Here is a 59,413-nt window from a genome sequence, read left to right on the forward strand (position 1 = left end):
ATGTATAAAGGTGTACTTTTCTTAATTTTGAAGCAATTTACGTAGAAGGTTAAGGTGAACAGATTCAATTTGTTTACAATTTTCAAAACCTCAGATTTCACAACCATATAATAAAATTGGTTTTATCATAGTGATATAATTGACATTTTATGGATAGATTAAATGTTTTACTTTTACGTAATACAAAGTACATGGCCTTAGTGGCAGATTCACAATTTGCTTTTATACAAGTTTTGAAAGGGTTGTATTTGTAAAGTGACTTCCAAGATATTTATAATCAGTGACATATTCGATTGGTGAGCCATTTAATAGTATATGTTTACTCTTGTCTCTTTTTGTACCACCAAAAACTATAAGTTTTGTTTTACGAGTATTGATAGGCAATCTCCATTTTCTGCCGTGAAGTGAAAAAATATCAAACATATTAAAAGCTAACAAAACTGTATCATCTGCATATAGTAATGCGAACAAAACAACGGAGAGATCTAACAGACCATTAAGTGACTGAGATTGAATAGAAACACTAGTGCAGTTTTGACAATAGAAAAACGGTTCCAGATAATTTAGAAACAATGAAAACAATATTGGAGACAGATTTTCTCCTTGACGGACCCCAATAAGACAAGGGAATTGTTCTGAATATACACCGTTTGAAACACACATGATTTAATGCCATCGTACATATTAACAACAATACGAATGAGTTTTCCATCAATACCTTGTGCTATTATACGCCAAACATTATCAAAAGCTTGTCGTGTCGGCCATTTTGACGTCTTGTACTTGATGTAATTTATGTATTACGATGCGCTGTCATTGTGACTGACTTACTGAGGTAGTTCATTACAGACCTTGCTCATCTAATGGGGATATTATATGAACACATGTGTTGCGTAAGATGTTTCTGAAGAGCAAGTTCTACATCCATACGCTCATGTCACCTCTCTTTTGGGGGATCTATTTTATTCCGCGATATAGCTGGTTGTTGTTTGGCTGTCAGTGTAAACATGAAGTCACACGTACTAAATAAAATAAAATTGTGTTTAGATCTTGGCCTACGTCCTTTGAGGAAAGAAATTGTGATAAAAAATTATAAGAATTGACTTTCACTTAGTGTGAGTTCATTGGAGTATGAACCTTCATAGAGTGAGGGCCAAACATTGTATGAACGTCGTCGCAAGCTCCGACGTTCATACAGTTTGGCCCTCACTCTATGCAGGTTCATACTCCAATGAACTCACACAAAGTGAAGGTCAATTCTTAAGTATACAACTAGTTGTACCGTGTGAATGCCCCTTAAGGCCTACCACAAGCTTCATAACCAAGATATACCTACATCTCTTACTTGCAAATTATTGAAAAATTTAATCGAGCCAGTAATCCTATATAATAGTGAAATCTGGGATATAGCATCAATCCTCCTGAAAAACTCGGATTTATTCATTCATTCTCGTGAAACTGCAGCTCAGATTCTGTAAATCCATGGCTGCAAGATTTGCAAAGCATGTTTACCGCCAACTGGGCGTCGACAGATATTTTGCAAATCTTTTCATGTGTTTAATTGAACATTAAGCGTTCAAGTGATTTGATGCGCGAGGCACGGTCCGTGCACCTATAGAAGTCCAATAACAGCAGTCGTAGTTTATGGGTAACATTGCACATAAACTGACATGCATGGTTGGCTTCCTGCTGCGTCGGTATGTCGCTGACTGTTCTCCAGGTTCCTTTTCAATGTGTCGTAGTGCATCCCGGATCTCCAATACAATAAACCTCTCCTGCCTTCAGATTGCCGTTTGTATACATGAAAACACCATCGGGGCGTGGGAAGAAATCTCGAATGTGATGCACATAACTTCAGCAAAGATACGTACACAGAGATATTCGGCCCTATTCAAATCCTCAAATGGTTTGCTAGTACCAACGCCGTCAATAGTACGGCACTGCTTGCAGTACATCGCTCCTATGACATTCACGTATGTCGGAGTGTCCTAGGGTGCTCTATATCCATTTTCGACCTCTTCCCTATTTGAAATTTCAAATGGATGGTTGTACGAACGCCGTCAAACGTAGGCACCGCTTGCGCTTACATCGCCGCTGCGAAATTGGCGAGCATCCTTGGTTATTAACCAATTTCAGATCTCGACCTCGCACCACGATTCGCCTTCATACGAATACTTAATATTAAAAGAAAAGTCGCCTTCGTGCCTAAAAACCATAACACGTGACTGTAAATGCCTTGGATAACGTAAGCGCTTAGGGACAATATGGCGCCCTAGTGGTTAAATGGCTCGGGTTGGATCTATGGGTTATCGATCAGATCTTTCGGACATTGCGCCGCCATTTTGCTTGAAACAATTGCAAGTGATATGAAAGGTGGAATCTGATTGGTCATTAGGAGGGACATCAGTATTGGCACACCCGTCCGCCAACCCCAAGTCTGTATGTATCCACACTCATACCTGCAAAGATGCATCCTCAGCCGATTAACTTACTCACACAATCATCTCACTACATCTGCGCCAACCCTCGTATCCCCACGCACGCTTCGTATTCATCCTTCCCCACCGTATCCCTACAACCATCTCACTATGTCCACGTCAGCCATCATTGATCCATGCACATGCTTACATACATGCTCCATCCTCCCACATTCCCCCAACATCCACCCATCTGTAAATATATCCTCCCTCATGTATCCGTATTCGTGGTTACATACACCCTCCTACCATTCCACTACATCCATCGCACTATAACTATAACCGCCTTCATGCATCCGAACTCACGTAGTATTGCATGCTTCCAATTACACGTTTAAAATATCGTAAATATTTTACAATATATACATATTAAATATCAGTAAACAGATTATGTATAACACAATAGATTTCCTCCATCTAAACATCATAAATAGAGGGGCAGCCAGGAATTTTACAATGGCATTAAGAAGTTCAACTGGTCAGCAGGTGCGAGGTGCGGAAAATTACAATAAACTTCAGTTACAGATCACCATAACGAATATCTGAATTGTGAATAAAGATCACAGCTTACTATAAAGTGTACTTCATCCCTGCAGATTTCCTTTGCTATTAAATTTAAGTCTAAATGATCATGTAGCGGTGGGGGTGGAGGGGGGTGGTGGTTAGATGATGGATTTAACATAAAGAAAAATCATCTCAGCGGGACGTTATTTGGAGATGGATTAGCATATGAACTATGATTCTCTTAAGGCAGTCAGTGCCACGTATGGTTATATTGACAAGATTACAGGTACATGGGGGCCTTTTCGTCTCCAGGAATATCCACAGAGAGGATGAGTGAGGCTTCACAATGTTCGCCCTGTTAAGTTTGTGTCATCAAACCGCACAGCATTGGAGTTAAAACACACTCATTCATTTACTTGTATGGGGAACTGAATGTTCATCTTATATGTATTGTTATGGATTATCACGTAGCTGTGATCCAGAGAACAGGTTGCCATTAAAAAAGAATACAGGATTAGTAGAAATACAGTGTATAACACCCTAGCCGATAAGCTTTCCTCAGTAACATCCGAGTAAGTCAGTAAGACTGAAAGCTGCACCATAATTACATGTATGTATGGCAGACTAGACGGGCAGTGCTACATATATATGTGAAAACAGCCTTATTAAATGAAGAGCATAACTGTTGCACTAGCGCTTGATAACAGCCTTGTTTTGGGGTGTTTCAGTAGTTTAAATTGCTGCTTTTGATATTGTTGATTAAATTTGATACTATGAACAATAAAAGGTTATATGAGAGGCTTGCCGTAAAAGGTGACTATGCTTGTCGTAAAAGGCGACTAACGGGATCGGGTGGTCAGGCTCGCTGACTTGGTTGATGCATGTCATCGTATCCCAATTGTGTGGATCGATGTTCATGATGTAAATCACTGGATTGTCTGGTCCAGACTCGATTATTTACAGACCGCCGTCATATAGCTGGAATATTGCTGAGTGCGGCGTAAAACAACAAACAAAACCAAAAATAAAACCATTATATGAGAGGATGACTCTATAACGGTAACGGGCGTTAATGTATGTCTGATATATACTGAACTTTAAGTTGTGGATGAATTGAATTGGAGGACATTCGCATGAATTCGAATGATAAACTATAAATACTTATATATAATATATTTAAGATGACATAAATTGAAGAATGAGTAGTACTTCCAGTAATTAATATGTGAAGGAAACATTTTATAATTAAATTCAACAATTCTCATTTTAAATCATTTTTCCTGACTTAAAAGAAAATGTAAGAACACAATCGTGCGCAATACAATGTATAATTCCGGTCCATTACCATATGACTATATAGCATGCAATAAGCTTTCGGATCCCGTTTGGATTTGTTTGGGTGGCAGCCTAGATATCCAAAGAATAGACACTTGTCTGGCTCAACGTTCCTGGACCATACCATTTGCCCTTTCGCTCAGTCCTTTCTATAATGCAAAGGCCCCATATGAAGCAAGTTAGATTTTCGCGTTTTTCTGCCAATTACCTATACAGTCATCTGCCAATTACCTATACAGTCAAGGCTCAGTCGCCTTGGGCGTGCCAGAAACATATGATGTGGGGTTTCGTCCCATTTCAAGCTGACAAGCCGGGGTATAACTGAAATTTACATACTGTTCAAAGCGGTGTTAAGCCAAACTCACTCACCTGTTCAGAGCCATCCCGGTCCCTCAGACTGGATATTGGGGGTACTTTTCCGGTATAAGCATGCCTATCATGTGGATGTCAAGGCCGCAATAAATTAATAGTTAGAGTTTGATTGAATTTTTTTTTTAAAACATGGGAGACGTGAGGAATTTTATTTTTAACATTTTATTGTTTTCTTATTGAACTATTTAAGGCATATGTGTATAATTGCTGTCGAAGGGTGTGATTCACATGCATCATGCGTGTACGGAGTAGGAACACACGTATTACAGATATTTCTATTTCTAGGAGTTTTGAGGAAATAGAATAATGTAATGATGATATATAGTCAGGTGGGAGTGGATGAAAATCTATTAATTAATTTTGTATGGCCTAAAGTAGCGAATATGGTGTCGTGTAAAAACCTCGGACAATCTCATTTTAGCCGAATGCTACAAATTGGTCTTTGAGAATTTTGTTTTAATGAATATGCCAGCCGTGTATAATATTGCCTCATGGTGAAAATCACTGGCCTGTGATTATTTCTGTAACTGGCGAATGGCTGCAATAATGCTGGTGTGGCTTTAAGCAATATTTACTCTCGCACTGACAGTGATATATTTTGTTTCTAGCTTCTTCTTTTTAATAATTTATTGAGCATTGAGGGTTTTAATTTAAAGTACATAGGAAACTGTACCAAAGGGAGAGGACTCGACTCTACATGGGACTTTGTGTTTGTAAATTACATAGCATTTTCAAGCTCAAGTCATAAGTTTGCTAAATGCTACTTGGAGAATGAAGAGCATGAAAGAAGCATGGCAACAGACAGGACTAATAACGTGCGCATGCGCCTTGACCTAATGATAATACGCATGCGCACGGACAGCGTCTAAAATGCGAGAACACGAGAAGGCGAGATCGCGAGAATATGAAATGTCGCATTCTCGCGTTCTCGCGATGTTATGTTTTTGTGGCCTAATTTGACAAGTCGAGATTGCGAGATTTTTCATCATGTCCAAATGTCGCATTCTCGCTTTGTCGACTTATTCTCGTGTTTTTGGCATATTTAGCTCGTTTCTAAAGGTCAAGATCGCGAGTATGCGAGATCGCGAGAATGTCCCTTACAGTATTCCATATGTCACAGGCAGCCACAGAAAATAGCTTGCGTTTCACAGGCCTCTTTCGTGTCAAGATAAAAAAAATAATTCCTAATCGGCAAAAATGGGTAATAGTACGTTGTAATTCACAAAAATGGTCAAAACTTTCTATTGAGCTTGTGTCTAGCTGATACGAATCGAGCTCAGTGTCAGACATATCTGTAACAGTGACAGGCGGTAGTCGTGGTACAAATGAGCTCCGACTTTTCCCAGCACCCGGATCGTCTGAATTGACGCTCTGGTAATGATTTGAGACACGAGATCGTGGAGTCGCACCCTCTATGGTAGGTGCACATTGATCCTGAGGAACATAGTCTCGTGTTACCTGGCTTAAACCTCAAGATTTAACATTTTTCATCCCCAGAAAGGAAAGCGGGTCAGAAGGAAGTTGTGATAATGTACACGGTCTTCTCCAGATTACCGAAAGTCAGAAACTTCCAGAAATAATGACATTGTCTTGGCGTTGTTGTATTTCAATTACTAAAGGGAAAATCTGGAGTACAAAGGATTCAACAAGATTTCTTGCGTATGAGGCGAGATTCTGCTGTTCTGGCAGCTGTCACAATGGAAACTCGGCGCTACGATTCAGTCCCTGCTTTAACATCGACCACAATGGCCGCTGCTTACGAGGACCTGTTGGCGCGGATTGTACTCTCGTCACATCATGCAGATGCCCTTGCATTTGGTCGTCAGATAGCATGTCCCACGATATAGGGTGAATCACCCTCTTGACACAGTCAGAAGTCAATGTAAATTCATGCATATTGTTCCTCTATTACGTGGACAGACTTCATACACCTAGGTGCCACACTGAATTTTAAAGAATGAATGGGTAAATCATCGGTATCGCTGGATGATGATAACGTTGGGTGTGGATGTGTGCGTGAGTGTGTGTGTGTGTGTGTGTGGGGGGGGGGGGGGGGGGGGAGGTGGATATGTAAATTACCGTTATTGTAATTGAGCATTACCAGTCCGACAATACCCGTGAAGTGGAGATCCGGGGTAGAATAGGTCTTCAGCAACTTACGCTTCTATGGGCGTCTATGCCTGTCGTAAGATGCGACTAACGGGATCGGGTGGTCAGGCTCGCTGACCTGGGTGATGCATGTCATCGTATCCCAAATGCGTAGATCGATGCTCATCATGTCAATCACTGGATTGTCGGGTCGAGAGCGTGGAACATGATTAAATGGCCGCCGTGTTACAACTTTAATGTTGCTGGCTGGGCCTGAAATACATCCTTTTTAATTGTCTCACAACCGTTTTTAAAATTGTATTACAGAACGAACAGAGCCATCCAACAGAGTTCAATTGCTGTGTCTTTAAAGAGGGAAGGGGCAGGTGGCACAGGGGCCCAGTCGTCTAAGGCGCCGCGATTCGCTGTGCAGAGTCACGTCCCTTGGGCACACCAGAAACCTATGATTGTGGGTTCGAATCCCGGTTGCCCCGACTATGTTTCTAGATTTGTCAGCACTATACCCTGCTCGTGGGTTTCCCTAAAATAGCAATCGTCTGAGACCTGCATCACTTCGGGTTTCCTTTCGCATTAAGCTGACACGCCGTGACATAACTGGAATACTGTTAAAAGCAGCATTAAACCCAACTCACTAACCCTTTGAAGGGAGACACGCTCGGGAAATTTGTCAGTCCCAACAAATAAGATTCAAGCCCCATAAACACAACGTGTCCTCTGGTTCACATCTAGCAATATATTAATTTAGCAGTTAATAAGCCTAATTACACAAAGACCATGTTTCAGTGTCATACATAGTATTCATCACAATGTCCAGGACTACACAGAACACTGGCGAGAAACAGCCCCCATTTACCGTATTCGACGTAATATGCGCCCCGCTCTAATAAGCGCCCACGGCGACATTTGCAAACATATTGGCCAGTGAACAATCCCAATAAGCACCCCTTCCGATTGATCAATGCACACAAGACGTATTTATGCGCGTATATACACTCGTGTGTTATATGCACCCTTAATTATGGGCAATTAAATTCTGGAAAAACACTATCTTTCTGTAGTACACAAACATTTCAGGCTGTCAGCATAAACCATGAAATTTATGTTTCAACTCTGTTTTTTTCACCAAAATAATATTCTTATAATAGCCCCCTATTTCTAATTTTGAGAGCGCCCATGGCGCTTATTACGTCGAATACGGTAATCTGAAAGCAGCGTCCCTCTTGGCAAAGGATTTTCAAAGAAAACTGACAAAAGACGTAATTACTGCGATCCTATTATTCTAGCGTCAGAATCTCAACTACATACACTTGAACATTACCACCGCCGATGATGGTGAATTATACCGCTCACATCAAAGGTATGTAATGTGAAATGTTCCCTTTCAGGCCGGTACCAGTTCCTCAGTTGTCACTGAGGCGTTGAAACGAATGACACCTTGTTCGGGCGTCTAGACTAATCCCTGAATATATGTCACCAACAGGCTCATTCTCAATATATACTCTGCCGCAAATATCTCGATGTTCTCAGTTCTCGATATGGATTCAGAAATTCATGCGGAATAAAAAATGTTGAACGTTCCCAACACTTACGTCACTGAAAAATTTACCCAACTAACGCGCGGAGTAAAAGACACGCCTAACTAACGCGCGGAGTAAAATACAAGCCCAACTAACGCGCGGAGTAACAGACACGCCCAACTATCGCGCAGAGTAACAGACACGCCCAACCAACGCGCGGAGTAAAAGACACGCCCAACCAACCCGCAGAGTAACAGACACGCCCAACTAACGCGCGGAGTAAAATACAAGCCCAACTAACGCGCGGAGTAACAGACACGCCCAGAGTAACAGACACGCCCAACTAACGCGCAGAGTAACAGACACGCCCAACCAACGCGCGGAGTAAAAGACACGCCCAACCAACGCGCAGAGTAACAGACACGCCCAACTAACGCGCGGAGTAAAATACAAGCCCAACTAACGCGCGGGGTAATAGACAAGCCCAACTAATGCGCGAAGTAACAGACAAGCCCATCTTAAAGTTTTCCGAGAACATCATAGCAAAACGGCTCACCAACATCAATCCATTGAACGCTTAACGCAATTAAATATTTAGTGAAGATTCAATAGTTGAGGAAACTGAACAATCTAGGAGATTTGTCCGTGGAGTCCATTAATGTACATTTTCATAAAGCTTTCAATTTCGGGTTTTGTTGAAAATCTCCCAAAGACGAGAGTTCCAATTACAATCACGTCGTCCCTGTCACTGGGCACTGTAGAAACAAGCATCAAATTCCTCATCAATATCACCCTCAGTCGCAGTTATTTCATCTGCAGAAGGCGGAGACTGACTGATTAAACACACCACAAACCTTACTTCCTCACTTTTAAACTCTTGCCACTTGCAGCGCACGATCTTGATATTTAATTCAGTATCCTGTCCAATGAGTCTTGACTGTGTGCTGACCTCATCAAAGGAGCAACGGTAAACGATAATTAGTTTCATTCTACCGTCATTATGACTAGTATCATCGTATGTCTAACCGCCTCCGAGGTGCAGTGGATAGAGCGCCTGACCAGACATATATAATACATGTAACAGTGAGTGAGTGAGTGAGTGAGTGAGTATGGTTTTACACCGCTTTTAGCAATATTCCAGCAATATCACGGCGGGGGACACCAGAAATGGGCTTCACACATTGTACCCATGTCGGGAATCGAACCGGGGTCTTCGGCGTGACGACCGAACGCTTTAACCACTTGGCTACCCGACCGCCCATAATACATGTAACAAGACTAGTACACAATGCATTAGTTTGTTGTTTAACGCCGCGCTCAGCAATATTCAAGCTATATGACGACGGTCTGTAAACAATCGAGTCCGGACAAGACAATTCAGTGAATGACATCATGAGCATCGATTAACGCAATTGGAATACGATGACATGTTTCAACCAAGTCAGCGAGCGTGACCACCCGATCCCGTTAGTCGCCTCTTACGATAAGCCCAGTCGCATTCTGATTGGTCCGTTTGACAGAGAAGCGTAGCTAATCAAATTGATTAATGAAAATCAAGGGCAGATAATTTTTTATCCTAGGCTTAGCGTAGATTTATTGAAATGCGAGGCCTGGAGATACAAAGGATAGACATCTATGACGGATTAAAAAACTATTTTTCTCAAGCCATGTCATCCACAGTTTGCAGAGTCGCAGGGGCGAAAAGAGATCACATGGTACATTGGTATTTAGTTTACTTTTATCCCACCAAAGATATAGAATATTTAAAAATCCAAATACCTTCTTCGTCAGTGTTGTGAAAATGTCATGAGAAACAGGAGCATGTTTTAAACTGTCCTAACGACTAAAGGCAGGATGAAAGCTTTTCTTCATTCGGTATAGTGATATTCAAACATTATGCCAGTACTATCACGCGGTCTAATAACATGCACAAACCACATGATGGCGACTCCCACACACAGGAAGCCTTCCTTTCATGTCCGGTTGCCATGGTTACACAAGTCTGGAAGCTCGCTGAATAAATCTCTGCATGTGACAGACAAATTAGTTTCAGATAATGTTTTTCTCAAAACACAGTTTCCCAAATGTCCTGTCAAAGCTTTGCGCCTACAAAACAACATAATTATAAACGCGCGAAGTTTCTATTCAGTTTTATGACTTAGACGACGCTGTGGTGTTTTTCAGTTTGTAATGTATCAGACATCCAAACAGCTGATAAACCTGGGTGTTATGACTCAACACACAGTTACAGGCCTTGGTAAGACTCAGTAAGCGGCTCAACTGTATCATCATGACGAGGAGTTATAGGTTGTATACAGTCAATTAGATCGCTCAGATACGACTGCCATTCATTCTGTTGTAATCTGAAGCCATGTCTCAGCTGTTATAATTGCAAACGCATTATGGGACTAGCATCTTTATGGGATATTTATTCTAGGAAGAACGATCTCAGTTTATAATATAGCGGTAAGATTGCTTTGACGGCACCCTTGAGAACCAAAGAAAACGGCCTTTTTTTTCCAGTTTTCCAGTTATATCACGGCGTGTCACCTTAAGCCCAAAGTGATGCAGGTCTCGGACGTTTACCACTTCGGTGAAACCTACGAGCATGGGTATGGTGCTGACAAATTTAAAAACATAATCGGGATGAACTGGGATTCGTACCATAGGTTTCTGGTGAGCCCAAGCGACGCAACTCTGAGCATCGAATCGCGGCGCTTTATAGACGACTGGGCCACCCGTACGCCCATCACAGTATAGAAAACCATTAGAATGATTGTCATTAAACCGAATGGCATTGCTTTTTGTTTCTTTGTTAATTGTTTAACGCCGCACTCAGCAATATTCCAGCGATATGACGGCCGTCTGTAAATAAATCCAGTGATTAGGATACGATAACTTGCATCAACCAAGTCAGGGAGCCAACCGATCCCGTTAGTCGCCTCTTACGATAAGCATAGTCGCTTTTTACGGCAAGCATGGGTTGCTGAAGACCTATTCTACCCCGGATCTTCAAAGGTTTTGTAAACCAACTAATAACAAATAAAAGGTCTGAGGGACGTTCAACTTACACAGTAGAAAATCTGGCACTTTCCAGCTGTTTTAGACCCCGGGTTTCCACGGGTCGCATGGCATTGCATTCAAATTGTCATAATGAAGGAGTTTTGCACAATTTATCAACCTGAATATATTTTTAAAGTGCCAAGGCGTAAAACATAAAAAAACATAATCAGATAATGTCGCGAAAAATAACGTAAAGCTATTCCCCGCAAAACAAGTCCAAATGATTCCTTGTCCGTGAGCATCGTGTTAAATGTGCGTCTCCGGTACCTCTATTAGCACATATAGTCAAACAAATTGAATTTGCTCCCCGTGAACCTTTTAGTAGGAATTGTCGCACTTGTATTTAGAGCTGTGTCTGTCACATTTAGAAATGCCACACGTAACGATGTTACATCCGAGAATGTCACGTGCCTTATGATCCCTAAAGTAGTCAGTGTAATTGCCACCTGTGTCAATGCATCATGGATGATTATTAAAAAAAACGTATATTCACAAAATAAATTTGAGAAATGGTATTGGTGGATTGGCACTGATGAATGTGTGCAAGCATGGTCGATTGCTGTGAGTGAGTAAGTGTGGTTTAACGCCGCTTTTAACAGTATTCCAGTTATATGACGGCGTATCACCTTAATGTGGGAGGAAAGCCCGGAGAGATGCAGGTTTTAGAGTTTAACACTTTGGTGAAACCCGCAGGTACGGTGCTGACAAACCTAGATACATAATCGGGGCGACCTGACGTGTGTGTCCAAATGACTCAACCCCGCACAGGGAATTGCGGCCCCATAGACGACTGGGCCACCCGTGCCCCCTCGATTGGTGTGTCGTTGTGTACAGAAACTGATAGTGAGAGGTTATGCAGGTATCAACTACCATATCATACACTGTAAACATATGTTTCGATCCTACTATATACGGACCTTGTCCCACAATTAACGTAACGTGTTGACTCGTTATATAAAGGAATATCGGCTCCACGGATAACGTACTTCGTTGACTCGTTCTGTAAAGGAATATCGGCTCCACAGATAACGTAATTATAAAGGAATATCGGCTCCATGGATAATGTAACTTGTTAACTCGTTCTGTAAAGGAATATCGGCTTCACGAATAACGTAACTCGTTGACTCGTTCTGTAAAGGAATATCGGCTTCACGAATAACGTAACTCGTTGACTCGTTCTGTAAAGGAATATCGGCTTCACGAATAACGTAATTACAAAGGAATAGCAGCTCCACGGATAACGTAACTCGTTGACTCGTTCTATACAGGAATATCGGCTCCACGGATAACGTAATTATAAAGAAATATCGGCTCCATGGATAACTTAACTCGTTGACTCGTTCTGTAAAGGAATAGCAGCTCCATGGATAACGTAACTTGTTGACTCGTTCTATAAAGGAAGAGCAGCTCCACGGATAACGTAACTTGTTGACTCGTTCTGTAAAGGAATATCGGCTCCACGGATAACGTAACTTGTTGACTCGTTCTATAAAGGAAGAGCAGCTCCACGGATAACGTAACTTGTTGACTCGTTCTGTAAAGGAATATCGGCTCCACGGATAACGTAACTTGTTGACTCGTTCTATAAAGGAATAGCAGCTCCACGGATAACGTAACTTGTTGACTCGTTCTGTAAAGGAATATCGGCTCCACGGATAACGTAACTTGTTGACTCGTTCTATAAAGGAATAGCAGCTCCACGGATAACGTAGCTTGTTGACTCGTTCTATAAAGGAATATCGGCTCCACGGATAACGTAACTCGTTGACTCGTTCTGTAAAGGAATATCGGCTTCACGAATAACGTAATTACAAAGGAATAGCAGCTCCACGGATAACGTAACTCGTTGACTCGTTCTATACAGGAATATCGGCTCCACGGATAACGTAATTATAAAGAAATATCGGCTCCATGGATAACTTAACTCGTTGACTCGTTCTGTAAAGGAATAGCAGCTCCATGGATAACGTAACTTGTTGACTCGTTCTATAAAGGAAGAGCAGCTCCACGGATAACGTAACTTGTTGACTCGTTCTGTAAAGGAATATCGGCTCCACGGATAACGTAACTTGTTGACTCGTTCTATAAAGGAATAGCAGCTCCACGGATAACGTAACTTGTTGACTCGTTCTGTAAAGGAATATCGGCTCCACGGATAACGTAACTTGTTGACTCGTTCTATAAAGGAATAGCAGCTCCACGGATAACGTAGCTTGTTGACTCGTTCTATAAAGGAATATCGGCTCCACGGATAACGTAACTTGTTGACTCGTTCTTTAAAGGAATATCGGCTCCACGGATAACGTAACTTGTTGACTCGTTCTTTAAAGGAAGAGCAGCTCCACGGATAACGTAGCTTGTTGACTAGTTCTATAAAGGAATAGCAGCTCCACGGATAACGTAGCTTGTTGACTCGTTCTATAAAGGAAGAGCAGCTCCACGGATAACGTAACTTGTTGACTCGTTCTATAAAGGAAGAGCACCTCCATGGATAACGTAACTTGTTGACTCGTTCTATAAAGGAAGAGCAGCTCCACGGATAACGTAACTTGTTGACTAGTTCTATAAAGGAATAGCAGCTCCACGGATAACGTAGCTTGTTGACTCGTTCTATAAAGGAATATCGGCTCCACGGATAACGTAACTTGTTGACTAGTTCTATAAAGGAATAGCAGCTCCACGGATAACGTAACTTGTTGACTCGTTCTATAAAGGAAGAGCAGCTCCACGGATAACGTAACTTGTTGACTCGTTCTGTAAAGGAATAGCAGCTCCACGGATAACGTAACTTGTTGACTCGTTCTGTAAAGGAATAGCAGCTCCACGGATAACGTAATTACAAAGGAATAGCAGCTCCACGGATAACGTAACTTTTGACTCGTTCTATAAAGGAAGAGCACCTCCACGGATAACGTAACTTGTTGACTCGTTCTTTAAAGGAAGAGCAGCTCCACGGATAACGTAGCTTGTTGACTCGTTCTATAAAGGAATAGCAGCTCCACGGATAACGTAGCTTGTTGACTCGTTCTGTAAAGGAATATCGGCTCCACGGATAACGTAACTTGTTGACTCGTTCTATAAAGGAATATCGGCTCCACGGTGGCACCCATTACAATGGCAATGATCAAGTGTTCATGATACATGTCAAAATATGGAATTGCATTGGATATCAGTCTGTTTAGATGATTCAAATTTGGAAAGAACCTCCACGTGTATACCATTACAGATTTTGACTCCACAGTTACTGTTATGCCTCGAATACAGACGCACGACAATCGGACGCCGTGATTTTCTTTTGATTGCGATCCAGTAATTAGTTTTGTCATGTACCCCGTTATTGATTTTTCGATCTTGCCTTTCAGAAGATATCTTATGGCAAGCTTAAATCATGATAGCAGATGTTTAATACTGAAATATGTATATCTCTTAATGGGTTTCCTAAAATGCTGCTCTGAAAAAATCAACATACACGCTTTCAAAGCGTTAATAAGATTTTCCAACGAATTGTTAATGTCAGTCATGCCTACAGGCTCCATCAATCTTTTCAAGGAACAAATGGACTTAATCAATATGTTGTATTTGACCTTATACATATGTTGCAACATCGCCATGTAGATTATGCAAGTTTGTGTGGACGTGTTTTGCATTTGGCAGAGTTAAACAAATTACCCCAATTTCCCACCTTATCTTCGGGACACGTTACGATGCAAATTAAATCATGATGTGTAAGGTAAGACGCGTGCTGGCTAACCTCATTGGTATGCCTAGGTGATACGGAGAGGATTGTTAATGTAAAGTGCAAGGACAACGAGAGTGAACGCCATTACATACATCATCATCAGATAAAGCCACACACATGTACGTGACAGGGGAACAGAGATGGTTCCTGGGGCGAGAGGATCCTCCTACAGTGGATGACAGGGCGGTAATTTCTCGGCCTCCACTGGTGTACCGTGTTGACGAACAATTGGAAGGATCAAAGGATATCCAACTGCTCAAAGAAGGCTGTAGTCGGCGTCCTAAGAATTAATTAACGTTGTTTTACGCCGCAGGCACATCAGTCAGACACACATGACTTAGTGGTTGATAGCTTGAGCATCAATCCACGCCTTCGGAATCAGATGGTATACACACAACATGGGGCTCGTTCCACAAGGCGATCTTAGTTACGGCTATGGTTGGTCTGTGTTTAAGTACATGACTCTTAGCGCTTCGTGGAGTAGCGTCGCAGTCAGGAAGGAAACGTTTTCACCGCAGCAATGGAGAAATTATGTTTTATGCCGCACTACGACTATTAAAGGCCTAGATAAAGTACATGATTTACGATCGTCTTAGCGCTTCGTGGAGAAGCGTCGCAATCGGGAAGGGTGCGTTTTCACTGCAGCAATGAGTAAATGTTGTTTTATGCCGCGCTACGACTATAGTAGGTCTAAATAAAATACAGGATTTATGATCGTCTCATCGCTTTGTTAGACCATATCCAAATCAGGAAGGATACCTGTTCACTGAAGCGATCAGCAAATGTTGTATTATGCCGCTACGACTATAGTAGGTCTGGATAAAATACAGGACTATCGATCGTCTTTGCGTTTAGTGGAAAAGCGTCGCAATCAGGAATGATGCGTTTTCACTGAAACAACGGGCAAATGACGTCAGCAATGTTGAAACTATATAACGGCGGACTTTAAATACCCCTGCTTGGGACAGGTCCCGTTCCCCAAGGCAAACACATCACTACGACTGTCACAAGTCTCTGTGAATCCACGATATCCCTCGGGCACATATTTGACGGCTCGACAACAATCCACACTGTCAGGTAACGATGACACACTTATCACCCAGCAGATCTCAATGAGGATAGACACCCGTTCACTTCAGGTTGTTGTCCGTAACGTCAGCTAGAGAGATCATCATAAACTATATCACGGCGGCCTAATAATCGAGTCCGGGTCAGGTACGAGAGGAATTGCCAGCGTGAGTTACGTTTCACGCCGTCGGGGTCAGTGTAACACCATCAGCATCCTCATGTAAAGCAAGCATTGTTCTGGGCGCATATTCTGCACCGTAGTACTGACACGTATGAGTCGAAGCAAGAACAACGAGAGTTATCGCACTGACATTTAAACTGTCTACAACAGTATGCCAAAGGCATCTGGAAACAGCACAATGGTTATAAAATGAAATGACTCGACATGTGATTCAGACTTAGCAGTCGAAAGAAGGATATAATATGTCGTTAACTCTGATAGTTAATAAAGACTAGCCTTGGCAATACATGTTTACACATAGACTTACAAGAGCAGTATGCAAGTGTTTGCTCAGAAGCCATCTTCCCAAGGCAAGGGAGTTAACTGACTATAAAAATTCATTTTCCGGACTGGACTGGAATTATGGAGTTATAGTTTGGCGTGACTAACGAGTCTATGCATAGTCCAATCAAAATCGAGTAACGAAATCGAAATCCGGTTCGTTACTGCCGTGCAGATTTCGTCCGATTGCAGGATTTGGAAAGCATGTGTACCGCCAACTCGGCGTCAATAGATATTGGCCAAATCTTTTAATGTTTTTAATCAAGGTGCTCACGTGATCTGTTGCACTTCGCTAAGTAAGACCCGTTTTATCACGATATAGATCTTGATTATCGAACAGATCGTCTTGACTGGGCGCTGCCATTTCGTTTGAAGCAAATACAAGTGATATGAGAGGTGGAATCTGATTGGTCAATAGAAGAGACATAGAAGGGACATAACTCGTAAAAGCCACTGGTGGCGCTACGATCGATTGGACATTCTAGCCTAGTTCGGAAAGGGTGGAAACTGGACTTTTATAGTTACTGTAACTTAACTCGGAAGGATGCTCAGAGGCTTACTGGAGACGCATAAAGGTTGACTATTGTGTGTTTTCCGTGCGGCATGAATCACCAATATAAGTGAATAGGAATTACTCAGAAGCTTACTGGAGAGGTAACAAATTGACTATGGTGACTTTTCCATGCGACCATTCAGATACAGAAGCTCTTCGGCATTACTGCAATCTCATTAAAATCAGATCTAAGTTCTCGCTATCGCTAACCCAAGATCTGACCAAAGAACTTTGACCGACCAGTGAAATGACTGACGAGAAATCGACATTTGCCAATCAGAAGGCAGCTATCTCGAGTTTTACGGCACTAGTTTCAAACTGGCGACTACGCTTCGAAACATATTTTGACGTATTCTCGATTAAAAAAATTAAAACTGACCAAAACAACATTCTCGAATGACTTATATATGGCCTAGATTGTATGGATATAATCATAAAACCCGTAACTGTCGTTCGGAAAATACATATGTTAAATATTTCGAGGTTGCATGATTAGAAAACACATTACGACTGTCACTTTCAGGATCTGGTAAGCGACGCTCTGATTGGTTGGTTGAAAGGTCGTGCTGACGTGACCCGTAATAGGATGTCCTCAGATCTTTGTTTAGCGGTAGCGAAAACTAAGATCTGATTTTAATGAGATTGAAATTACTGCCGTTTCCGTGGACATCTATCTGTATAAACTAACATCTTTTAACCAAGAGTTTCAATTCCAGCGCTAATCTCTATTGGTAATAGTGACTAACAGCGTCAACCTCTTTATACTAAAATAATCTCTCAACAGCTACCTATTAGGACATTCATGGTGTTTAGATTAAATGTCCACACTACCATTCCATGATCGTACTTTGAAGTTACCCAATTCTGGTTTTGCAGGTTTTTTTCACTTTACCTTTCATGAGGTCTATCAAACATTCGCTAACTCACTCACACGAAAATCATCTTAGTAGGCTTTATGAGTTATTATTCTTGTAAATATACTACCCAACGTTTGATATGGATATTGTGATATTTCATTTAAAAGGCGATACCAACAACATATTGAACTGTTTATTTAGTTTTATCAACTTGAAATGAAGCTGCATATTGATCGGGAGTATCGCATACTATTTGTATGACAACATATCCGAGCAATCAGTCCCATTAAGACCCCACCTGGATACTCCCTATCCCTATCAACAGTTGAGTAGTATATCAAAATAGAAGGAATCGTGGAATTGGAGGATTTCCCTAAGCAGTCAGCCGGCATAATGTCCGCGTGACTCATTAATGGAACATCAGCACGGATGCTTCATAACACCCTGACACAAATACTTTTTGTTATTGAGCTTCTGGAGATAACTGACGTATGTATACGTCTTGTTTTATAACAAATGAGTAGGCTTACACCAAGGCATGGACTATATAATCCTATATTCTTTTGCATCTTGTTTTCAACTGTAATGGAAGATGTTTTCAGGCCCTGCTTCAAAGCATTGTTTGTTTGTTTGTTTGTTTGTTGTTTAACGCCGCACTCAGCCATATGTCAGTTATATGACGGCGGTCTGTGAGTAATCCAGTGTGGACCAGACAACCCAGTACTTGGCATCATGATCATTAAGCAATAGGGATACGATGGCATGCATCAACTAAGTTAGCGAGCCTGACCTCCTGATGCCGTTAGTCGCCTCTTACGACAAGCGCTGGGTTTTGAAGACCATTTCTAACCCAGATCAACACGGGGTCTGTTTTCACTAAACTGGGGAACTAAACAATCTTTTGGGACATCCAAGATGTCCAGCGTTCCATTTTCTGGAACAAATATATATAAAAAATGAAACTGGCGCATCCTTAATACTTCTTTATCTTTCCCTGCAACATCGGTCAGTAAGATACAGAAGGTGAAGTAAGGTGAAATGGGGTTTAACGTCGCGTCCAAGATTATTGCACTTATATATCGACATGTATGCACGTGTGTGTGTGTAGCTGCTTGTACTAATCCGGACTAATGCTGATTTTGTAGTGCCAGCCAACTGAGATACCATGCCGCAGTTTAAATGAATACCCCACTCAGACACAGTATACTGACTCCGAGCCAACCAGTCCTTGTTTTAGCCCCCTAATGCCGAGCGTCAGGCACGGTAACAACAAGTACTATCTTTTAACACCTTTTGGTATGACACGGCGAGGGATCGAACCCCGGACCTTCTTCTCTACGGGCGGACGCTCTCCCACCAGACCACGGAGGCGGTCAGATACAGCAGGACTTACGCACGCTGTGGACATATAACTGCCGGGTACAGAAAGTATACACTGGAAAATTGGATTCGACCAAATAATTACAAACGTTATTACTGGACTGGACTGCAAACAGTTGCCGAAACACTGCAAACTCAAGGCTCACCATCGAATAACTATTTCTTGTTTGTTTCATTTTAGCATCAAACCAACATGGGTGTCCCGGCAGTTTATATAAACCAAATTCTTCACAGCAATGTGTTTAATTTCACAACTTAGCTTGTTTAGTACCAGCATGAGGACGAATGTACTAATTGACCTCTACATATTCGACATGTTGTATAGATTAAATAATTCCATCTCGTTAAAGGCCCGCATATATAACTATGTATTTTAGGTCACCTTGGCGTATGTGTTTTACTCTGAACATTTATCAGATCAATTACCAAGACGCTATTCAAGGCCTAACGATACATACCCATTGAGCCACACAAATGTTTTTCATTTGTAATGTTGCCAATCCCCTGTGCTTTCAGTGAAGCAATGATATAACCAGCTAACTGAACTACTTTTTATGCACGGCGAATCAGTGGAACACGTGTGAATTTATCTGGGACGTGTGCCAATATGTAATTACGTGAAGACAGCTATTTCTTGCGCTAAGACGGCCGGAGACTTTATTTAAAGGGGAACTCGACTCGGAAACAAATTTATTCAAAACGTTGAACCACAACTTTCGTTGTTCGAACCCGGGGCTTCGGGTTGACGAGAGAACGCTTTAGCATGTCTACAGACTCGTGAAGATCCTGGGTAGAATCGGTCTCCATCAACCCATGCCTGTTATAAAAGGCGACTATGCTTGTCGTGAGGCGACTAGCGGGATCGAGTGGTCAGGCTCGCTTACTTGGTCGATGCATGTCATCGACCCCAATTGCGTGGATCGATGCTCATGGTGTCAATAACTGGATTGTCATGTCCAGACTCGATTATTTACAGACCGCCGTCATATAGGTGGAATATTGCTGAGTGCGGCGTTAAACTTCATGAAACAACATGAAAACTGCTGAATGATGACAATGTATGAGTGCAGTGTTAAACAACAAACAAGCAAACAATAACATGGCTTCCCCGCCGTCGTACGTTTATTATCCTCCTAATTACATGGAGACAACGCCCCCCTTTCACACCGATCGCTAGTTATGTCGTATTGGTCCAAGACAATGGACATGCAACAGATCATAGATTTCTGTTTGTTTAACGCCTCACTCAGCAATATTCCAGCTATATGACGCCTGCCTCTAAATAGTAAATAGACAATCCGGTGATTGAGATCATGAGCATCGATATACGCTATTGAGACATGCAAAAACCACGTCAGCAAGTCACCTCTTACAAGTATGGGTTGCTGAAGATCAGTTCTACCCCGGATCTTCACGGGTACACAGACCATACAGCATATAGTCCCTCCTAAGGTTATAATGACCTTGACCTCGAAATGGTACAATCTTCGGACTATTTATAATAGATAACAAATTAATTAAAACAAAAATCAGCTAACTTCCTTTTCGTTACATTGCGGTACAAATATAAAGCGATGTCACTTTAACATTTACACTTAGGCGGAACACTAAATAACTCAACTGTTCAGTGCTAATAATGTTGACGTCATTACGTCATGGTTTCCTGTAGAAGACAGGAAAAGTGCGACTGTCGTGCAAATCTTTGTGCAATAAAGACATATAGGAGGTTGATGTCAATCACTGGATGGTTTGGTCCAGACTCGATTATTTACACGCCGCTGTCATACAGCTGGAGTATTGTTGAGTGCAGACTGAAACACCAAGCAAAGACCCAGCTACACACTAAACAAGAATCCACACAGTTCAGTAACATCACTCATACGAAATTATTGTTTAAATGTACACGAAACGTGAACATAAAATGACAGTTTATTGTCTTGCCTTTGATAGAAAATGTTTGAAATAGCGAGGCAGTCTCGAGGGGTAATCCAAATCAATAGTTTTATTTCTACATAATTCGAAACAAAGAAATGCCAACAGCTTCACTGATCGCTGACATTCTCGACATTGCGTCCTGGCACTTTCTCAACACGCTCCCAGCTGAGTTTTCGGAACAATTTCATTTTTTAAATGTTTTCAGTATATCACAAAACGTGTGATGCTAATGTCAGTTAAACAGAGTGAAAGAGTGAGTGGAGTTAACGTCGCTTTTAACATTATTCCAGTTATATCAAGGCGTGTCACTTCGGTGAAATCCACGAGCACTGGTATGGTGCTGACAAACCTAGCAACATAATCGGGGCGATCCGGGACTCGAACCCACAGTCATGGGTTGGGAAGCAACTCTGCACAGCGAATCGCGGCGCCTTAGACGACTGGGCCCCCAGTTGACACCGAATGTTTGCCAGCATCAAAGCCATGCATTCGATCACTTGATATGGAAGAACATCTGAACAACAGTAAGGTGGCTGTAGCATACACGTTTAGCGATAGTACAGGGACAGTCAACGAGAATAGTATAACGCTGCTGTGAATATTATTTCAGTCACATTACGATGTATATCACACTCACTTTGGCACTTTGGCGGGACATACTAGGTTGTCTTATAGCCGCGTGGATACTGTCAGTTTGATGTGGGTGTGGGGAAACGGGGTTTCACGTCGCGTTAAAGATTATTGTACTCAATAGCGACGTACATGCATGTGTGGGTGCGTGCGTGCGTGCGTGCGTGCGTGTGTGTGGCTGTTTTTACTAGTTCGGACAGGTCCGGTTCTATCATGCTCGCCCACTTCGATACCATGCCGCAGCTTAACATGGATGCCCCATCCAGAAGCAGATTACTAGCTCCGAGCCAACCAGTCCTTGTTTTATGACCTAAATGCCGAGTGCCAGGCAGGAAAACAACAAGTACCATCTTTTAACGTCTTTGGTACACGACCGGGGATCTAATCACCAACCTCCCGCTCTCCGGGCAGACCATTTGACCAAGCAGGCGGTCGCTTGATGTGGGAGGAAAGCCCGAAGTGATGCAGGTCTTGGACGTTTGCCACTTTGGTGGAATCACAAAATAGGTATGATACAGACAAACTTAGAAACATAATCAGGTCCAAATTGGGATTCGAACCAACGATCATAAGTATCTGGCATGACGGACGGAACCACGGCGCCTTGGTCGACTGAGCATCCGCCAGGATCAGTAAAGCAACTTCGCGCAGGTCTACAAGCTAGTGTCAAGATGAAACATTTATAAGGCCCAGAACGGTATTGACATTAACTAACGTAATAGGCAAAACGAACCTAATGTGTTTACGGCTGTGTCAAAGCCCTATCAATATTCCACATGAAGAATTGAAATAGATTCAAGTGTCAAAAATTGCATAAATATCTTATTGTGTATGTCTGCCATAAGGAAAAGTGCCATTAATATGAAAGCTGCAAAAACTCGACTGCCATCATACTTGACTCCTTGCAGTGATAGGCGACACGTTTAATCACCGAATATAATAATGTCCGTACCACCCTTGATGTGTGAAGCTTGTATCAGTGTTTTAACCTGATATAATATGGGATAATGTAAATATGGCCATGCAGGTTTTGAACAATTCCTTAGGTGAGTGAGTGAGGTTTTACGACATTTTTAGCAATATTACAGCAATACCCGACGATGAACACAAGGAATGAGCTTCTCACAATGAGTGAATAAGTATGGTTTTACTCCGCTTTAAAAGTACTCCGTTTTATTCCAGCAATATCACGACAGGGGTCCCCAGAAATGGTCTTCACACATTGTTTCCATGTGGTGAATCGAACCCGGGTCTTCTGAGTGACGACCGAACGCTTTAACCACTAGGCTACCAAACTGCCCCTTCACACATTGTTCCCATGTGGGGAACCTAACCCGGGTCTTCGGCGTGACGGGCGAACGCTTTAACCACTAGGCTACCAAACTGCCCCTTCACACATTGTTCCCATGTGGGGAATCGAACCCGGGTCTTCGGCGTGACGGGCGAACGCTTTAACCACTAGGCTACCAAACTGCCCCTTCACACATTGAACCCATGTGGGAAATCGAACATCGATATCTGGTAAGGCAGTGTTTCGTCTTCACTATTTTGCCTTTAAACCCAGTGGAATCTGTTTCGGCAAATACTCGAGACTGAGTGTTCCGGGACAAACCGAATAGCGACTCGTGACCCCATCGTGGCCATTTTTGCGACCGGGTTGTGCCCAAACGCAAATGGGCATAGTTAACAGGTATTGTCAGCTTGTTGCGTAATGATTCACGTATATTTCCCCATGCCATATATCGTCCAGATGCCATTTAAAACACTTTAGTTCTGACGGTATTAATACAGTATGATTGAACACATTTAACTGTATCTAGGCTTTATTTTAAGATGCAACACATAAAATCGAAAATTATTCCTGAGGGATTCTTTGACCGAGTTACTTGAAGTCAAACGCGCATTCAGATTGGTTTGTCGTATTTTCGCACATAGCATTTATCGATAGGGGGACGAGTCTTCTTGCAGGTTACGGAAAGGGGCGAGTGGTGACGAATGTGATATTCTCTGGTGTTGACTTTTTATATTAGACTCCCAAGCAGTGGTTTGTCCCGGACGCGCTGTGTGAAATAGCTGGAATATCTCTGACTCTACCATAAAATGTTTTGGACATTGTCCATTCACTCCTGTGCAAGTAGGTCCCGAGGATCTAGATTTCCCAAGGCACAGCATTAGTCGTTTAACCAATTCCAATCTAAACGTCAGTACACAACAGGCATATTGTCTTTACCGTCTCGCTCTCTTAACGCTACATATGTACACTGTAACGTCTCTAGAGCCCTGACGAAAATAATTACTGTAGTACTGATGGGGACTTGATGCTTTGTAAAATGACTCATTATCAGCAAAGCTGTCTCTCGTCACGTTGAAGAATGCCTTGGTATAGTGTGTGAATCCAATGGGTGTCCCCGCAATGACATTACTGGAATAATGCAAATGGCGGCGTTAACCCAGTCGCTTCAGCACAAAAAGAAACTCGACGCCATTATATCTTGGACACAACACGAAGCACCAGGAACAAAAAGGAAGACATTACTTTCAAGAGTATGTAGTTATAACCATTGGTTACTATTTTGGGAGAGCTTTTTTTTAATTATTATTTTATATATTGGGGTGCATCGGTTGATTGAGATGAAAAGATGACAGAAAGAAAATAAATATCACACTAACAGTTCTATTATTTCGATTATAAATATTATGAAATTGAAAATTAAAAAGGGACTGGTCAGCGAAATATGATACAATCCTAAGCCCGCTCCACGAACCCCCACTAATTGACCAGTCAGAAGGGGTTCTGTTGGGGTTTTCTTTGTAATAGAGTGAGTGAGTATGGTTTTACGCCGCTTTTAGCAATATTCCAGCAATATCACGGCGGGGGACACTAGAAATGGGCTTCACACATTGTACCCATGTCGGGAATCGAACCCGGGTCTTCGGCGTGACGAGGGAGCGCTTTAACCACTAGGCTACCCGACCGCCCCTGTTTGTAATAGAAAGCTTATCCAACTTGCAATAAACATTCCTTCGTTGCACCTATTTGTTCCCATGGTTGTTGTATATGACCAGGTTCTGCTGTAAATAACCAGCTTCTGTTGTAAATAACCAGCTTGTGTTGTAAATAACTAGCTTTGCACTCAAGCTAAGAGGTCTTGATTTCCGCACATTATCCCTGCTACAATTCTCCGCTAATTACCTGATATACTGGACTGGGAGTGTCGTGTGTGTAGGCGATATCTTGCTCTGATTGGCGCACCCTTCTGCATTTGTCAGTTTCGTCACGTTACGAGATGCGATAAACATGTTTCTCAACAAAACAAGTTATGTTTAGTTTGCTTGTGTATTTTCTTTTTTCTTTTTTAGTCTGAAAACATATTGTCATCAAGGCGTGTCATTCCGGAAAGGGGCGAACGGTGACGAAGGCTGAAAACGGATAAACAAATGGGAGGTAACTTTGTCAGAGTACGACGTGCACTACCTTGTATATATGCAACCCTTGTTGTACTTCACGAGCTATTCGTGTGTTTTCGGAACAAGCTCTGCAGGTTACGGAAAGGGACGAGTGGTGACGAAAGCTTTGATTAGTTGTGTTTGCTTCTTTGTTTGTTTATCGCCGCACTCAGCAAAATTCCAGCTGTATATGATGGCGGTCTGTAAATAATCGGGTCTGGACCAGACAATCCAGTAACCGACACCATAAGCATCGATCCACGCAAGTAGGATACGATGACATGTATCAACCGAGTCAGCGAGCCTGACCATCCGATCCTGTTAGTCGTCTCTTACGACATGCATAGTCGCCTTTTACAGCAGGCATGGGTTGCTGAAGATCTAGTTTAACCCCAATATTTACGGGTTTGATTCGTTATGGAGATAATCTGTTGAACTGCAAAACAAAAATGTTTCTTATCTCAAAAATGATAAGGGAGGGACACTTATTTACCACTGAGAATACTAACAAACACACCTGGGCAATCGGTACTTTAATACAATGTCTTTTTTTAAACATGGATTGCATGGTATGTTTCATATGACGCAGGAAATTATAATTATTACAATGTGTTTCCAATGTGATCGAAAACATTTTAAAATCCATCTATGTTTCGGAACAGATTATAAAAGTTCAAACACAATAAACAGATGATCAAGTGCATCTTAAAAACGCAGCTGCAGATGGACGAAACTTGCCAATACGTCACTCGCTGATCCCAAGTCAGGACAAGTCATGCGTTGTTATCTCCCTTGAATGTCGGACGTGCTTGTGGAAAACATGCCTCGTAATTTCTCATTGTTTCATCCGTACACCCTCACGTGTCACCAAGATTAAATATTTTATATGAAGCGTGTCACATGCTATATCTTAGTGACAATAACTGAATATACTACTTAACTTTTGGTAGGTATAATCAGAAATGTCATTCTATTTATACAGACACTTGACATGAGCATCATTTTTTTGTGCAACATGGAACTATAAGAAGTATCCCTATCTAAAGTGGAGTAGTATATGTTTTAGATGCAAGATGCGGGGCTGCTACTGATGGTAAAAGAAAGCAAGATATGTTCAAGCTAGATGCGCCATAAATCATGAAAGCTGAGGTCAGCTATTAAACATGTTAAATAGAAGCCCATTAGATACATTGAGGTGAGGTGAAATGGAGTTGAATTAGTCCGGACTGATGCCGATTTATAGTGCTAGCACACTGATATACAATGCCGCAGTGTAACATGAATACCCAACTCAGACAGCATACTGACTCCGAGCCGACCAGTCCTTGTTTAGCCCCTAATGCCGCGCGCCAGACAGCGTAACAACAAGTTCCATCTTTTAACGACTTTTGGTATGACGCGCCCGGGGATCGAACACCGGACCTTCCGCTCTCCGGGCGGCTGCTCTACCACTAGACCACGGAGGCGGTCCCGATACAATGAACAATATTCAGCACTACCCTGGCAGTCTGGACGGTCGTGGTTGCAGTGAAACCTCCTGGCCTAAATTTGACTTATTAACGAATTATTGATAGGTGTAATGTCCCCTAGTATATATCAGAGTGAGTGAGTATGGTTTTACGCCGCTTTTCACGCTATTCCTGAAATATCACGGCGGGGGTCACAGAAATAAGCTTCACTCATTGGGGAATCGAACCAGGCTCTTCGGCGTGACGAACGGTTGCTTTAACCACTAGGCTACCTCACCGCCCAGCTTTTATTAACTTTCAGTTAGCTTACATGACGATGGCATATGCTCCGCGAGATCGTACATGTTGACTATAACAATTCAACACCCTTAGTTGAGAGAAGAATGCGGGTATATATCTAACACTACTTGTTATAGAACATTGTATAATTGAAGTACTCAACACGGGGCGATCTATACACGATCTATAGTGAAGTACTTTGTGTAAGTGACCCGCATACATGTTGCATAGATACGTCAACTGAACGTGCAATGTTCCTGTCTTCCGAAGCACCGTAAAATATTCAGGCAAACAACAGGCCTTGTTTTTGAACTCGCGTCCCATGAACAATGTTTACGCTAATGAAGGCTGCAATTGTTGTCAAGGTAACGTAAATGATTAAAGCACAAGACACGTATGTTTAATGTGGGAGTACTAACACACGTGGACGTATTATTCAGACAAGACAAGGAGTTAGTAGGCATTGTACGGAGTGAATAGAGTATGATGCATTAAATGCAGTTGCATTATGCTAGCGAATTAACTGAACACAGCAAAGAAATAGTTCGGCTATATTCCATTGCAGGGATGTTGTTAGTAAATCTCCCTTCACAAGCACGGTCATTCTTAGCATTTAATTACAAATTTGCCAAATCTTAACATACATATCACATGCGTTTATAAACTGAAACATTTTGAAAACGCATATTCAAATTTTTGTAATATTGAAAAACTGGACACAATATGAAATGAAGTTGTCCTGTGTATTAAGCCATGACACAATCAAACACAACGTCTCTGTGACACGCAGTTATTATTCTTTGTCATGCGTGTAAATATTTGCTGAAAAAAATCGTTTTCTTGCCCTCCGAGTTAAGTTGATCATGCGTTTATTGTGTGATATAGATACTAGTATATAGATATATGTTATAGGCGAAGGGTGTGGGTATTTTGCTATGTAATATACTTGTCAGCATTAGTAATTCAATAGTGTTAGCACAGCAATATCACCTTTTGAGCACGAACCTACCCCTGTTAATGAAACGTATTGTGATTATCGGTTTTAATGCTGGTTAGTACATTGAGCTGTTTGCAAAACTACTACAATTAGTTACTGCAACAGAAGATGTGAGTACAAATGAATCCATTTTCATACGTGATGAGTCTTTCCAGCGAAACAGAGGGGACACAGGACCAGCGTACCTGAGAGAAGGCATAGAAACATTCAATACAGGCAGTGATGAACTCTTCATGACCATAGTGGCTTACACATCCAGAGCTGCAGATAAGCAGCGTATTTGCGTAAAATACCCGCTCCCCGCCCCCCCCCCCCCCCCCCCCCCCCCCCCCCCTCAAAAAAATAAAATAATAATAATAATTTTTTTTAAAATAAAAAAATATTCAAAACCCAATTACTTTCAATTAACATGCGTACAGAAATGCATGCATTAAATGAAAAACTTAAATGAATAAAAACAGCTCGCGTAAATACCCAATGAAGCTTTTTCTGTATGCGTACAAAGGACCTAATTTCCGAAACACAATAACGAGCTGATTAACTTTCCAAGTCAAGCCTATATATTTAGTTAACGGTTATATACATCTAAAACATTATGTCATTTTTTAAATCTTAAAATGTTCACTAATTTTGGGAAAACCCAATAGAGTGATGAATAGATGAGTGAAAAAATATTGGTCACCCGATGAAAAATGTAATAACTCAATTAAAATAGAAACCCGAGAGTAAAAACTCAATTGCTTAAAAAGTTATCTGGAGCTCTGCACATTTCACCAAGGCAAGGGAGTTAACTGATTATGCCTCGGGAAGATGTGGCTGAAAATAAACAACCTTCTAGGCTTATCTTCATTCCAAATTAGGAGCGGTTGGGTAGCCTAATGGTTAAAGCGTTCGCTCGTCACGCGAAAGGCGCGGTTCGATTCCCCACCTGGGTACAATGTGTGAAGCCCATTTCTGGTGTCACCTGCCGTGATATTGCTTGAATATTGCTAAATGGGGCTTAAAACCATACCCACTCATTCAAAAGTTATTTTTCACGCGAAGGAGTTAACGAATAATCCTCGATTATCCAGGTATTATGTCGCCATTCTATTCCTCTGACCCATTCGTTTCGGAAGTGACGTCAATATATTCAGCTCTCCTATCTCTAGCCCGGTACATAATTTCAGGTTTGATTAAACGCCTGTTTATAGCGCCGTGTCATTCGAAGCTTTGGTGATGAATGGGTCCGGGTCATCTATAATGACATGACATGACGTGACGTGACGTGACGTGCCATGACGTGACGTGACATGATATATGATATACGATACGATACGATACGATACGATATGATACACTGGATAATCGAGGGTACTGCAAGTTATGGCCTTGACCTGATCCCCCTATATGAGTAACAAAAATTCAGTTCATATCACGGCGGGAGAAACCAGAATAAACTTCACACCTTTCACCCATGTCTGGAATCGACCCAGAGCCAGCACATTCACCACTGGACTAACCACCTTCATCTCTCAGCTTGTGGACAGGCTGCTCAAGCTTGTCGTAAGTTTGTTCGCAAGTATTTAATTACTATATCGAAGTCTTACTATATCTAAAAGTTCTCCATGGTTCGATTATTTGTTTCAATATAGCATGTATCATATATCGTTGCCTTGTTGCTCTCCTGAATATGGTACCTGCCTTCAGTTAGATGTGAACGTGTCTCTTAGGCATGTTTCACACAAAAATACGAAACGTTTCAAAGGGTGAATAGTTATAGAATAAAGAAAGGACTTACCGTTTGGGCGTTTGTTGCGGTTTACATCCACTGACATCCGCCGCCGTTCCCGTGGCGGCCCATGGAAGGCATCCATCATTTCAAAGTCATCGCCGGCGTTGAATGTTGGTCGATGTTCGCTAAAATCGTCCATAGGTGCAAACTGACTCCTTACAGCACTAGTTCTCCTCGACTGGTCCGCGGCATCCATGGCTAGGGCCTTGGAGGCACACTGTTCGCAAAGTTCAGAAAGTTTGAGATCAACTTCAGCAAGATCAACAGTTGTTGTGCTGGAATTGTGTATCTCTGCGCTTACTAAGCTGTTAGAGTCACTATCCTCTCCAACGTCGGTTTTAAAGGTTGGGTTTGAATACGTAAAGCCATATTGAGTTGTCGCCCTTTGATCTGACGTCTCGTTATTTGTAATTCTGACATGGATGTCGCCATTTTCTTCTTTGTGTATAGAATTACCCAGCTCATTTAACTGTGCAGATGGCATAGAATTACACAGCTCACTTAGGCGGAGATTGTTTGTGAAGCACAGTGGGGCTCCGATTCTTGGTCGTTTGGCGGACAGAGTCAGACTGATATACTCCATGGCCAACTTCCGTTTCCGGCGGAAGCGCATATGATATCGGTAAAATGAAACACCGAGAAACATTATCATTGCAACGCCCATTAAAACCCCGGGGATCCACAGCAGTTTATCTTCGAGATCCTGGTTGGTATCTTGGGAGTGGGATACAGTCTCACTTGTCGACGTGGTGCTAAATGCCTTGGTGCTGAAGTTGGTCATGACCCTGGTAGACTCGAGAAAAGAGACAACATTATTCCCACTCGCACATTATCCGTCCATTATAGTTTCCTTTGTGGTGGGGTTGTCCCGACAACCACTGTCAGTATCACACTTATTCCCACTTATCCGTCCATTATAGTTTCCTTTGTGGTGGGGTTGTCCCGACAACCACTGTCAGTATCATCAGTTGTATGGATGCACCAGATATCGCCCTGTGTACATACTCCGTTCGTGTAAATTCGACCTAACACGTGTAGTGTGGACAACGAAACGCCCTCGTTAAAGGGGACACAGTTTATGTCACGATGAACATTTACACAGACACACACCCCACAAACACATTTAAGTCCCAGTGAGAATGTGCATGTAAAGGTTGCGAGAAGGGTAGAGCCAATTCAATATGTTCCTTCCTTTCAGGGCGTTCTTTCTCAAGTTTTCTTCGGCTTCGACTCCTGTGGGAGGACGGAAAACATTACGTTAAACATGTATGTATCGTCAAGCATTTGTGGTAGGACAACTGCAAACTTAATACGACATTTCTATCTCCAAGTCCATGAAATCCCGCATGCCACCTACCCCGACCGGGACACCACCCGTGACATTACGACATGAAACGCCATGACAACTGGAATATTGTTCGCTGTTCGAGTATTGGAACCGTCAGCCCTCATCACAACCAGATATCGCGACTCGGAAAAATGGCATTTCCAATAAATTTATTCAAGACGTTGAACCACAACTTTCGTTGTTCGAACCCGGGGCTTCGAAGTGACGCGCGAGCGCTTAAACATGGCTACAGACTCGTGAAGATCCGGGGTAGAATCTGTCTTCAGCTACCCTTGCTACACCATGGCGTCTATGTTTGTCGTAAGAGGTGACTGACGGGATCAGGTGGTCAGGCTTACTGAATCGGTTGATGCATGTCATCGAATCCCGATTGCGTGGATCGATGCTCATGATGTCAATCACTGGATTGTCTGGTCAAGACTTCATTATTTACAGACCGCCCTTATATAGCTGGAATTTTGCTGAGTGAGGCGTTAAACAACAAATCAACAAACAAATAACAGTCAGCTACATATGTTTCTGCCTACAGTGCACGTGGTTGATGCTCAAAGCGTTTTTCAAAAACTACACAACATCTCACTATTACTCAACTGCGGCGTCGGTTAACCAAATAGTGATCATCATCGTCACGGTAAAAGCCTGTTCAGTTCTAACATCACAGGAACTGTTTGCAAGGTCCCCATGTCTCCCTATCTATCGATCATTTACCATTCAGGTGATAGAGATAATTTATTCACGAGTATTTATTCGTATACAAAAGAGAAATTCAGGTGAGAGAGATCATTTATTCACGAGTATTTATTCGTATACAAAAGAGAAATCTAGTAGAAGTAGAATGTCCCGAAGGAGCATAAGAAATTGATGTGATCATGAACTGATTGTTAGTCGCAAGGAAAGCACAGCCGTAGTCCTTGGATATATGGTAGTCATATCAGTTGGGGAAAGAAACATGTGCAACATACTAGCTCCACAGGGAACCTGATTGGCTGTAATCTTATGAAACGCATCGGGTGCACTCAGCTTATACTGTTGATTAGATTGTATACCTCAGGCAGTGGTGACATTGCATTATTTTGCTGTCAAACGAATACTGAACAATCCCTCCACATACAGTTCGTACAGCATGCCAGCTGATTTAGAGAACAGCAAACAATTTGCTATCGAGCAACATGTATATATAGGGTCACGACTGCAGCCAGACTCCGATGTGTAATATGATAGTCACCTGAACTAGAGAAACTAGCGAATAAGCTCCAATGAATTAAATCCAATGCTGGCTGACATGTACATTACACACAACGTGATAACATACACTACACATCCTCTACACACAACTTTATAACGTCCGCATACACTACACATCCTCTACACACAACTTTATAACATCAGCATACACGACGGATCCTCTTCGTGCATATTTCATAACATCCTCTGCACACAACTTTAAAACGTCCACATAAACGACAGATCATCTACACACAACTTTAAAACATCCACATACACGACAGATCCTCTACACACAACTTTATAACGTCCGCATACACTACAGATCCTCTACACACAACTGTATAACGTCCGCATACACGACAGATCATCTACACACAACTGTATAACGTCCGCATACACTACAGATCCTCTACACACAACTTTATAACGTCCGCATACACTACAGATCATCTACACACAACTTTATAACGTCCGCATACACGACAGATCATCTACACACAACTGTATAACGTCCGCATACACTACAGATCATCTACACACAACTGTATAACATCCACATACACGACAGATCATCTACACACAACTGTATAACGTCCGCATACACTACAGATCCTCTACACACAACTTTATAACGTCCGCATACACGACAGATCATCTACACACAACTGTATAACATCCACATACACGACAGATCATCTACACACAACTGTATAACATCCACATACACGACAGATCATCTACACACAACTGTATAACGTCCGCGTACACGACAGATCATCTGCACACAACTGTATAACATCCACATACACGACAGATCATCTACACACAACTGTATAACATCCACATACACGACAGATCATCTACACACAACTTTATAACGTCCACATACACGGCAGATCATCTACACACAACTGTATAACATCCACATACACGACAGATCATCTACACACAACTGTATAACGTCTGCGTACACGACAGATCATCTGCACACAACTGTATAACATCCACATACACGACAGATCATCTACACACAACTTTATAACGTCCACATAAACGGCAGATCATCTACACACAACTGTATAACATCCACATACACGACAGATCATCTACACACAACTGTATAACATCCACATACACGGCAGATCATCTACACACAACTGTATAACATCCACATACACGACAGATCATCTACACACAACTGTATAACGTCTGCGTACACGACAGATCATCTGCACACAACTGTATAACATCCACATACACGACAGATCATCTACACACAACTTTATAACGTCCACATAAACGGCAGATCATCTACACACAACTGTATAACATCCACATACACGACAGATCATCTACACACAACTGTATAACATCCACATACACGGCAGATCATCTACACACAACTGTATAACATACACCACACAAACCTTACACACAACATTCACCGACACTACACATCCATCACATAACCTTATAACATCTGCATACACAACACATTTTCCACATACAACTTTACAACACCCAATACACATCCTCTACACACAACTTTATAACATCCGCATACACTACACATCCTCTACACACAACTTTATAACATCCACATACACTACACATCCTCTACACACAACTTTATAACATTCGCATACACTACGTATTCTCCCAACACAAGTTTCTGTAATTGACGAGAGTATGTACAATATTGACACTTGTATTCTTGAGCATATTAAAGTGTATTATGTATTTGTCTTCACTGAATTCTAAGTGCGTGACAATGACCGCAGGTACTTTTATTAATACATTCGCATTGATCATATAACACAGTAACCTTGGGAACAAAACCATCCATAGATTGACCGTAGTCCCTGCTAATGCGTTCATATACATTGATCCGACCTGGTTGTGGAGAAATCAAGACTGTGTGCTTCAATACCTTAAGTAAGGGGGCAGTTCGATGTTGGGTAAAAACCTTAATGCCTTGTTAGTTTTGCGACCACCCAAACACAAAGAAAGCCTAATTGTGGCAATGTTGACATCATCAAAGACATTTTCGGGTAGAAAGCATACAGATGAAAGTAAGCTTGCGTAAATGATATCTAAAATAGGCGTTGTTGGGCTACACTATTATATAAACCAACGCTAACGCCATCACCAACGTCAACACAAACGTCAATGTCAACGCCATCAACAACAACACCATCACAAGCGCCAACACCAACGTCAATGTCAACGGCATCCCCAACAACACTATCACCAACTCCAACGCCATCACCAACAACACCATCACAAGCGCCAACGCCAACGCCATCACCAACAACACCATCATAAGCGTCAACGCCAACGCCAACCACACCATCACTAACGCCAACGCCAACGCCATCACAAACAACACCAACACAATGCAAGGCAGGGGTTTTGAGTGGCATGTGCTTTTCTGCACTTCATTTGTTTTTACCCAACACAGAAGAGTTGTTGTATTGTCAGACTACACAAATGACGATAAAAACTGATACAGTCACTTGTTAACTTGAACAATAAAAAAACCCATGAAAAGTTCTGTCAAATAGAAACTAATGTAAAAGCATATTATTTATTTCCGGTCTTTCTTTGAAGATTTAAAGTGTACTTGAGGTTTAACCTAAAACAATTTACGCTATAAAAAAAAACATGAACATAACGCCGCATCAATTTTCCATTTATATGACGCCTGACAGTGTATATAATCGAGTCTGGACCAGACAATCCAGTGCTAGATATCATAAGCATCGATCTACGCAATTGGGATGCGACATGCATCAACCAAGTCAGCGAGCATGACCACCCTATCCCGTTAGTCGCCCCTTAAGACAAGCATGGGTTGCTGAAGACCAATTCTAACCAGGATCTTCAAGGTGGTAAATTATAGTGACATGTACGGGAAGTAAACAGTTTTGAAAGAGAACGAAATGTCGAGGTTTTCGGATTATTGTGTCCGGTGTGAAGAGTGTATAATCCGTTAATAAAAGAGACAAAACCCTTTCCATAATAAGATTAACAAATCTCTGCTAAAATCAGTCCATTGTCCATTGCATCATCCCATGCGTGGCACTTGTCACAAACACACACAAAGGCAAGTCAAGTGTTTACCTGAAAAAACATGGTAACACGCGGAACAAGTCAGAAAAGTAATTTCGGTTATCGATAAATTGTTACGATAGCAGTTTCTTTTGCCTATCGCTGTACATCAATACAAACTCATACAAATAACGTGTGCACACTTATTTATACAACATTATACTTAATAATAATATAACAATCTTGAATATGGTTTTGCGTCACTTTTAGAAATATTCCAGCAATATGACAGCGAGTACCCCTGAACTTCTCACATTGTACCCATCTGAGGCATCGAACCCGGGCCCGAACCCCAACGCTTTAACCATTTGGCTACCCCCACCTTCCCAGCCAAAACTGATAAGCCTCACCTTAATGCGATGAGTTAAATAATCTTAATTATTCATAATCCCTTTCTGAAGTTCAAATGTTTTCCAGATTTAAATAACCTGAAAGAACCCGATACGCACTATATTTGGTTACTTGAATCGGAAAATTGTGTACGTGCATAATAAAGCATGTTGATTACAATTTTTAAAATGGCATTTTATATCGATTTTCATAACAATATATAATTCTGGCACATGTGTTATGCATAGGGGATATTTTGTTTTGAGGTGGAACTACAGGAAAATACACCAATGTCTGGCAATGAAAGTAAGTGATTTATGTGCCCCCGAGACACCATGCCGCAGTAAATACCCAACTCAGACACATTTTCTGACCCGCAGCCGACCAGTCCATGTTTTATCGCCATAATACCGAACAGCTGACAGGGTAACAACAAGTACCATCTTTTCAACGCCTTTTTGTATAACGCTTCAGAGGATCGAAACACCGGTCTTCCGCTCTCCGGGCAGACGCTCTATCTACTAGACCACTGAGGCGATCTAGCGCAAATATCAGTTAGTCAGAATGAGGATTAACCTTTGACAAGTCACGTGGCATACTTGTTATGCTAGAATGTGAAGAGTGAGTGAGTGAGTGAGTGAGTGAGTATGGTTTTACGCCGCTTTTAGCAATATTCCAGCAATATCACGGTGGGGAACACCAGAAATGGGCTTCACACATTGTACCCATGTCGGGAATCGAACACGGGTCTTCGGCGTGACGAGCCAACGCTTTAGCCACTAGGCTACCCGACCGCCCCAGAATGTGAAGAGAATAACAACTCTAGCAGGACATTATAAAAAGGACCTGATATAATTCCCGTATTAAAGGTAGACATCGAACGCTCATTTCAAACGCTGCCTAATCTCAAAACGAGGCTTACCTTGGTGGACTATTTGTAGTTTTCTACTCGTAAGTCCGTGTATGGTGTAAGTTATAACCCTGGTGTCAAAATGGGAATGCTATTGCAACCGGAGACCATATCGGTGTGTGGTCACTGTTGTAACGTATGTAGGTCACGTGGTAGTTTAGGTCCTGCGGCCTAAGGCAATCGATGGATACCTTCAATTAAGGGAATTATCAGGGTAAGCAATTGTTATCTTTCAGGTTTTTGTTGAACCCCGACGTATGTTTAATCATACGGTGCATATAGCCCATCTTCCCGAGGCAAGGGAGTTAACTGACGATAAAAGTCCAGTTTCAACCCTTGCCAATCTAGGCTGGAGTTATGTTTTGGCTGGACTAACGAGTCTATACGTAGTCCAATCAAAATCGCGGAACGAAATCGACATTCGGTTCATAAACAACATGGCGACTGCCGTACAGATTTCGGTCTATTGCAGGATTTGCAGAGCATGAGTACCTTCAAATGGGCGTCGACAGATGTTTCCAAATCCTTTCATGTTTTTAATCAAGGTGCTCAAGAGATATGATGTACTTCGCGAGGTAAGACTAACTTCTTCTTTTTTTTAAATCTTAATTATCGATCAGATTTTCTTGACTGGGTGCCGCTATTTTGTTTGAATCAAGTGCAAGTGATATGAGAGGTGGAATCCGATTGGTCAGGAGGAGGGACATAGAAGGGACATAACCCGTAATCGCCACTGGTGGCGCAACGATCGAATCCAGAAATTGCACTCGAGTTCGGCAAGGGTGGAAACTGGACTTTTACAGTCAGTTAACTCCCTTGCCTCGGGAAGATGCATATAGCCATTTACCAAAAATAGTTGTGACATTAATATGGATAGAATATTTCTACTACTACTCGTCCATCTAGGGTTGGAATATCCAACAATAATACGATCAATACCCAACGAAGTCACTTCATGTAAAAACGTTTAGTAACACAGGAACGAGTCATCAAGTATCGCATTGAAGCCCCAATGTCCTTGTTATTGCGTCACGCAACTTCGCGTTCAGGATATCGATAAAATAAAGGACGCCGCAACTCGGAAGGAAGCGGTTTGTTGAAAGAACCTCAAACATCGATAGACCAGTTAGTCAACCGCAATGATCAATTCAAAGTGCATAATCTGGATCGATAATGCACAGATTGGTTGTCAGAATAGGAACATGATGACTGTGTTAAACTGACAGTAACTACAAGTCAACAACGAACGAGAGAACATATATATATGTATGTGAAAATCATTCAATTAGAAAATGTCATTGTGTTTTTTTAATTCTATTCCAACCACCTGTTGCACTGGCTGTGTTTGTGTTGTATACATTATCATAGGTTTCAGAATCTAGGGCATTTTATTTATTTGTAAAATGCAAGTTTTTTAATCCTTGATTTATAAACAGCGCGTGTATGATAAAATAGTCATGAAGCACGTTTGTTATCGATTTTGCAAACACAAACGAACAGTTTTGTTGATTTATCATAACTGAAGTGGCACGTGGTCCGGTGAGTGAGTGAGTTCGGTTTTACGCCGCTTTTTAGCAATATTCCAGCGATTACACGGTGGGGGACACCAGAAATGGGCTTCAGACATTGTACCCATGTCGGTAATCGAACCCGGGTCTTCGGCGTGACGAGCTAACGCTTTAACCACTAGGCTACCCGACCGCCCCCGTGGTCCGGTGAAGTTAAGGTCGGTCGCGGAGAGTTCTTGGATGGGTGACCGCGTTTCGGCAGCTGGGCTCCTCAGAGTCTCTAGGGCTTCGGTTCCGCCCCAGAGCACATGCAACACATGTGGCGTCTCTTTGGGCAAGTGACATTTCCAACAGGGAATGTGGCTTAATTGATAGACATATACTTATACTTATAGACATATAGAAGTTGGAAATGTGCCTCTGTTCACCAAGCAGTGAATGGGTACCCGGTAGGATGAGATGGCAATGTCGTTGTTAACCTCCTAGCGCCTAACAGGCAGTTTGGGTTGTATACTCCCCAGGGAGATGAGAATTATAAGTGCACATTGATCCAGTGAACGGAGTAATAAAAGAGCTTCGAGCATGCTTCTGGGTGTTGTGGAAACATGCGCAATATAAATAGCCTATTATTATAACTCTAAAACTTTAAAGCAGAACCACGGCCATGGAACCGTGACGTTATCATCAATCTTTGTGTATTGATGTTATTTGTATATTGCGGTTGCCCGCCGAGATTCAAGTACCAACACAAGCAACTAAATAAGGGCCAGTTATCCCTTCGCAATGTGTAACCTTCAGAATTGTACCCTGGTCGCCACTCATTCACGTACCTTCATTTCCTGGTTTGCCTGTCACAGACCCGGTTATATACAGAATGACGTCATATAATGAGATGGGGGTGATATGGGTTTAACGCCACGTTCAAGATTATTGCAATTATAGCTACGTGCATGCACATATGTGCGTGTGCGTGTGCGTGTGTGTGTATGTCTGCTTGAACTAGCCGTGACTTTTATAATGCTAGCCCATTGAGATAACATGCCGCAGTTTAACATGGATACCTCATTTAAACACAGTATACTGTCTTTCTTTATCCCTTTAATGCCGAGCGGCAGGCAGGATAACAACAAGTACCATTATGTTAACGTATGTTGGCATGGCCGGGGATCGAACCACCGCCATTGCGCACCCCGGCAGGCGCACTATTTACTACAGCATGGAGGCTGTATGACCTAGCTGTTAATATTTTATATAGTATTAGGAATATTATAACCACTCTAAGCAAACGTTGACCTTGAAATGAACTGTTAAAGTCCTCCGTTGACAAGCTCAAATATTTGATGAAAACGTTTTATCGCAAGCTCTTATCGTCATTATGTAAACACTTAAGGCTCTGGTGCCGCCATGGTTACTATGAGAGTTCGCGAACATTGATTCGAGAGCTTTGAAGAAAGCCCAGGTCTTTGTTTAACGTGATGAAAATATTGCTGCAACTGCCACTCATTCAATTTTGTAGCCAATTCGATCAATTCGAGTTTGTCGGTAAGGATTCGATAATTGTTCGGGTATTATGTGAAGAGAATAGGCCCTAGCAATATTGTATGAATTATGAAAGCGTCGTTGATATTCATTGCATGTTTTAGCATCTGATTTATATAGTCATTCAATGAAAACTATAGTTCCTATACTGAACCACCCTTCTCTGTGAGTGAGTGAGTGAGTATGGTATTACGCCGCTTTTAGCAATATTCCAGCAATTACACGGCGGGGGACACCAGAAATGGGCTTCACACATTGTACCCATGTCGGGAATCGAGCCCGGGTCTTCGGCGTGACGAGCTAACGCTTTAACCACTAGGCTACCCGACCGCCTCCTTCTCTGTCTCCATATGCGGTCATATCTTATATATCGACACGTCGATTCGTTTACGTTGTCTTACGTAAACGCTTATTATTTGACGTAATGGTCCAGAAACGTGTTTCATCCATAATTATTCGCTGTATTAATGATCTTGGTTATCTCTGCTCACTGATCGGTACCTAGAAGGGTAGACCACATGGAAGTGCCTGCTCGGTTGTACCACGATAACGTTATGACATGTAGTGAGTGAGTGAGTTGGGTTTAACGCCGCTTTTAACAGTATTCAAGTTATATCGCGGCGTGTCAGCTTAATGTTGGAGGAAAGCCCGAAGTGATGCAGGTCTCAGACGTTTACCACTTCGGTGAAACCCACGAGCACGGGTATGGTGCTGACAAACCTAGAAACATAATCAGGGCGAACCGGGATTCGAACCCCCAATCATAGGTTTCTGGTGTGCCCAAGGGACGCAACTCTGCACGGCGAATCGCGGCGCCTTAGACGACTGGGCCACCCGTGCCCCCTATGACATGTAGACACCAAGGGCTGGAGCTGCTGGAATTTTATTCGACGTCTAGGGAAAGTTAACTATTGGAAAGTTGACGTCAACCATCTTGTCATATAGTCCATATAGTCCAGTTTTTGTCACTCTGAATCCTGATGCATAGATCTAAATATGACACAGAAGACGCGGTCTCACTGGTCTCCTTTATTCCTAGTTCAGGTGGGTAAATCAGTGGAAAGGAAACTGGCTCTTTGATGGTTATTGGACGATTTCAGATCCCAGTGAAGATCCGGGGTAGAACAGGTCTTTAGCAACCCATGCAGGCTCGCTGACTTGGTTGATGCATGTCATCGATCCCAATTTCGCGGATCGATGTTCATGATATCAATCACCGGATTGTCTGGTCCAAACTCCATTATTTACAGACCGCCGTCACATAGCTGGAATGTTGCTGAGTGCGGCGTAAAACAACAAACCAACCGACCAACCACCCCTTAGTATTTAATTAAAATTCTTGGCCAAATTACCTAGTTTTGACTTTGCCAATCCGGGCAGAAATTCCGATCATTATGCATGAAGAAACAGATGAGCAAGAAGGGGGGCACAATGGTGCCTCTGGGGATGCCTACTTCTTGCCTAAATGTCTCATCCAAAACTGTAACGTAGATGTTATCAATGAGGAAGTCCCACATTTCACATATTTATATCTCAGCAAACCACAGATGGCATTTGCTTCTTTTTTTTAAATTCTCCTGAACCCCTTAAGATAGGTATATGCATGTGACTATATCTATGGCCACCACGTTTAGCAACAAATTTCATATGGATCAAGAAATGAAGTTTTTCCTTAAGTGTGTCATGTGGGATAGTGATGTACAAAGTTGAAAAATCAAATATTTTGATATAGCTTGGTTCTTTTCCGAATCTAAACCACACAATGTAAACAGCTATACTAGCAACCAGTCCTCGAAATACATTTGTGTAGAAGTTTAAAAGGCAAATACTTCTATAAAGGAAAACTCGAGTATTCAGGAACCCTAAGTCTCTAAATTTCCTGGAGCTGAAAAGGGATGAGTGTGGGGGAGGGAGGGAGTGAGTATGGTTTTACGCCGCTTTTAGCACTATTTCAGCATTATCACCAGAAATGGGCTTCATACATTGTACCCATGCGGGGAATCGAACCCGGTCTTCGGCGTGACGAGCGAACGTTTTTACCACCAGGCTACCCCAAAGCCCATATGAGTGTGCGCTGCTAGAGGTAAAGGATGAGTAATGGCTGCTAGAGCGCTAAGGTGGGGCGAGTCAATTAAAACAAATGATTGTTTGTTTTTCTATATGTGTGTGTGTGTGTGTGTGTGAGTGAGTGAGTGAGTGAGTGAGTGAGTGAGTGAGTGAGTGAGTGAGTGAGTGAGTGAGAGTGTGAGTGTGTGTGTGTGAGTGTGTGTGTGAGTGAGTGAGTGAGTGAGTGTGTGTGTGTGTGTGTGTGTGTGTGTGTGTGTGTGTGTGTGTGTGTGTGTGTGTGTGTGTGTGTGTGTGTGTGTGTGTGTGTGTGTGTGTGTGTCCGTAAGAGATACCAGCAAGCATGCAACAGTAAAACTGTAAAAGTATTATAAGCCTTGAGGCCCAATATGCAAATTGGCGGAACGAAATACAAGCTGTTATTTTCCTAAATACCGGCTGTTTTCTAGCCAGTGCTGTCTGTAGATCCGATCGCCGCGTTATATTTGTTGTACAGCGGATATAACACCGACATCATGTCATCGACAACGTTTATCAGACTGATATATGTGTATAAGATATTTCGATCTTACCACATGAAATCTAAAAATATTTGTTTGCTGAGAATAGTTTGCATTACGTAAATAGTCTCTTCGATTTTTGATAAATGTTTCGTAACATAACAAGTTTATCAATAATGGCATTTTGGGGGTATTTATAAATATGGTAAAATCATCGATTATACTCTGATATTGACATAAAAAATATAGCTAGCGGCGTTTGTCACAATATATACTGAACAAAAGAGTTATGGATGATGAATATTTTGGGGGATATGTTTTAAAGTGAAGACGGAGCACACAATTTCAGTAAAAAATACCCAACATATTCATGATCTCTTATTTTTTTTTGGTTCAGTATAAACACCCCAATTTTTATAATATTTAACAAAAAATGAGGGGCAAGTGAAACTGTACCTCTCAGTTGATTTTGTTATATGTTTTATATGGTTTTAGTTTTTTAATATAATTTGATTTAAAACTTTAACTTCGCGGTTATCTGTGTAAAACTCTTCGGTAGGGTAGGGTAGGGCAGGCATACACAGAGAAAGTTTACACTATAACGTACAGGAGTGAAGAATAAATACACATACCAAGACACGCTAAGCAATCTGATGTTGTGGATTATTCTATTTAAGCCTTGTTAACTAATGGGAGGATACTCGAGAGAGGGGGGAGCGAGGAGAGAGGAGGTGGGGAGAAGAGCGGAGAGAAGAGAGTGGGAGGGGGATAGGAAAAAAGAAGTTAGAGGGGGGTGGAGAAGTGAGAGCGAGAGTGAGAGGGAGAGAGGGGAGATGGGTGAGTGGGGTGGGTGGGGGGGGGGGGGGGGGGGGAGTGATAGTAAAGGAGGGATAGAGACAGGGGGTGAGAAGAGAAGGGGGAGGGCGAGAGAGAGCGGGGAGGGAGAGGGAGAGAGAAGAGAGAGTAAGAGGGAGAGAGAGGGGTGGATGAGTGGGGGAGGAGAGTGAAAGTAAAGGAGGGAGAGAGACAGGGGTGAGAAGAGAAGCGAGAGAGAGCGGGGAAGGAGAGTAAGGGAGAGAGGGTGTGTGGGGAGGGGGAGAGAGAAGAGAGAGTAATGGAGGGAGAGAGAGCGGGATAAGAAGAGAAGGGAGAGAAGGAGAGCGGGGAGGAAGAGAGAAGACAGAGAGTAAGAGGGAGAGAGACGGAGCTGAGAGTAAGGGAGAGAGTGTGTGGGGAGGGGGAGAGAGAAGAGAGAGAGAAAGGTAGGGAGGGAGAGAGGGGAATAAGAAGAGAAGGGAGAGAGGGAGAGTGGGGAGGGGAGAGAGAAGAAAGAGAGTAAGGGGAGTAAGGGGGAGAGAGGGAGGGGGGAGAAGAGAAGGGAGAAAATAAGGAGAGCGAGAGAGGGAGAGAGAAATATCATGTGAGAGTCATGTTAAAGGTTCTTTTAACAGTTAAACACTATGGTCTGATGTCTCTAAATAAACACACACACACACACACACACACACACACACACACACACACACACACACACACACACACACACACACACACACACACACACACACACACACACACACTCACACACATACACATACACACATACATACATACATGCATGCATACATACATACATATATATAAACAAAACTGACTCAAATCTTTGATGTAAAACCGAAAAAGGCCATTATCAAAACACATTAACGTACATTATTACAAACTATCAATAGTGTATAGTATTATTATATAGTATAATTGCGTCAACTGCCATATTCTAGAGTATAATTTAACACGATGAATTAAAGTGCATTTTTAACGCGTGCATAGGAATGTCATACATATCTACGCCGTGAACTGAAACGTCACCATATAACTATATCACACGACAGTATGATACAAAACAGCATGAACAGTACTCTCCTATCGATCATAATGCAGTAGCACAAGACTGGGTTTACACATGTCGAATACCACCTACCTTCAAAAGTCAATATCCACATGGAAAACTGGAACAGCATCTATATCACTCCGACGTATCCAACTCCCAACTTGAAATACCTGCCGTCACGGGAAGGCGTCTTTCGGGGTCTTAGTCGTCAGTTACGAAAAGGTGTCGGGACCTTGGTAATCCAAGCATATCGATAAAACCTGATTGCAAACAACCATTGTCAGTTGCCTGGTGTCACTACACAATGCTCGTCTGGTTGTATTGGGTGTGTTATGCACAGACGGCGCGGCATATTGACGGGTTCTATAACACGACTTGAGTACATGCTTATGATTGAATCGTAATCGTACATTGGACTCGAGGCAGATATTGCTAATGGTCATGGAAAAGGGTTTGTCGTTTATATTTGCATTAGAGTAAGAAGGTGAGGTGAAATGGGGTTTAACGTCGCGTCCAAGATTATTGCACTTATATAGCGACGTGCATGCACGTGTGTGTGTGTGGCTGCTAGAACTAGTCCGGGCTGATGCGGATTTATAGTGCTGGCCAACTGAGATACCATGCCGCAGTTTAACACGAATACCCCACGCGGACACAGTATACTGACACCGAGCCGATCAGTCCTTGTTTAGGCACCTTAATGCTGAACGCAGGAACAGGGTAACAACAAGTACCATCTTTTAACGTCTTTTGTAGTGACGCGGCCTGGGTTCGAACCCCGGACCTTCCGCTCTCCGGGCGGACGCTCTACCTCTAGACCACGGAGACGGTCCAGAGTAAGAAGAGTGAGGAGGGAGAGAGCATACATGTTTATGCAGATCATATGTCGTTAACGTGTTTGGATGGGTTACGGCAGATCTTGGAATGTCTGTAGTTAACAATCTATAACGCCTTCTGTCTTTGTTGGGCGAGATCAAAGGGGTCGTCAATCAGATAATACACAAGTGATGACATCGCGTATTGAACCTCCCACTCACTGACGTTGATGATACATACGTTTGAAGAGGAACAACGCATGGGTCGATTTGCAGTCGGTACAGGGAAGCCATTAATTTCTGCCTTTGTGTGACCTCAAAGTGTAGATCAATCTAGCAGTATACAAAGACCACACACTATGTGTTTCACACATGTGACTTTTTACAACTTCAACATTTAGACTGGAAATAGGCGGTATGTCATGGACTGTAGCACCCCTTTAAGGCCTCTAGCCATGTTTTGTCATCTATCAGTTGGCTGGGGTCACACCTTCTTGTCACATGTGCGTTGACTAAACACCCCTTTAAGGCATTTAGCCATGCTTTGTCATATATGAGTGGGCTGGGATCACGCATTCTCGTCACATGTGCGTTGACTAACATCCCTTTCAGGCATCTGGCCATGTTTTGTCATCTATCAGTTGGCTAGGTCACACGTTCTCGTCACATATGCGTTGATTAAACACCCCTTTAAGGCCTCTAGCCATGTTTTGTCATCTATCAGTTGGCTAGGTCACACGTTCTCGTCACATATGCGTTGATTTAACACCCCTTTAAGGCCTCTAGCCATGTTTTGTCATCTATCAGTTGGCTAGGTCACACATTCTCGTCATAAGGCGTTGACTAAACATTCTTTAAGCAGGGTATGAAACTCCCAAAATTTTCAGCCAGACCACAGGACTGGCTAGCTGAAATACTTGCCAGCCCTGACCAAAACCTGCCTGTCCACTATAATCATATGTTTCTCAGGATAATTTAATTAAAACTTTAAATCGAATTCACTGAACACGAAGTAATGCAAGAAAAGAAATAGCAAACACTTTTTAGGTCAGATTTGTATTTAATATCCTAGAATACATCATGTAAATAATGCTTATCATCGGGAAATATTTAGAATCTTTTTACAAATGAAATATAACCCGACCGTCGGGCAGGGGGATTTGAAAATCTGGCAGCCCGAGTTGAAATCAACCCGTCTCGGACGGTCGGGCATGCAGGCAGGTATTTCGAACACTGCTTTAAGGCCTTTAGCCATGCTTTGTCATCTATCAGTTGGCTAGGATCACACATTCTCGTCATAAGGCGTTGACTAAACATCCTTTAAGGCCTTTAGCCAGGCTTGGTCATCTATCAGTGGGCTAGGATCACGCATTCTCCTCACATGTGTGTTGACTAAACACTCCTTTAAGGCCTTTAGCCATGCTTTTACATCTCTCAGTTGATTATGGTCACACGTTCTCACATGTGCGTTTGCATTGAGTATGAATATTTTTACATATGACGTTCTAAGTTTAGTGAGACGGTGGGGTAGCCTAGTGGTTAAAACGTTGCTCGTCACGCGAAAACCCGGGTTCGATTTCGCACATGGGTACAATGTTTGAAGCCCATTTTTGGTGTCCCCCCGCCGTAAAATTGCTGGAATATTGCTAAAAGCAGCGTAAAACTATACTCACTCTAAGTTTAGGGACGAATGGCAATATCTAGACTGACACTGGAAGTTTAGAGCGAAGCACCTGTTTTAATACTTTTCATCTGTTAGTTGCAAATGGCTAGTGTGCGTTTCAGATGAGGTATTGCTAGTTTTGAATATGATGTTATAAGTTTAGAGACGTGACGACATCGCAGACGCAAGGTGTTGGGCATCGACAGTGCGAACCTTGTTCTCCGGAAACACGAATGTCCGTGGGTTGCGCTCGCGATCAAATGTCGTTTAGTTGTCTGGAACAAATGCCGATCCTCCTGAATTAACGTGGTATTTCTGCACTCGTATTGGGTTATTTTTCCTGCTTATCAATACAAGTATTTGACAGGCACATATAAGCGATACACATAACGAAGTGAAGTTATGGATGTCAACTTCTTTATTATGAGGAACACAACGTTGTGGAGTATATAGAAGAAGAAGGAGAAGAAGAAGAAGAAGAAGAAGAAGACAAAGAAGAAGAAAATTGTTTTATTAAAGTGTCACATGCTGCAGTACTAAATATATGGACATATAAACATTTCATTAAAAAACAGCACCCGGCCAGTTGGCCTACGAGACACTAATTACATAATGGTACATTATATATCTGCCCAGTGCTTGAGATTTATCGCTTTCCTCTTTACCGGTGCTAGTTATCTAGCTGGCTTCTATTTGTCCATTGTCATTTCGGTAACCTCCCAAAACCCCTACATCCCATTTCCCCTACAGCTTAAGACAACAAAGTTCACGGTCCATGGCACTGCTAATCCCTAGTCTATTACCTATTTCATACAATGGAACAACCCAAGAAACACGAATAGATTGAGATAAATATTAAATTACGATTACGATATTATTCAAATTTCATAATACATTATAATAAAATGTTCATTTTTCAAAATTCATAATACATTATAATAAAATGTTCATTTTTCAAAATTCATAATACATTATAATAAAATGTTCATTTTTCAAAATTCATAATACATTATAACAAAATAATAGTGTACGCAAGTCAGTCTCTCGACGTTCTTAGTGTGAAGATAACCATCAAATAGGACTTGGGGCTTTCCTCTCTGTGACATAACAAACTCAACATAGCGAAGCCCAGACATGTTGATGTCATGTTAGTCAGTTTCAAGTATCTATATACTAAACCTAGTCATCTCAACTCATTTCTACTACCTCTACTCCAGACCTTAATCTCTCCTTTAGGTGAGTTCATAATACCAGACAGGTAAATGCCGCGTGTTGTTTTAACTAATTGTAGGGGAGCTGGGTTGCAGGGGAAATGGGATGTAGGGGTTTTGGGAGATAACCGTCATTTACATTCTATTTCTATCAGTGCTAATTACCCCGGTCTCCCGTTTACCCATTGTCCATTGCCTATATCCAATCAGTGATGAGTTAAGTGTTGGCTTCCTTTTTCCATTGCTAGTCACCTATCAGCGCCAATTATCTGTTGTCTTCCCTTTTTTAAGTTTCCACCTTTGTTATCTTATTACTTTGTTGTTCTTACAGGTGCATATGTATGTTCTCTGCCTCATAGCATTTATTCACCTTATGAAGGAGTAAGCATATACTCCTCATAATTAAGAAATCTACATCCATAAATACTCTTCCTTATCAATGCTAATTAGTGTTTGAATGTTAAGGTTGCCAACCCGTAAATAATATCACCATACAAGATAGCGACAGCTGAGAAAACATTAACAAATCTAATTTCAGGGTTAATGTGACTGGTTGGACTTTGGACAATTTGTTGGGCGTATGGGGTAGGGGAAATTATGTTTTACAATTAGGTGAAATAAAAACAACAACACGATATTGTATTATCGCTGTTCGTAAGGAATAGTGAAGAATGCGTATACAAATCTTTATTCAAACCCCCAAAAAACAATCAAATAAAGTTTCTGTAACTCGTTTTTTTAAACAATACGAGAAGAATGCAAGATTACAGCATTCTAGTTCCAAAATACGACTGATCATCTGTCGATCTGGGTATTTGGTGCACCAAATTCCATTCATATGGTACACATTGCACACGTCGAAGAGGTCTCTGTCAAAGACTACAAGCCGACTCCATGGAGAGCAGAAGGTCGGTAGTTCGATCCCCGGTCGCGTCATACCAAGTAAAAGGATTGTACTTGTTGTTACCCTGCCTGGCGTCCGGCGTTAAAGGGCTAAAACAAGGACTGGTCGGCTCGGAGTCAGTATACTGTGTCTGAGTGGGGTATTCATGTTAAACTGCGGCATGGTACCCCAGTGGGCTAACATTATTAAACCGGCATCAGTCCGGACAAGTACAAGCAGCCACACACACATGTGCATGCACGTCGCAAGTGTAACAATCTTGAACGCGACCTTGAACCCCATGTACACGGCCAGGGTTAATAAAGGTTAGTACATCCCTTCACAGATAATGAGGTGATCCGACAGTGATTAAATAGCCTAGCATTGGCCTAGAAGTCGATTATCCATTTTTCCCTTTCCCTAAACACCGGGATTAACTTTTCTTTTGAGTAGTGCCTGTGTGTTCCTCGTTGGATCTTGTGAGTGACTTTACAGTTAAACCGGGACTAGTCGGGACTATAACGGAATCGTATCAACTGGAAGCGCTCGGACAATCGACAACATTAAAAAATAGTTGTTTGATAACGCTCGTCCCGATGCGGTGATGTCGTTGAGAGTGTGATATATTACGTACGCTTCACTGTAATGCGGAACAGGGTCAATTTGTCGTGTGTGTTTTCAGAGACCATCGGTTTATGGTCTCTGGGGTTTTTTAACACATAAATAATTGTTCGCTGTCATGCTGGTGCAACGTGTGCCCAGTTTTGGCGAAAGAGCTGGAATATGACTAAAAGCATAAAGCATCACAACATTATTCAAAACAGATGTTAGGTAAACTGTGTATGTCACACCGGACATATTATTCAGGACTGTCACGATATATTGTTCAATGACGACTATTTGCAGATGCTGGAACACTGTGTATAGTTGCTCTGTACTGAAGGAAGAATTACATACGTTCGCTATCTTTTAGTGATATCAGAAGAAGACCGACTTAAGTCCACAAAATAGTAATAATACCCGGTACCCATTTACTTTCATAAACAATATTGATGGTTAGTTTATTTTGCAAAGCTCTGTATATCTTCCTTTCCCCAAATACTGGTATATTAAATGTCCTCATATCTTTTCACTGGTAGCGGCGTGGACACCTCGTTCGCTCATCACGCTGAGGGGTCGGGTTTGAGTCCCCATTCGATTACAAAGCTCGTTTCTGGTGATATTGCTGGAATATTGCTCAACGCTAGAACCAACCTTTACCCGTGTCATAGTCTGTCTTACAGACCCTGATACAAATATATCAACTACAGCCCATGCAAGTCTATAATGTCTAGATTACTGCAGTGGAAGAAGAGAATCACTGGGCTCCCTTTTTATTATATTTTTATTAAGATAACTGAGCAACTGTTTTTTTCTGTACGATATGTTCAATTCAGAGACTATATGTTAGTCTACCCTTTTCAGAATGGTTCTAGAAATGCAACAAAATCGATAAATCCGTGATATTATTCTATAAATATATATATACCACTCAACTGTTGATAGGGATAATCAGATATGTCAGATATACTTAAATATACACTAGAAAACCATTTTTGTGTTTTATGGAAAGATAACACCCAAAATTAATAATAGTATGGTTTAATTGGTACCTCATGTCTCCATTGCACTCTAACAGTTTCAAAAGGGATGGTACCAGTACAGGCAGTGGCACCATGCTGGAGAGCATACACGCCGTCTTCCGGCTCGGTGAGGTCACAGCAGGACGCACTCATTACCGTACAGATATATAGATACGTCATTGTTGCGCCCTTAGACGCGACAGCTGACTCTTTTGCCATTTACTCTTCCAGGACATCCTGTCTGGTAATTGATACAATGATTAGGATCCATCCCTGGTCACCAGGGGTACTGATGGTGTTAAATGACCCAAATGGTTGTTGTTTTTTGTCTTCTTTGTATAACCAGGGGCGGTCGGGTAGCCTAGTGGTTAAAGCGTTAGCTCGTCACGCCGAAGACCCGGGTTCGATTCCCGACATGGGTACAATGTGTGAAGCCCATTTCTGGTGTCCCCCGCCGTGATATTGCTGGAATATTGCTAAAAGCGGCGTAAAATCAAACTCACTCACTCACTCTTTGTATAACCTGTTTCATTGACTTGTAGGTATATATGAAATAGTTTACAGAAATTCGTAAATCAGGATATTAGCGGGTGATAGTCGACATTTTTTCGTATAGCTTAATCCATATGATTTTGACTTGTAGATATATGTCCAATAATTTACAGTGTTCGGTAAATCGGGATATCAGCGTGTGATAGTCGACATGGTTTTATATACCTTAACCTATCTTCCCGAGGCAAGCGTGTCCACAAGCCTATATCAAAGACTTTGATAAAAAGGCTAGAGAAGGCTCTTGCCTAGGGAAGATGATCTTTATCCTAATGCCATTGACATTTTGATAATCAGTTGTAAACATTCACTAAGTAGGGAAATGAGTGGTGTGTGGCAGTCGATACAGAAGCGTGAGTAATATGGTTTTACGATCCTATTGGCAATATTCCTGCGCACTGAGACACTAGAAATGGGCTTAATACAAGTGGGGAATCGACCCTCGTCCTCGACAAGGCGAGAGAACGCTTTAACCACTGAGCTAGAGTAAGACAAGCTATGTTTATGTTTATTGCAATTCACACTGAGTTTTATTTTTCAATTTTAAATCAATTTATACTTCTTTAACTACAAAGTAAACGCAGGGAACCCGGAATCATACTCTATGGGTAAATTATGAGTACCGTATTCGACGTAATAAGCGCCTAGGGCGCTCTCAAAATTAGAAATAGGGGGCTCTTATTAAAATATTATTTTGGTGGGAAAAGAGTTGAAAGATAATTTTCGTGTTCATGTAAGACAGATATATTTTTCCAGAATTAATTGCCCATAATTAAGGTTGCATATAACACACGAGTGCGTATCATACGCGAATAAATAAGTCTTGTGAACATTGATCAATCGGAAGGGGTGCCAATATATTAGCAAATATCCCCGTGGGCGCGTATTAAAGCGGGGCGCTTATTACGTCGAATACAGTATTCAGATTGCTGCTCTAGATTACTTTGTGGCATTTCAGAAGCTTTATTATCCATGGCGACAGAGGCATTTGGTACAGATGCTAGAACCTTTACTTTATATACGCACTAGCATCTGCACTGAAAACTCGCTTTAAACAATAAAGAGTGAATGAGTTCAAATTTAACGTCGCATCGGCATTATTTCAGCCATATAGTGACGCGACCAATTTGATATAAACACAGTTTATTCATGAATACAAAGTTATATTTAAAAACAATTTTTTGAAGTGGAACTCGATAATCCAGTCCTGTCTTCATTAGTGTGTTCCTCCCAACAGCCTTCATTGACGTATCATTAACTCTATCATTAGATACGGCTTACCTGACAACCTGCAATTATTTCCACAAGCAACAAAAATAGAAAAAAAATCGTTCATTCTGTAGCTGGAGATTACTCTGAACCAATGCAGTCGTCGTAAAGAAGTATGTTATAAATTTATATGCTTCTATTCCTATGTGAGGGAAGCTTTCAACACGGTCATAATGTAATTATGAACACAACACTCCTAATTAGGTTACAAATAATCATTAATTTCGTGTGCTGGCAAATCAATAAATCAATTTACACGAACGGTGCATATATATCTTAGAGTTGATGGTTTGTATACCACTATTTAAAATTCATTGAATCCTGAGACGCATGTCAGCGTTACTCTTCATTGAACAATGCAAAAACAGTTACAGTTAATAATGGATGTGCGTTAATTGGTGGTGATGATGATGATGATGATGATGATAGGGATACAAGAAATGAGCTTCACAAATCGCATCAATGAGGAGAATAGAACCCAGGCCTGCGGTGTGACGAGCGAACGCTTTCACCACGCGGCTACCCCACCGCCCTTTCCCGGCTGGTAACAGCTAGGAACGTCTACATACACAGACATTACACCGTCACAGTCATATACATCGGGAAGGTTGGGAAACCGGACAATTTCGCAAATCTCCAAGATTTTAAATATGAGAGAATTGGGGTGTTCACACTGTACCGGCAACTATTGTTTAGGGGAATTTAGCTCATTTACCGTGCTAATCCCTACAACAATAGAAGGATTAAAATGGGGATTATCGTGCCGGCTGGTTCTGGTTCATTGGAGAGGGAGCACTGAACACCATTACACTTATAATATATTTATTTCACACATATTCAGTCATATTACAAATATTGAACAAACAACAATCATTTTGTATATACAATTTAAAGAAATGAAATTGACAACATTAATACAATTACAATACAATCTACAAAAAATTACAACTCAACAAGATGGAAGACACAATCTCAACATTCCATTACAGATTCTGTTCCAGAAACCAGGCACAATTTCAGAGGACGAAGTTCGTGTTCAAGTTGGCGGTACTGCTTCTTTATGGGTTTTCATTATCACCCGATTGAAGTTGGCTTATTGTCACTTCAGTCATGGTTCGTTCCGATTGAATTAAACTGATGAATCGGAAGATGTTGGTGTGGTTGTTTGTCATTTTGTTTATTCTTGCATGCCACCCCTCCACGTGGTTAGTGGTTCTTGGACCCAAGCTGTCAAAGTGGTTCCACATATTTCTATCCTCCCCACATAATCAGAAAATTTCAGGATGGCAGGATCTTCGGTGTTTGCTTATTCTAGGGCATGGAACCAATAGTCATCTATATCACAAGGTCTGAGGAGAGGGAGGGCTGATGCTCGTCTCACAAAAAAGGTTAACATCAGGATTGTTTGCAAAGGCAGTCTGCAGACCACACTGCTGAACATTGCGCCAAACTGTCTGTGGGAAGTGAAAAAGGCAACCTTTCAGGTCACAGACAAACACATGTTTGACAGCTTTGTGTGCTGATTTCTCCATGTCTGTTAACCCAGTTCTGGGTAGAAGTTGTAGGTCGACATCTTCGACTTCTGGTGGAGGATTGTGAAAAAATGTTGATACGTTGACTGTGTCTTGTTTGGCAGTAGGGCGTAGACTAATGGAACCATTGTCCTTCAACAAAAGCATGGACAGTGTAAAGTTGATGGAACATTTCTGGGGCAGCGCTGAATGTTCCATCACAGAATCACAGAAGATGACCTCGGACCTGGACAGGTGTCGCAGGTTTTCTACACTCCAGAAGATGGGGATCTCGTCGTCTTGATGAAGCAGGAAGTCTTCGCCGTTGTTGGTCTTCTTGTACATATCAGACATGTGGTTGTGAATATCTCTGTACATTGTTATCATTCCTTCAGGTGTTGATGGTTGCAGGACATCCGGCCTTGCGACATCTCCAGTGTACCTTGGCAGCTCTTCTACTCTTAACCCTAAAGATATGACCCTGGTAACAAAGGCTCTGGCCACCTTGGAAATTTGGAATAAATTAACTGACTATGCACTTGTACATTCGCCATTATGCAGTGAAGCAATGGTGTACTCGTTGATGTTCCTACTCATATATACATGTTTGATTGAAAGTGTTCACTCAAATAACTTAATTCCAAATCTTTTTGAATACCTTTATCACAATTACATAAGACATGTTAAATCATATCACGAAAGTTCATCCTTGACATTCGTGAACACTTTTCACTATAGCTAATGAGTGCCTGGCTGGTGTCGGCAATGCAGCAAAGCCTGACGTTTAATCTGAATTATTTCAATTAATCTTAATTAATCCGAAATAATCTGCCGGCACAGTGTGAACAAACCGAGAATTATACCACTCACGAGATGCGTAACAAATCGATACCGCCTTAATATAATCAAGAAAGGCGATGCCTTGGTATGTCATCACCATATCAGTGCTCGTGGGTTTCACCAAAGGGCTACAGATCGGCAACATGTGTCACTGAACTTGTGCCCTTCCCAATCATTGATGAAGACTAATTGAATTCGAAATTTCCAAATCATTACATGTACTTCGATTCTGTAAGAATTACATACAGATCTTGACCATAATCAAGACATATTAATATTTTATGTGGTAGGATTTGTAAAGATACCTGCAAATGTAAGCTTCTTGCCTTTTTATATGACCATGACTCAGATACTGGCAATGATGTAACCATGATTTACAAAAACATGAATACTGACCTTGACCTTTGGCATATTTTGACTAAAGCATATCAAAAATAGGGTTTCGTCCGACCGAAGGTATATACTCAGTTTAAGGATAAATGCATTGTACAGTTTGAGAAAGTATAATCACAAACGTTTCAGCGAGATTTTGTCATAACTTTGACCTTTGACCTTTCATAGCATGCAACGACAGTTTTCCTAAGGTCTATAGGGAATAATTCCACGTAGGATATCCTCTAATGCCAATACTTTTAGCATCATGCCGGAAAGAAAGTTTCATACAACTGTATTACTACATTTTACATTTACCGGAAATGTGTCCGTGACCTTTGACATTTAAATAATTGTGATGTGGTAAGATTTGTTAAGCAATATGTGAATATAGTTCCGCGCCTATAACGGTAACCTTGCCTCACAAACTGGTACCAAGTAAGTCCTACAACAATAGAATGCTGACCCTGACATTTGACTAATCCTGACCAAAATCTTTTCAAAATAGGACCCCGACCTAGAAAATTGAATGATAAATGCAAACTGTTTTTTGAAAACGTAACCACGAGCGTTTTTGTGATTTTTTCCTCAGTTGTGACCTTGACCTTTGACCTTTGCATGGCATGTGCCAAAAGAATTCCCCGGATCATTTGGAAGAAGTCCATGGTAAGTACAATCTAATGACAATGACCTTTGTGCAGTTGAGATTAGAAAAAAACACCGGTGGCGTCGGGGGCGTTCAAATACGAACAAAACATTAAAACAGGCACAGTTCCGGGGGCTGCTGATAATACTTAGGAGCTTCTTTTAACATAAACATATGCAATCAACGTATCGTTAAACTATTACCCTTGTGGAAAACAAATTGATATCACAATCAAACAGTTCTTATTTTAAATCTATTTCACCTTTCAGGCAATGACAAATATTTTCTACCACCTTGGTTTTATGCATGCAGGAATATGTTGATGAACGACACAACGGCAATGTGCTTCATGAACACGCATCGGTTTCATTCTCGACACAAGTACTAGATACCTTCATATTTCAGTTGTAGCTGGCTTACAGGGGCTGCACACGCGTGGCAATGTTTAAACAAACATATATCTTAGCCATCCACGTAAACGTAGTGATATCTTCACTCACCTGTGTGAGACGTAGTAATACATTCACTCACCTGTGTGAGACGTAGTAATACATTCACTCACCTGTGTGAGACGTAGTAATACATTCACTCACCTGTGTGAGACGTAGTAATACATTCACTCACCTGTGTGAGACGTAGTAATACATTCACTCACCTGTGTGAGACGTAGTAATACATTCACTCACCTGTGTGAGACGTAGTAATACATTCACTCACCTGTGTGAGACGTAGTAATACATTCACTCACCTGTGTGAGACGTAGCAATACCTCCATCCACCTGTGTGAGACGTAGTAATACATTCACTCACCTGTGTGAGACGTAGTAATACATTCACTCACCTGTGTGAGACGTAGTAATACATTCACTCACCTGTGTGAGACGTAGTAATACATTCACTCACCTGTGTGAGACGTAGCAATACCTTCATCCACCTGTGTGAGACGTAGTAATACATTCACTCACCTGTGTGAGACGTAGTAATACATTCACTCACCTGTGTGAGACGTAGTAATACATTCACTCACCTGTGTGAGACGTAGCAATACCTTCACTCACCTGTGTGAGACGTAGCAATACATTCACTCACCTGTGTGAGACGTAGCAATACCTTCATCCACCTGTGTGAGACGTAGCAATACCTCCATCCACCTGTGTGAGACGCAGCAATACATTCACTCACCTGTGTGAGACGTAGTAATACATTCACTCACCTGTGTGAGACGTAGTAATACATTCACTCACCTGTGTGAGACGTAGTAATACATTCACTCACCTGTGTGAGACGTAGCAATACATTCACTCACCTGTGTGAGACGTAGCAATACCTCCATCCACCTGTGTGAGACGTAGTAATACATTCACTCACCTGTGTGAGACGTAGCAATACATTCACTCACCTGTGTGAGACGTAGTAATACATTCACTCACCTGTGTGAGACGTAGCAATACATTCACTCACCTGTGTGAGACGTAGTAATACATTCACTCACCTGTGTGAGACGTAGTAATACATTCACTCACCTGTGTGAGACGTAGCAATACATTCACTCACCTGTGTGAGACGTAGTAATACATTCACTCACCTGTGTGAGACGTAGTAATACATTCACTCACCTGTGTGAGACGTAGCAATACATTCACTCACCTGTGTGAGACGTAGTAATACATTCACTCACCTGTGTGAGACGTAGTAATACATTCACTCACCTGTGTGAGACGTAGTAATACATTCACTCACCTGTGTGAGACGTAGTAATACATTCACTCACCTGTGTGAGACGTAGTAATACGTTCACTCACCTGTGTGAGACGTAGCAATACCTTCATCCACCTGTGTGAGACGTAGCAATACATTCACTCACCTGTGTGAGACGTAGTAATACATTCACTCACCTGTGTGAGACGTAGCAATACCTTCATCCACCTGTGTGAGACGTAGCAATACCTCCATCCACCTGTGTGAGACGTAGCAATACCTTCATCCACCTGTGTGAGACGTAGCAATACCTCCATCCACCTGTGTGAGACGTAGCAATACCTTCATCCACCTGTGTGAGACGTAGCAATACCTTCATCCACCTGTGTGAGACGTAGCAATACCTTCATCCACCTGTGTGAGACGTAGCAATACCTTCATCCACCTGTGTGAGACGTAGCAATACCTCCATCCACCTGTGTGAGACGTCTTTTGTGCGTGTTATGCAACCTTTGTAGTACATAACGTCCCCGAAGGGAGGCAGGTTTGGATCAATGAACAGTCTTCAACAACGCCCAGAGTTGCATGGCAGATGATCATATAGAAGCCGTCAGTTACACCTCGACTGTCACAGTTGATTCTCTCGGTCGATCATTACGCTGGATGAGACATTGATCCCGGATCTACATATCATTTCTAACAATATGGTTACATATCGTCCTTCAGACTGCCATACAGGCTAACGTAAGTCGTTTTGACGCCGCTTTCTAACTATTGAAGTTACGTCTAGTCAACGTCGTAGCATGGTGCTGAAAGACCTGGGATGGAAGTGGCGGAAAATCTGGCATTCGGACACCCTCGCGGATCCTGGCATTGTGACAATTCGATGTTACATTCTGAAACAAGTGAACTACAGTTGTCTAGCACACCTTGCATACGAAGCATACATGTAATTATTACTTTACGTAGCTCATAATTAGGGCACCCTAGTTGTCGTAATTTGAAATGACGTCAGAGTAGAAGACGCCACGGGCGGCCATTGTTGACGTCATATGGACATATGTTTTGATACAGTTTTAAAAATAGCATAATCTACTTCTTCACTACACGTTATTATTACAGTAAACTACGGTTATAACGAACACGCTTATAACGAACTGACGGATATAACGAACTTACTTTTTTGGTCCCAACTATTTGCTGTAGTTATGCTGTATATATGCTTATAACGAACTGCGGTTATAACGAACTAAAATTAGCAGTCCCTTTAAGTTCGTTATAACCGTAGTTTACTGTATACTCAAAAGACGTAAAGGACTACCCGATTCTTTCAAATTACTATGGTTAATCTGTCATTGTCATTCTTAAATGAAGACAGTTTGACAATGGTCTGGCTACTGTGACGATTTTACGAAACGGGCTCTCGCTCGGGAAATGAAACTCTTTCGTGTGTATGACAGTATGACCCTGATAAAATTATCTCTATTCCTGGGTCCAATACATGTAAAAGGTTTCTAAGAATGTTTGTCTTCTGTATGTTTAACGTGCACACACACGTAACATTTTTCTGTCTAGTTATTGATCAAACTGTTAATTTGGATGAAAAGAACACGGACAAGTGGAAAGAATTCCTATATTGTTGAATTCTAAAGATGTGCAAAGGATGTGAAACGATACACTTCAAAAGCTGAAGATGTCTCCTAGTGATTAAAAACAGCCCAAGTGGTTGTTCAGCGGAAGACAGCGTGGCGAGATGTTGAGAACAAACTTTGAAACTGCCCATAGCTGCATCAAATCTATACTTGTTTCATAATGATTATGACATATGTACAATCCATATTCGTCAACGAAGCCTTCTCAAGTCTGGTAATGACATTACAACTATCGATGTGTGTGTTGAGA

The 59,413-nt window shown here is 41.8% G+C and overlaps 1 protein-coding gene across 2 annotated transcripts; it reads right to left on the minus strand.

Moving 5' to 3' along the window:
- Positions 1 to 26,856: 26,856 nt before the first annotated feature.
- On the minus strand, positions 26,857 to 44,761 carry LOC124135904. 2 transcript variants are annotated; one of them, XM_046501576.2, is made up of 3 exons: positions 44,523 to 44,761; positions 30,014 to 31,240; positions 26,857 to 28,418 (listed from the first exon to the last, which is right to left on the minus strand). In XM_046501576.2, the coding sequence occupies exons 2-3, from the start codon at positions 30,786 to 30,788 to the stop codon at positions 28,366 to 28,368; spliced, it is 828 nt and encodes a 275-aa protein (XP_046357532.2). In that variant the 5' UTR covers positions 30,789 to 31,240; positions 44,523 to 44,761; the 3' UTR covers positions 26,857 to 28,365. The 2 variants fall into 2 exon arrangements, with proteins under 2 accessions (XP_046357532.2, XP_048238385.1); XM_048382428.1 differs by lacking the exon at positions 44,523 to 44,761 and having other exon boundaries at positions 30,014 to 30,819; positions 30,901 to 30,956.
- Positions 44,762 to 59,413: the final 14,652 nt, after the last annotated feature.

Source organism: Haliotis rufescens, unplaced genomic scaffold (genome assembly GCF_023055435.1).
Source record: "Haliotis rufescens isolate VD_foot unplaced genomic scaffold, xgHalRufe1.0.p SCAF_4, whole genome shotgun sequence".
Classification (NCBI taxonomy): domain Eukaryota; kingdom Metazoa; phylum Mollusca; class Gastropoda; order Lepetellida; family Haliotidae; genus Haliotis; species Haliotis rufescens.

Bases quoted from the DNA above. Each gene is read 5' to 3' on its own strand.
- LOC124135904 (XM_046501576.2), bottom strand. From the start codon at position 30,788: ATGACCAACTTCAGCACCAAGGCATTTAGCACCACGTCGACAAGTGAG. The intron at 28,419-30,013 runs GTAAGTCCTTTC...GCCTTCTCTCAG, and splicing joins CCGCAACAAACGCCCAAACG to GTACGCTGGTCCTGTGTCCC.